Here is a 72,089-nt window from a genome sequence, read left to right as displayed (position 1 = left end):
GTGCTCACTCCAAGAACGTTTAGGAATAAGAAAATCGTCAACATATGAAGTAATATTGTCACGAAGATAAACAGGTAAAATTTCGTTTAAACTACGAATGAATGCTGCAGAAGATATAGTACATCCAAACGGTAATTTCCGAAATCTCTTTTGGGTAAAATAGTCATATCCGGTTATTCTTTACTGACTCTCTAGATAGATTGATAGTCGAAGAGTTGTTTTGACAGTGAACAATCTGACTTTCAAAATTCCCTACAAAAGAATGGCCCTGACTAACATTAAACTATACCTTTCACAAATCACTTACCTCACAAAAATCTTCGCTGCTCAAGCTACTGCAATACAGCGAGCGCCACTACTGCCAGCTAAATAAAAGATTCAAACTATGGAAGGCACTAACTACTGATAGGGATAGTTAGCAAATGAAAGATATTAATAGAGAACAAACAATGTATTTACCTTGATATCATCATATATAAATATAGCAGTTCATGACAAATTTCAAAACTCCGCCATCTCTCTCCCCACATCCACCACTGCTGGCGGCTCACCTCCAACTGCGCAACGCTACGCGCTGTTCACAGCCAGCTGCCTAACACTACAATGGCGAGTATTACAACAATGCAAAGCAGCCACAGACTGCACACAGCACAGCCAGTGATTTTCATACAGAGGTGGCGTTACGTCCCCTTATAACAATTATACAAGACTGTGCTTAAACTGACACACAATATTTTGTTAGCGCAACGCAATCTGACTTTCAAAATTCCCTACAAAAGAATGGCCCTGACTAACATTAAACTATACCTTTCACAAATCACTTACCTCACAAAAATCTTCGCTGCTCAAGCTACTGCAATACAGCGAGCGCCACTACTGCCAGCTAAATAAAAGATTCAAACTATGGAAGGCACTAACTACTGATAGGGATAGTTAGCAACTGAAAGATATTAATAGAGAACAAACAATGTATTTACCTTGATATCATCATATATAAATATAGCAGTTCATGACAAATTTCAAAACTCCGCCATCTCTCTCCCCACATCCACCACTGCTGGCGGCTCACCTCCAACTGCGCAACGCTACGCGCTGTTCACATCCAGCTGCCTAACACTACAATGGCGAGTATTACAACAATGCAAAGCAGCCACAGACTGCACACAGCACAGCCAGTGATTTTCATACAGAGGTGGCGTTACCAATAAAAAACCTAAACAGCCTACTTACATAGAGAAAACATAAACAGCCTACTTACATAGCCCCCATGCTCCCCACAAAAAATTTTTACAAATGGTGTTGGGCACTGGCCAATACAGATTTGACAAAAATTTTTCACAATTACAGTAACAAAGATATAAAATGCACACACTTATTGATACAATGTTGGTCAAAAGCTAAAATTTTCTCACAGTCCATAAAGACAGTCCACATTGTTCATCACAGTAAAAGTGCAGAGTTTTTCTCAAAGTCTGAGCAGTAAAAGAAAATGCACACAGAAGTAGTGGATTTCCATGCAGTCTTGAAGAAGTAGTGTTGTCCTTCCAACGGAAAGACAGTGCTGACTCTTGACATGCAGACAAGTAATGGGTCACAACAGAGCAAACCCACAGCAGAGTCATTCGACGTTTTGAAGAATATTGGTAGGTAGGTCATCACAGAACAGACCCACTGTAGTCCTGGTAGAGATTACGGTATTGATGGGCCACCAGAGGTGCAGACCCACTGCAGGCCTTGTAGAAATAATGGTACTGGTGAGTCAGCAAAGGTGTAGACCCACTGTAGTCCTTGTAGAAATGGCCAGCAGCCATCTGTTGCGACTGTGCAGGTGCACAATCACCATCGAAGAGTCTTGCAGAGAATATAACAAGTCCATAAACCACCACTTGTGCACTAACAAAGTGTTTGGAATTGTTCTTAGAACCAGCAATGCTGTTATCCAGTCTCTTGCTGACTTATTAACACACGTGCAAACACTAACAGTCCCTACTTCTCACATATTGTCCATATACTATGACCAACAGAAACGTGTGCAGTGAAATGTAACTAACAAGTTAATAATATCATGAACTGGTGACAATTACAATTTTATAACATAAGAATACAATAACAAAGGTACACAATACATCATTAAAAACATAACAATACAGATAACATTTGTAGTAATAGGGGCTTTACAAAAGAATAGAAATAACATATACATCAGTGTTACAGGAATTATGACATAAGTGAATATATAAAATAATGAGAATAGTTTTCGAAACATTAATTTCACACATGAGCATTAAATCAGAACAGAATAAATAATGTCTAAACATCTTTACAAAGTAAATAACATATTATTAATGCCAATTATATTCGAGGATAACAGTATTCCTCATCATAGTGAATGTAGCTTAATATTAAAAGAAGAAAAAATTCTATGAAACTACACAGAGACAGGAAGAAAACAAATACACAAGGGTACACAAACATATAGTGGGATAACACCAATAGGAAAGGACAGGGTTCGTTTTCAGTGTAACATTTGGTACTGCAGTCCAACCCAAAACTTCATATATGCTTCCTCTTATTTCATCCTTTGTTTCCACCAAAAAAATTCTATCTAAGCATGCTTTCTGTATTTATATGTTCACACATTTCTTACCTCAACATTTATTTCCAAGAAAATCCTACCTAAACCTGTCTTCTCAATGCATTTCTTCCAATTCATCGCAACTCATTCTCTTAGAGGCTACCCCCTCTTAAGCTAACTTAAATCTACTGAGCTCAGATGCTAAACTAAGGGACGAGGCAATGCAGCAGCACAAAACAATTAACACAAGCAGCAATGACAAAAAATACAGATTGACAAAGCTAGCAGCAGCAAATGTAATAACTTATATCAAAACATGACATAGCTCAAGCAGAAAAAAATATTACACTAAAAATGGCCATGTCTAATACCTATGTCACATCTTAACACTAGAGTGATGCATCACAATTTATTCTACAAAAGAAATTACCAAGTACTTGAAAAGAAAATTATGAATGCAGTTCCTGTGAAGGTAAATGTCGCTTTGTGCTCCCTCATTTTTTTGAAAAAAATTATTATATACTCGATCTGTAGACAGAAAATATTTATATTAGTACATCTATAAAATTTTATTTTAACCAATGCTGCAGTGCAGCTAGAAACTAGATATCAAATGAAATAAGCAACTATGTACAAAGCAAAGCGTAAGAACATCGTTCAATAGTCATGTGGCATTTCATAAGTAGTAAAAAAATCTCTTATCTAGAAAGACAGTAGTCATAGTCAGGTGTGTAGACAAACTATTTCTTGTCATTTCATTAGGCATTTTAGTAAATATCGTAAATTAAGAGCTAGTGTAATCATATGTTTTCAAGTTCGACCGTGTCGTTTTTGCGATGCTTTCTACAAAGGAATGTCAGAAGCGAGGTTAATGGCGTCCCCTTTTTTTTTCTACCTGTGCCGCTGAAAAGGGCTCGCAATAATGGTTTTTCCTCCAGGCAACTGGCACACCTGGCCGCTCGCAACGCATTACGTCACGGTCACTTACCTTTCTTACCGACATATTTACGACAGCAGTTTCCGCTACAGTGACAGTCTCATATAAACATTTCACAGGTCGAAAATTTGCGTAACAAATGTGTAGAAACAAAATCTTGTAAATATAACAGCGTCCAAAAAAAAAATCGTCAGCATTGTGATACAGTCTCACATTTACACACATTTAATAACTCTTAAAGTACGATTCTTGGTTTCCAACATACTTCTTATTCCTCATATACGGTAGCATCATCTTATTGATCATAAACATACCTCAGCAGCGTAATACACATCATCGTCGTAATAATAACATCATAGCACCTCAGTCAAATCTCAAAAACGTCGTAGCTTTCTGCAATAATTTCAAAACCTAAAAAAATTCTCTGCTCATGTCAAAAGTGTCATCTGCCTCAAACGTACTTTAAAAATCATGATCTCATACCAAATATATCATTCAAAGCTCTCATAGTATCACAATGGGTCCAAAAAAATATGAACAGATCACACAGTACAGACAAAATACAATTTCGTAAGTGTGAAGTAATCCAACTCTGTAATTGCGTAAACATCTGTCACTGATGTAATAAAAAAATTTTATCTCTCAGTTACATGATCAGATAGCTGTGTAATTTGTGTGTTAGAGAAATATGGTACCGATGTGTAAAGTTGTATAAGCAAATACCATATTAGCTAGGGTTCCTTGTGGTTGCCACACACATGGTACACAAAGTAAGTGTGTACCACCCTGAGGATTAATGTAATTATACCCTCAGGTGTTACAGATTACAGCAATAGAATGAAATGTATCACGGAAAACTTTCTTTGTAATTCAAAAATCTTTAAAAATAAATGTTTTAAGTACAAAATTAATCACTCAAATACGTGTACTGTAGCGCTAAATGTGCGTCTTGTTGCAACATAATCTGTGTGGAAGTGTAGTAGTTATCGTCCTCCGAAAGCTAAGTTCTGCAGAAGTCAATGTACTTACCTCATGATAAACGAAAGTGAAATGCTTTGCGTATAGATATCTTAGTTATTACGCTTATTGTTGTGGTGAAGAACGTACTGTGCTGTAACGTATTGTTGTGCTACGGAAAACCCTGTCTCATTGTAGCTATACTACAAAGTTACTACTAAAACATGTTTTACTTTCCAGAAGAATTCAGAAAAATTGTGCAGATATAAAACAGACACACCACAAAAGCAACAATATAAATTGTGTCACACATTAGTAGCGTCGTGATATAGTCGTGTAGCTGTCAAATAAACTAACCACTGTGTCATCTGGTATCTCTCAGAAAGCACTTTGAATCCATAATGTATTTTCAAGTAAACCAAAATGTTGCATTAAAATCTCATTAGCAGTGCCAGTATAGGTTCTAAGTATGTAAGCCTGATAGTCGTTACGTAATCGTGCAACTAACAAGCAAGAATGTACACACACAATAACACTGTGACGTCTGTTCACTATAACAATCCATTCGTCATTTCTGTTTAAATAAGTTCTCTTGGTTCTTGATTGGATATTTAACTTCAAACATTGTTGTATGTTAACAGATTCTAAGTCTGACAACGCTTACTAGCAATGTAAAGTGAAAAGTTATATGGCAAAGACAAAGTTAAAAAGCAGATTATCTTTCAATAAACGGTTTTACATGTGAAATGTGGTGTAAACCTTTACTCTTCCTAGTACGCAGAGTTTCAATTTCAACGCAATTATCATGTGGTATACGTCGGATTCTGTAAGGTCCATTGTAAACTAGAAAGAATTTGTGACTCAAGTGTTTCTTCTTATGTGACAATGAATGAGCTTTAATGAGAACTTTCTGACCAATATACAATTTCTTTGCATTTGCTTTACCGTGTAGTTTTCTCCTTTTGTCTGCTGCAGATTTTATATTTTTAAGAGCCAAATCAATTATGTCTTTGTGTCGAAGTTTACGTGTATTTGGGAAAGGTACAAGCTCTCTGATTCTGTTCGGTGGTTCTTCATTCTTTAGTACAAGAGTAGGTGGTAAAGCAGTGGAATCATGAGGCATTTCATTCAGCACATTTTGAAATAAGTGTAAATATCTGTCCCAATGCTGATGCTTTCTGTGACAATAAAGTCTGCAAAGCTTATTGATTTCTTTCATAATCCGTTCAGACGGGTTACAATGTGGTGAGTACAATGAAATAAAAACAGGTTTGATTTTATGGTTGCGAAGCATGCGTGACCAAACAGCAGATCTGAATTGCGGTCCGTTATCTGAAATGACTTTACTAACGTGTCCAACTTCACGTAAGAAATTTTTAACAAAGGCGTTGGATACAGACCGTCCAGTGGCTTTACGTAACGGTGTGAAAGAAACAAATTTTGAAGTAAGTTCAACAGCGACTAGAACGTACGAAAATCCATTAGATGTTCTGACAAGCGGTCCCAAGAGATCAACAGCAGCAAATTCTTTTAATTTAGAAGGAATGATAGGAAACAGCGGAGCACTATGGGAGATAGTAGATGGTTTCGCCTTTTGACAAAGTTTACAAATAGACAAGACTCTTCGAATTCTCTTTTCCATATTGTTAAAATAACATGTCGTTCGAAGAATATGATAACATTTTCTTGGGCCAAAATGTGCGTAGCTGAAATGAATGTACCAAATGAGCTTATTAACAAAATCGTCAGGAATGCAAAGTACCCATAGCTTGTCATCAACAGTGCAGCGTTTGAAGAGTATGTTGTTTCTAACCAGGTAATAATGCCGAATCTGTGTGTGTGTCTTTTCATGCCATTTGCTCTTGATGTCTTTCCAAATCGGATCTTTATCGTGTTCATGAGCAATGTCCTTAAAAGATGTGGTGATGAAGTTTTCAAAGGCGACTTTCTGAATGTAAAGAATACTGAAATTTTTCTCGAGGTTGCCTTCTGTGTTACTTTTCTCAAGCCCAGCTGGTGCGCGTGACAGTGCGTCCGCAACAATGTTCTCCTTGCCGGGAATGTAGACTATTGTGAAGCGGAATTCTTGCAGAAACAATGCCCAACGTTTTAACCTGTCATGATTTAATTTTGAAGACATAAGAAATTGTAATGCACGATGATCACTGTACACTTTTACGTGCTTACCAGAAAGAAAGAAACGGAATTTGCTAAATGCCCAAACGATAGCTAAAGCTTCTAATTCAGTAACGGAATAATTTTTTTCAGATTTTGTTAGCACTCGGCTAGCAAAAGCAATGGTTTTCTGAATGGTAGTGTCATTTTCTATGGCTTCTTGAAATAAATGGGCACCAAGACCGACTTTAGAAGAATCCGTGCTAAGGCAGAAATCTTGTGACAGATCTGGATGAGTTAAGATTGGCGCGTGAAGTAACGCTTCTTTCAAAGAATTGAATTCCAATTGTGCTTGTTCGTCCCAGTTCCAAATAGTATTTTTTCCAGTGAGAGAACAAAGTTTTGGTGTAACAAGAATTTGCATATTCAGAAAACGACGGTAAAAATTTACGAGACCTAGAAAACTGCGGACTTGTCTTTTTGTAGATGGAACTGGAATGGCTCTGATTGCTTCTAACTTTTCAGGATCCGGCTGAATGCCTTCAGAAGAAATAATATGTCCCAAAAACTTCACTTTTGTCCTACCGAATTCAGACTTTTCCAAGTTAACTGTAATTCCAGATTCTGCAAAAATATGTAACAAACTGTTGAGAATGCGATTATGTTGTTCCCATGAAGCTTCTGCTATCAGAATATCGTCCACATATAAGGTGATGTGACGTTTTAAGAACTCAGATAATATGGAATTTAACCCACGAATGAATGCTGCCGAAGAAATGTTCAAACCAAAGGGAAGTTTCCGAAACTGATAACAAACGCCGAAACAAAGGAAAGCTGTGTATTTTCTACATTCTGGATGAAGTTCGATCTGATAAAAGCTGGATCTGAGATCAATGGAAGACAACACTTTTACACCATAAAAATTTTGAAGAAGTTCTTCCAACGTTTGCGGCCTGTCTGTTTCAGGAATAATGATCGTATTGATTTGTCTCGAATCTAAGACAAGCCTGATCGATCCATTTTTCTTCTCAACAACATGTAACGGATTGTTGTATGAGCTTACTGCAGGCTCAATAATGCCCTCGTCAAGCATAGATTGTATTTCTGTTCTAACACGGTCCCTATAATGCGCCGGAATTACGTATGGTCTAACACAAAATTTAGTATGCTCACGAACACGAAATTGGTATTGAAATCCCTTGATTGTTCCTGTTTTGTGAGTAAAAACTGTGGAATGTGCTTGTAAAATTTCAAAAAGGTCCTGCCTATCAGTGTCATTACAATTCTCAATTGCTTGAATTTTATTCTGAATTAACTCATTAATTTCAAATATGCCGTCGATGTCATCCCTGTCAGTACTTGCAGAGTGATTGTTAGTGTCAAGTTCCGTCGAAAATTCCGAACTGTTGTTTAACAAAAGGTAAAGCCGATTAATTTCCTCGTCATGGTTTGAGAGCCAATCTTCAAATTTCAAAGCTACTGACTAAACTTATTTCAGCATCGTGAAAGCTTAAGATTGCTTTGTATTCATTTAAAAAGTCTACTCCCAGTATAATTTCCGTCGACAATAATGGAACAATAAGAAAGTTCATAGAGAAGCTGTGGCTTTGACAAAAGAATTCTAGGTTGGTTTGTTGGCGTACATCTACACTTTTTCCAAAGATTGCACCTTGCAATTTAATCTTACGTAACGGAAGTGTGGGGCAATCGTTCTATTTGTTGCATTTGCTAAAGGCTGTTTCACTGATTACTGAAATGGGACTGCCAGAGTCAAGTACTGCCGTAAATTTTACGTCATTTACTGTAATGTGAATCACAGGATATGCAATGTTGTTATGTTTTACGTCGTGTTCTTGGAGTAAGATGTCCCTAATGTCTTCCATTTTTACGTAATTACTAGCTACGGCAGCTGCGTCGTTAGTGTCATAAGAACGTTTTGTGGCTGCCAGCGGTGTGAGTCATTGCCTATTGTCTCTTTGTTGGCGAGCGTCGTTATTGGGATTTGGAGACCTAACTTCTACAAATTCACCGTGACGAGAGGGCCCTGCTCTGTTTGAATCCCGCCAGTTCTGATGCAGTTCAGGTCTATCGTTACGATCATATCGTCTGTCGACATGTCGGTAGATGGCATAGTTTCTTTCTTGTCGGTCACGTGGTGGAGAATTTCTCCCTGAATCGAAACTGCGCGCTGGACCGTTGCGTCTAAAGTTATTCTGTCTCCCCTGATAATATTTATTTTGGTTCCCATATTGTCTGTTTCTCTGATTGTCTCTGTGATAGTCATTACCATGGAGAGGTGATCTTTCCCTGTAGTTATTACTACTCTGCCAACGGTTGTCATACGGGTGGTGTCTGTTTTGGTCACGATTTGTGTTGTGAGAATAGCCTTGTCGTGTCCAGTTATTACTTCTTTCATCGCGGATTTGCGACGGATGTGACCTGTAATTGTTGTGTTCCTGGTTTCGCGTTCCGCGATTGTCAGTGTCACTTTCCAGTTCTTGTAACAGTCCCTGAAAAGCTTCAATGTCGTCTTTGCAACGTCCTGCCAAAATAATATGTCGTAAATGTTCAGGTAATTTGATTAAGCAAATGCGGATGAGTTCTGAGGGGCTGTATGGGTTTGTCAGGTACTGATTCTTGTGCAACATGTCTTCAAAATATTTCACAAGACTGGAGAATTCAGATTGTTCGAAATGTTTCATCATTATGATGCCATGTTTTACGCGGTCTTGTGTGGCTTGAGACCAATATGCTGAGAGGAAGGCATGATAAAATTCTCCTTCACTGTGACAATCGTGAATGACCGATCGCATTCTTACAGCTGGTTCATTCTCTAAGTAGCCACACATAAATTCTAATCTGTGTTCTAACGACCAGTTGGGAGGAAAACAATGAGAGAATTGATGGAGCCATGCTTGTGGATGAATGTCGTTGCCTGAATTCTTAAATGTTTTGAATTTACGTGTAGTAATGAACAGCTTATAGTCAAAATCATCATGTCGGCGAGTCGCATATCGGTCATTGTTAGGTCGTGTCGGCCGTTCCATCTCAAAATTCGGTGCACATTGCCAATTTCTTTCATAACTTCCGAAATGCCCTGTGTTATTATTTTGCGGCTTTTCCGTATTTCTAAGTCCCTCTTCCCGTGTTGGAGCGCGAGTGTCCTCTGAAATACGTAATTCTTGTATTGCCTGTGTCAGCTGATCTTGTACTTCCCGGATTTCTCTTTGGTGTTGCGTATTAATTTGATTCTGATTTTGTTTGAATTTCCTAATTTGTTCATACTCTTCTGTGTCAGTGAAGGCTACAGGTGTTGTGTCATTCAGATCATCATCTACCTTTGTAGATAAGTTAGTGAACTGATCTGAAAGTTCGGCTACTTTATCCGATAGTGTACTTATTTCCTCAGTGTGTTTTTCTGAACCAAGTTTCAGAGTATCTACTGTGTCCTTTAAGTTTTCCTGAGTTTTTGCAAGTTGCGTAACCGAATCGGTAGATGCAACTGAGTCAAATTTAGCTTGCAAGGTCTCATGATTTTCATGAACAATAGTTTGCAATTCTTTTATGGCTGCTTCGTGATTCCGTAATGCATTTTCATGCCGCGAAAAAATAGGTTGAAAATGCTCACAAATTTGAGTTTTTACGTCATTACAGACTTTTTGACATTTCGATTCAATGTTATGTAACTCAGTAGTTAAATCTTCACGTGTTTGTTCAAGAGTTTGTTCCAATGAGTCTAACTTTTTAAGATTTTGTTCCACTGTGTCTAACTTTTGCTGTGTTTGTCTCTGATTTTGTTCCATTGTGTCTAACTTTTGAAGATTTTGTTCCATTGTGTCTAACTTTTGAAGATTTTGTCCCATTTGTTTCTGATTTTGGTCAAGCGTTGTGTCTAACTTTTGTAGCTTTTGTCCCATTTGTTGCATTAACTGTAATAACAATGCACTGGTGTCTGAAACATGTTCCTCAGTGCTTTTCGGCAGTGAATTTGCACCGGCAACATTCACATTTTGACAAGCGGAAAATGTGTCTTGACTCATTTGAGAAAACGGTGAGGACGCAAAACCTGAATCTACAGTATTTGCAAAATTGTGTCCTGTCATTTCGGATTCCTGAGGCGAGCTGTTGCCGACCGATCGATCGATAATGCTTCCCTCTTCACTAATTGTTTCACTGTCCGTGCCATTGTTTGCCGCCCGCTCTATTTCCCTATGCACGATTACCAAATTACTACTTTGAACATCAGTTAATTCATTACTCGGTGGTGCTAACACACTGCTTTCATTTTCACTGTCATTTCTCAGTTTACTTTGGAGCCTAGTATTACGTTTTTCACACGCCATTATTGTCACAGTATTTCACACGACAACACAGAAAAACACAATTTGAAGATCAAAAATAAGAGAACACATTAACATAGCACTGAAAATAATATCTAGTTAATTGCAAGCGCAGCTGCGAAATACTTGGTGCAAATCTACATGCATGCCACAACTGTTTTACTGTACAACAATGAAAGACTGCAGCTACAAAGGAGATTCTCTCTACAATTACGCGCTAGCAATAAACAAAATCTACACTAATTACACAAACTACAAGAAAAAATCAGAAGATTCCAGTGAGGTATCCTCGGCTAAGGGTCGACATATGAAACGTCCCCTTATAACAATTATACAAGACTGTGCTTAAACTGACACACAATATTTTGTTAGCGCAACGCAATCTGACTTTCAAAATTCCCTACAAAAGAATGGCCCTGACTAACATTAAACTATACCTTTCACAAATCACTTACCTCACAAAAATCTTCGCTGCTCAAGCTACTGCAATACAGCGAGCGCCACTACTGCCAGCTAAATAAAAGATTCAAACTATGGAAGGCACTAACTACTGATAGGGATAGTTAGCAAATGAAAGATATTAATAGAGAACAAACAATGTATTTACCTTGATATCATCATATATAAATATAGCAGTTCATGACAAATTTCAAAACTCCGCCATCTCTCTCCCCACATCCACCACTGCTGGCGGCTCACCTCCAACTGCGCAATGCTACGTGCTGTTCACAGCCAGCTGCCTAACACTACAATGGCGAGTATTACAACAATGCAAAGCAGCCACAGACTGCACACAGCACAGCCAGTGATTTTCATACAGAGGTGGCGTTACCAATAAAAAACCTAAACAGCCTACTTACATAGAGAAAACATAAACAGCCTACTTACAACAGATGCAAAGAATAGCAAAAGAGTAGACAGCAGTGCAGAAAACTAAAAGGGAAATAGCACCACTACAGCTCGGGGCCTTATGCACGCGACGGCACATATTCACTTAGTGTAGTGAATCCCCTGAGGACTGTAATAGCCGCACATAATTTCCAGTTTGTGACTTTGTGGCAAATCTGGCAGAAGTGCGTACGTAAACTGATCTATCCATGAACATGGATGAATGTCATTCTTAGAATTGCGAAAGATCTTAAATTTCCGAACAGTCAAAAAGTGTTTATAGTCAAAGTTTTCGCCTCGTGGCGACAAAGACCTACCGCGTCTGTCCCAGTCCGAATGTCGATTATTGTCAAGTTCGCGCTCCTGGCGCTCTCTTGTTGCATCCCGTAAATGAAACAAATTATTTTTTTCAAAGCCCTCTGCTATCTGTGATTCTAAATTTCTTCTGCTGTCTTTTCCTACGATTTCGCCTTCAATTTGTTTGACTTGCTTTCGTAAAGCCTCAACTTCCCTTTTAACGCGTTCATTAAATTTTCCCCGATTTTCAACATGTTTATTTACGTTCTGATACTCTTCAGTTTCTGCAAATGGTAATGGAGCTGTATCATCCGAATCTCTGTCCCCATTTAAGCTAAGACTTGTCAATTTATCTGAAATCTCCTCAACTCTTTCCGATAAATCACCTATTTGTTCTTTCTGTTTATTTACGTCTTCCGTGAGTGTCGCGACTCGGGTTTCAGTATTAACACATTTGGTAGTTAACTGTTCATATTGTTGTGTTAGATTATTTATTCTGTCATTTGGTACGAATTCCTCGATTCTCTCAAATATTTCCTCCTTATCCTGTGCACGTTGTAAATTTAACTCTGAAAATTTTTGTACTATCACGTGATCTCTTTCCTCCTGTTCTCTATCCTGTTCCTTTTGTCTGATTTCTACTGCCATTAATCTATTATTGTGGGAATTCAAAATCGGTTGTGCTTCTTCTCTAATTTCTTTCTTTAATTCATCTTTCATATTTTTGAAACATGTCCATATTCGTGAGTCTAACCGTGTTTCCATTGTTTCCATCTCTGTTTCTAAACGTGTTGCCACTGTTTCTAATTCAGATCCTAGCCGTGTTTCCATTGTCCCCATCTGTGTTTTTAATTCAGATCTAAACTGTGTTTCCATTGTTCCCATATCAGTTTTTAATTCAGATCCCAAAGTTCCCATCTCGGTTTTAATTGTTCCTATCTCTGTTTTAATTGTTCCTATTTGTGATCCCAGTGAGTCTAACCATGTTTCCATTGTTACTCTATCTGTATTTAATTCAGATCGTAAATTTAATTTTGCACTCATCAACTGCTCCATATTAACTTGTTCGAAATTCTTTTCGCCCCTAACATTTCCCGCAAAACCAGTTTCCTTCGTCCTAGCTGTAAAGCTATCTGTGTTCGATACTATTCCAGAATCTTCTATCGTTAATCTCGTATTCTTTGAATTTTCTGATTGAGAAAAAATTTGAAATGGTTCCAGACTATCTTCCCGACTTATTAAATTGTTTTCCACTTCATTATTCATGATACTGTTTTCCTCTGTTGGCGATTTCGCCATGTTAACAATTTCGTCATTCTCACTATCCATCATTTTTGCCTTTTTCATCAATCGCGTAATCATTTACAAAACATACAAAACTCGTCACTATATGAAAATTACACACAATGACACTATATCTCCAACAATATCATTCACACGAAATGCTTCCCTCGACCACGATTAACGAACAATAGAAGAATGACAATTACCAAATCTACACATGCAATATAGACTACAATTACTAAACTACAAATTACAACAATACTACTGTCTACTATTTTTACAATCAGAAGAATTCCAAGGGACGATCCGAAGAAGCGGTCGCCACGTGCAGGGGACTTAATTATTTAAATATGAAAATAATTTTAATTTTTTGATTTAATAGCTGTATGTCCGATTACGTAGTCTCGTAAACGGTTGGCCGTGACTAGTTTTAGTACGCAATCTGACTGCATAGAACAACAACAAAGAATGAAATGAAAGTTTCCGTTAATACAATCAATTAATTAAGTCCCCAGCAACTATAAAACCTACGAACCCAACAAAGCACAAGTATAACTGTTCTGTGTGTGGAATTGTGATTCAACGTACGCATGTGGCACGGATCTTCTTCAATAAGACAAGAAATTTTAAATATCATTTATACTGAAGCAATTAAAAAATACAAATACTATAATTGCGCAAGAAAACGAGAATTACACTCTAATACAAGAACACAAGCCAGATGCTTTGTTGACTGAACCTGTAATGACGCATTATTCATGACATTGAAATAATGAGAAAAAAAACCGAGTTTTGTTACCTTCATATATATTGACGAAAAGCACTCTAATCATTACAACATGTCCATTAGAACAACATCTGCTATCTAGCCCATCAAATAACTGCATAAAACATGGAACAAGTACTCACTACTACGACATCTCGACAAGAACCTTTCACTACCACATCTCAGCAAGCACTGCCTACTACGACTCCTCGACAAGCACTGCACTCCGCTACTTCTCAATAATCACTGCCAGTGGAGGCGGCGAAACAAAACTCTCTGGCGCGATCTCTGACGCTGTGGCTCAGTGTAGCCACCTTTCACCATATCCCACTTCTTTGCGCATTGAGTCTTCCTCACTAGCCTACACTTCATCATTACCAAATTGTGATCTGAGTCTGTATCTGCCCGTAGGCACGCCCTACAATCCAATATCTGATTTCGGAATCTCTCTCTGACCAAGACGTAATCTAACTGAAACATTTCCGTATCTCCCGGCCTTTTCCGAGTATACCTCCTTCTCGTGTAATCAAGAGGTATACTTGGGAATGGTCGGGAGATACAGGAAGATTTACATTCCACTCTTAATAATATCATCCTTGCTTTTAATTTCACCGAAGTTTTTCTGATTTTTGTGTATGTTGTATCAGTCCCGCCGACGATCCTTTCTTTCTCGGTTTCTCTCTTGAGTTGCGGTGTTCAAATCCAGGCCTTGGTTATTCGTAGTTTCGCTCCTCACTGCAAGAGAATGTCGAACGAGTACCTCCGATAAGGTGAAGACCGATTCCTTTCTCCATGACTGTCCAGTCTGAGTTAGTGCCCCATCTTTAATGGCCTCTTTATCGATGAGACGTTAAACCCCAATATCCTTGCCTTCCTTGCGAGATGGAAGTCATTCTACTGTTAAAAATAAACACCAGCTCACAGTGCCTGCCAACGTGCAGAGTGGAGGATTGTATTTCGCTTCTAATGGCTGTAAACTCTTTCACAGCACTCAGCTGGAACGTTCCCTGAAACGTAAGTTGGAGTGTTCAGTTCGCGTCCGATAAGTAAGTGCAGACGAAATGACAGCCTGTCAAAGCGTATCCGTTACGAGGGCAGGTTGCGGTTACGTTGTGCTCAGCCTGTCCTCATCAACACTCGTGGAAAGTGCCGCTACCTGCTAATGTCCTTCAACACTCCGGTAGCAAGAACACGGCAGCAAGCAGGTCACACGTTAACTTGAGGAAAACGTGAAGCAGTATTTGACGTGAAGCGTCGCAGTTGATACTTTAATTTGTTAGCTATTTGTATAACATATTAATTGTTTCCACACCATACAACAATGCTGATGAAGTAGTGTTTGCACGTATTGTAATATCTCATTTTTATAATATTATACAACACTTCCAACCAAAATTCACCGACGGGAAGAGAGATAGCATAAGAATGAAAAATTTGGTATCGGCATAAGGAATCATTAAAATATAGATATATGTTCATTTTTTCTTTCGTACATATCTTTTTTCGGTTGCTGGTAAGTTTATATTGCATGTTTGCCCCACATAGTGTTCCGATACCTATTAAATGACATTGGTTTATGCCTAAACCCAAATAAGAAGTAAGATCCATCATAGCCGTTCATGCCCAACCACTCCCATTTGGCCATTCTCACTCACACACTCACGACTTGCTGTCATCATCTCTTTGTGTCTCTCTAACCGTCACTGTCTCCTGTCTCACATCCACAGTCTCCTTCGTTCTGTCCTACTATTAGTCTCTCCTCTCATTGTCACTGTTCCCCTCTTGCTCTCCCTTAGTATCTCATTCATTCCTTCCTACTGCTGCTGTATCTTCTCGCTGTCACTACCTCTTCCTCATTGTCATTTTCATAGGCTTTGCCTCTCACTGTCACCAGCTCTCACCAACTTCCACTTTCTCCTTATCTTTATTTCTCTCCAACTGGCACTGTCTCCTCGCTTTTCCTAGGACTCTTCTGTCAATGTAAACTATGTTCCACTGACACTGTGTCACTCTCTTTCTCTCAGACTTTCGTTGTCTCCTTCACTCTTTTTTACATTACGTTCCAGTGTTTATTACTGTTCCGTCTCTTTTCCTCTGGAACAGCCTTCTCTCTCTCTCTCCCTCCTCTCTCTCTCTCTCTCTCTCTCTCTCTCTCTCTCTCTCTCTCTCAGCATAAAAAGCGCGAATATGATCGAATGCCAAAATCTTTGGGAAAATTTTTTAAGCTGCTGAGAAAGGTAGAACGAGGCAGCTGGTGCCCCACTTTTCAGTCAGTCTTCTAAACAGAAGCGTATTCGCCTCTTTTGTGCTCCGATAAAGCATTTTACCCCTGGATCCCTTGTTTTCCCTATAACAGCAGGGAATGCTACTCATATGAAAATAACTTTATAGGTCAGTAAAATTTTAGTAGTCTATTTACGTGAAATTGAAATTACGCAAACTACCTAAGTTTTCATCTCAGACCGGATTTAATGTGGACAAAAATTTTGCATGTTCTTCCATACTACAACAAGCTTTACCCAGAACCCTTTTTATAATAAAATACACGTCACAGCATATTTGTCAGTGCTACATCACTTTGTAAACTATAATTTCGCTTCACACTGAGTTTTACATTTGCATTTTACGTTTACAAGTAGGGTAAATTTGAACATCTGTATCTCGAAAATGGATAAGATATCAAGAAAATTTTCAACGTTGTTCGAGATCTGGATCTTCGGAACATGCCGCAAAAATTGCAACCATTTGCTGTGCATAGATGTCTTGGAATCCGCGGCTGGGTTTCTGCACCCAACAACCATGTTTTTGTGGTGTTTCTCGTTAATGGATAAAGTCTTTTGGAAAAGATAAGATGGTGCTTCTAAATAAATGCCTAGAGAATATACCATTAAAATATGAGCAATTACCTGTGGCCAGTTATTTAGGCATGTGCTTCTAACTGCGAAAAATGGTGAGAAATGTTTTTTCGGGTTTTCTCTGGAACAGCCCGTGAACTAAATGGTGCCTCCATAAGCCCATTAAGGCACACGGTAGAGAAACAACCGATTTGCTCCATTTGCCTCTACTGGAAGAAGTATGTAATCCGCAAAAATTGGCCCTGTACTGTAGGGTTGTTATAATAAGACGATTACTCCGCTGGATATACAAATGATCCCTAGCCCACGGACTATTAAAAACACTTGACCCTACCTTTTTATAACCAGTAGAAACTGAGGCATGAGCACCGGAAAAATCCCGTTTTTACGCGCTGCGTCCTATAACATAACTGGTAGCGCATGCTGTCTCATGTGTCGCGATGATGTTATACACAGACCGGGACTCGCCTGGAAAGGCGGTGTGGTGCCACAGCTGTGTCTACTGTTGTCATTAGGTGCTCGTGCCCCTGCTCGTACGTCGAAGCAACCTGCAACAATTTGTGTCACTATGACAGCCTGCAATGCTCTAGATGACATCGGACTGACCGTCTGGTCACTTACCTATCTTGCTTTAAATAAGTAAATTTCATAACGGAAGGTACGTGACGTCCTTAAGGACAGACTGAGCTGTGTCTGTCCTCTTGGGAGCTGGTCGTATGGGGACCTTGACATCCTGCACGACATAGTGTGACCCTCCTCAATTCATCTTACTCATAATCGCATGGCAGTCGTGGGAGCCCGACAAGCACGAACAAGAATACTGCGGAATATTGCTGTCCAAATGCGAGATGTGCTGGAAGATGTAAATCCGTTTTTACAATCAATCCCCATGAAAAGCCAGTTTTGAATGAGAAACCCACTGCCTAATCTGCCCTTCTATGCGGAATCTACATCTACATCTACATCTATACTCCGCGAGCCACCTTACGGTGTGTGGCGGAGGGTACTTATTGTACCACTATCTGATCCCCCCTTCCCTGTTCCATTCACGAATTGTGCGTGGGAAGAACGACTGCTTGTAAGTCTCCGTATTTGCTCTAATTTCTCGGATCTTTTCGTTGTGATCATTACGCGAGATATATGTGGGCGGTAGTAATATGTTGCCCATCTCTTCCCGGAATGTGCTCTCTCGTAATTTCGATAATAAACCTCTCCGTATTGCGTAACGCCTTTCTTGAAGTGTCCGCCACTGGAGCTTGTTCAGCATCTCCGTAACGCTCTCGCGCTGACTAAATGTCCCCATGACGAATCGCGCTGCTTTTCGCTGGATCATGTCTATCTCTTCTATTAATCCAACCTGGTAAGGGTCCCATACTGATGAGCAATACTCAAGAATCGGACGAACAAGCGTTTTGTAAGCTACTTCTTTCGTCGATGAGTCACATTTTCTTAGAATTCTTCCTAAGAATCTCAACCTGGCGCCTGCTTTTCCCACTATTTGTTTTATGTGATCATTCCACTTCAGATCGCTCCGGATAGTAACTCCTAAGTATTTTACGGTCGTTACCGCTTCCAATGATTTACCACCTATGGCATAATCGTACTGGAATGGATTTCTGCCCCTATGTATGCGCATTATATTACATTTATCTACGTTTAGGGAAAGCTGCCAGCTGTCGCACCATGCATTAATCCTCTGCAGGTCCTCCTGGAGTACGTACGAGTCTTCTGATGTTGCTACTTTCTTGTAGACAACCGTGTCATCTGCAAATAGCCTCACGGAGCTACCGATGTTGTCAACTAAGTCATTTATGTATATTGTAAACAATAAAGGTCCTATCACGCTTCCCTGCGGTACTCCCGAAATTACCTCTACATCTGCAGATTTTGAACCGTTAAGAATGACATGTTGTGTTCTTTCTTCTAGGAAATCCTGAATCCAATCACAAACCTGGTCCGATATTCCGTAAGCTCGTATTTTTTTCACTAAACGTAAGTGCGGAACCGTATCAAATGCCTTCCTGAAGTCCAGGAATACGGCATCAATCTGCTCGCCAGTGTCTACGGCACTGTGAATTTCTTGGGCAAATAGGGCGAGCTGAGTTTCACATGATCTCTGTTTGCGGAATCCATGTTGGTTATGATGAAGGAGATTTGTATTATCTAAGAACGTCATAATACGAGAACACAAAACATGTTCCATTATTCTACAACAGATTGACGTAAGCGAAATAGGCCTATAATTATTCGCATCTGATTTATGACCCTTCTTGAAAATGGGAACGACCTGCGCTTTCTTCCAGTCGCTAGGTACTTTACGTTCTTCCAGCGATCTACGATAAATTGCTGATAGAAAGGGGGCAAGTTCTTTAGCGTAATCACTGTAGAATCTTAAGGGTATCTCGTCTGGTCCGGATGCTTTTCCGCTACTAAGTGATAGCAGTTGTTTTCAATTCCGATATCGTTTATTTCAATATTTTCCATTTTGGCGTCCGTGCGACGGCTGAAGTCAGGGACCGTGTTACGATTTTCCGCAGTGAAACAGTTTCGGAACACTGAATTCAGTATTTCTGCCTTTCTTCGGTCGTCCTCTGTTTCGGTGCCATCGTGGTCAACGAGTGACTGAATAGGGGATTTAGATCCGCTTACCGATTTTACATATGACCAAAACTTTTTAGGGTTCTTGTTTAGATTGTTTGCCAATGTTTTATGTTCGAATTCGTTGAATGCTTCTCTCATTGCTCTCTTTACGCTCTTTTTCGCTTCGTTCAGCTTTTCCTTATCAGCTATGATTCGACTACTCTTAAACCTATGATGAAGCTTTCTTTGTTTCCGTAGTACCTTTCGTACATGATTGTTATACCACGGTGGATCTTTCCCCTCGCTTTGGACCTTAGTCGGTACGAACTTATCTAAGGCGTACTGGACGATGTTTCTGAATTTTTTCCATTTTTGTTCCACATCCTCTTCCTCAGAAATGAACGTTTGATGGTGGTCACTCAGATATTCTGCGATTTGTGCCCTATCACTCTTGTTAAGCAAATATATTTTCCTTCCTTTCTTGGCATTTCTTATTACACTTGTAGTCATTGATGCAACCACTGACTTATGATCACTGATACCCTCTTCTACATTCACGGAGTCGAAAAGTTCCGGTCTATTTGTTGCTATGAGGTCTAAAACGTTAGCTTCACGAGTTGGTTCTCTAACTATCTGCTCGAAGTAATTCTCGGACAAGGCAGTCAGGATAATGTCACAAGAGTCTCTGTCCCTGGCTCCAGTTCTGATTGTGTGACTATCCCATTCTATACCTGGTAGATTGAAGTCTCCCCCTATTACAATAGTATGATCACGAAACTTCTTCACGACGTTCTGCAGGTTCTCTCTGAGGCGCTCAACTACTACGGTTGCTGATGCAGGTGGTCTATAGAAGCATCCGACTATCATATCTGACCCACCTTTGATACTTAACTTAACCCAGATTATTTCACATTCGCATTCGCTAATAACTTCACTGGATATTATTGAATTCTTTACTGCTATAAATACTCCTCCACCATTGGCGTTTATCCTATCCTTGCGGTATATATTCCATTCTGTGTCTAGGATTTCGTTACTGTTCACTTCCGGTTTTAACCAACTTTCCGTTCCTAATACTATATGCGCACTATTTCCTTCAATAAGAGATACTAATTCAGGAACCTTGCCCTGGATACTCCTGCAGTTTACCAATATTACGTTAACTTTTCCTGTTTTTGGTCTCTGAGGACGGACGTTCTTTATCAACGATGATAATGTCCTCTCTGGTAAGCCGTCAGGTATTTTATCGTTTCGCCCAAGGGGGGGTCCCTCTAACCTAAAAAACCCCCGTGTGCACGCCACACGTACTCTGCTACCCTAGTAGCTGCTTCCGGTGTGTAGTGCACGCCTGACCTGTCTAGGGGGGCCCTACAGTTCTCCACCCAATAAAGGAGGTCGATGAATTTGCAACCATTATAGTCGCAGAGTCGTCTGAGCCTCTGGTTTAGACCCTCCACACGGCTCCAAACCAGAGGACCGCGATCGACTCTGGGCACTATGCTGCAGATATTAAGCTCAGCTTGCACTCCGCGTGCGATGCTGGTTGTCTTCACCAAATCAGCCAGCCGCCGGAAGGAACCAAGGATGGCCTCAGAACCCAAGCGGCAGGCGTCATTCGTTCCGACATGTGCCACTATCTGCAGCCGGTCACACCCAGTGCGTTCAATAGCTGCCGGAAGGGCCTCCTCCACATTACGGACGAGACCCCCCGGCAAGCACACCGAGTGCACACTGGCATTCTTCCCCGACCTACCCGCTATTTTCCTGAGGGGCTCCATAACCCGCCTAACGTTGGAGCTCCCTATAACTAATAGGCCCGCCCTCTGTGACTGTCGGGACCTTGCCGGAGAATGTTGAAACACGTATGTAACATAGCAGCGATGGCGAGGCATTGTAGCATCTGTGACCAGAGAGTTTGCGCTTGACCGCGCGAGTGTTGCGAGCGGTTCTCTGTTGCGGGCAGGCAGTCGTTGCGAGTCTGTAGCTCTGTGTAGTCGTGCAGTGCAGTACGCTAGTAGTCGTCATGCAGAGCGGTCGGTCAATAGTAGCAGCCCAGTGCGGTTGTGTGATGTAGGCGGTCGGCAACACTGGTCAAGATGCTGAATGAGGTACACTGTTAATTAATATAATCATTAGACAATGTAAAACTTATTTATTGTAATCAATCTCTAACAAGTCCCCCAATAATAATTTTGATTTCAAAAGCATTTTTCAAAAATTTTATTTTTTATTGAACTAAAGATTTCGTTGCACTTCCCATTTCATTCCACTTCTTTTGAAGAAAAATTTCAGTAAATTCACAAAAAAAAGGAATATTATTATTTGCAATGCAGTTCCTCCAAGCCGTGCGCAGAAATAAGAGCAGAAATTTGACATCCAGTTATTCTGAGGTAAGACTTTAATTATGATCGTTTTACACAGGGCCAAAGACCGATGTTTCGGTTTAATTGAATTTTCTTGTCACTGAATGGACTTTAATTTTTTGGTGAAGAATTTATATTTGAGTCAGATTGCGAATTTCACATTTTTGTTCCCATTGTCAGTACATTTCATTGTGGGCAGGTTACGCATAGCGCAATGTCCATTAGTATTCATAAATAATGTTGTCATTCATGTAAATTTTTGTGGGGAGGTTACACGCGGCTCCCATTTCTATTAAGTATTGTCATTTTTATTTCTTTTAAAATTCGGTGGGGAGGTTACACTTGGCGACACCCAGTCCAGGATCGAATTTCGTTGAGAGTCTTTTGAAAAACAGTCACATATCTGCTCTTATTTGCTTAAGTATAATTAGGATTTGGCGCTACGCTTTTATTAATCTTGTGACTTTCTCTCTACAGGTCAACGGCAATTTGTTGCTTTGTTGTATTTGTGTGTTGCTTTTGCATATGTGCTTAATTGTTTTGTGAATAATTTTGACTATTGTTAAAATGCCGCGAAAGACTGTGAATAGTGTATCGCGAGGTATTATGAATGAAATTACCGACGCAAACAACTTTACCGATAGGACATGTGACACGCAGTGTAATGATGACAATCCTGCGTTCACTAACAATCAGTGCATTACAACCACTAGTGATGACTTTTACCTTGATAATGAACAAACGAACTCAATTGTCTCGTCTGTTAATTTGACGACAATTGATGACGCGGAGCGCTCTATTGTAATGAGCGCTGCCGAGCTTAACACACCCGATTTGGAAAATTTAAGTGACGAACAGACGAATTTGTCTAATGAAAATGAACAGGATACACAAAGTAAGACGGATTTATTTAATTCCGAAATAGTGAGTGACAGTGTACATCGGACTGATAATCCTTTTTGTAAGTTGCAAAATGACCAAATGGTCACACAAAGTGCGGCAACTGCAGGTACATCATTAAACAGTACTGAGAATAGAAATGCTAATTTTGGTTCGGATCAAATTATGACACTATTGCTGCAACGAATTAACCAAATGATGGAAAACCAAGACAACAGTAGTAAAGAGTTCAAACAACAATTTAGTGAACAGAACGAAAAATTAGACAAACAAAGTGAAGATTTTAAACAACTTAATGAACAGGTCAAACAACAGAGTGTAGATAACAAACAAGATAATGAAAAACTCAAACAACACTTAAATGAAAAATTAGACGACAATTCCAGACAGCTTAGTGAACAAATTAGAGCCGTTGCCGCGCAGTGCCGTGACACTAAGGAACAGTTGCGCGTGGAAATTGAGGCTTGTTCACGAAAAAATAGCGAAGAAATAATGTCTGTTGCGCAAGAATTAAGGGAAATGCAAACAGCCGCGACAGATACACTCAGAGACGAAATTAGCGGAGTCGCTAAACAATGCTCTGAAAAAGCTACACAATTACGGGACGAGTTTAAAGCAATGACGGTAGAACTTTCGCGCACAGTGGACGCAAAGATAGACGCGAAATTCGAACAGCAGAACACTCAGATAAACGAGCGCTTTAATCAGCACATACAAAACAGTGATACGCGTTTCCGCAGATTTATTCAAGATCAAAACAAAGTAAAACGACAAGTCATGGAAACAATCACTGCACAAAGACAAGAGGACAAACGTAAAATGTTCGCGAAAGCGAAGACGTATGTAGACAATAATATTACTACAGTGTCCGACAAAATTAACACCATAGAACAGTTGAACGCGGAATTACGGGATGAAATTTCTGATCTTAAATCAAAAACAGATACACACACAGTAAATATTCAAACAGTGACAGATAGATTCGAACAATTAGATCTAACACAGGATTGCGATGTCATCAAAGCTGATGTTAAAAAACTGAGCGAAACTACGCGTAAGTTGCAAAAACAGATTAATGCGTCCGATTCTAAAACCGATGATCAGGCAAAAATACTGACAGAAAAATATGATGAATTGGCCAGTCGTATTGATGCTATCGAAAGTGCTAATGACAATAAATCAGACGATACTGCACCGGTTTCATTTAACCAAACACCTGAATTTCAAAATTTACAGCAGACAATTAATGAGATCGATTCATCTAACAATACGTTACGTAGGAAGTTGTCAAATTTACAACAAGAAGTAACAGAGATCAAAAACATTTCAGTTAATAACATACCACAACAGGCACCACTTTATGAACATGTGTCAGACTCACGCAGCGCGTATAATTTGGGTAATCTGCAGAGAGTACGGGACTTAGATTCCGAACAACCACAGTTCAATAGATACTCTTACGATCCTGAACCTGTTGCATCACACAGAGATGATAATTTCGATTACAAACATTTTCTGTCAGTAAGAAAGTTCAAAATATTTAAAAACGATAGAACGCAGATTCACCCACTGGATTGGATTCAACAGTTTAGCTTTGCTCTTCCACCGACTTGGCCTGTAACACATAAACTTGAATTTATTTGCAGTTTTTTGGAAGGCGAACCGGCAACTCGTATGAGACCGATCGCGAGGCAATGCTATTCAGTAGAAGAGTTTCAGAATGCTTTTCTATCTGCGTATTGGTCGAAGACGACACAGCGCGGAATTAAAGACCAACTAATTAGTTTGCCGAACTATGAAAACTCAAATTTTCCCAGTGTGACGCAATTTTTTGAGCACATGGTACAACAAAACCAATACCTGAGTGAACCGTACAGTGAATCCGCTCTTATACAATTATGCATTTCCAAATTACCACGGTCATTACGAGTGTCACTTCTAACGGGTCAGCAAAAAGAAAACATTTCAGCATTCAGAGATCTTTTACAGCTCTTGGAAGTACAGCAATCTGATTATTCTTTTGTAAACAAAAACTTTTTAAGTAACAACCAAGGTCAACAACCGTACTGCAATTATGATCAGGGACGTAATTCCAATCGGAAAGAGAACAGACGTTTTAGGAACGACAACTACCAAAACTTTAATAACAGACAGAATTCAGATTATCAATATCGTCAAAATTTTCAGCAACAGGAAACACATTTCGGTAACAATAGACGTTTTCCACCACAACAGTATGAAAGTCAGCCGGTTGGAATACATAACCAACAATGTAATGCACAAGGTCAACCAGGCTTTAATGTTCCGCCGCGTGCGCATATAGCCCAAGATCCAACAAATAGTAACGCGCGGCAACAAGGAAACAATTACGCACAGAGAAGACAGTATTTCAATGCCTATCGTAATGCACCGTATAGGAATGACTATCACGACAGACGTAAAAACGATGAGCAGAATTATCAGCGTACATATAATAACAGTCGGTCTCACCAGCAACAAAATAATCAACAAGGACCTATTCTCATGAATGAACCCGACAGTAGGTACCTTCCAGAACGTAATACGTCTGGAAGAAGTAATAGGACAGTTCAAATAGTCGAAATGCCACAACATCCTCCTAATAATAATAACGCGTCAGATAGAATCTGACTAGATACTGCACAGATCGCATCTCCCAATAATACAAGCACTACTTTAGGCACGCAAAATGTTGTTCACGAAAATGTAATTACGTTTGACGACATCAGAGACACTCTTTTACAGGAAAGACCAGTTATTCAGAAAACCATTTCACATCCTGTTATCGAAATTAAAATTGGTTCATCGAAATTCTCAGCAGTAATTGATTCCGGATCACCAATATCAGTAATAAATGAGGAGACTTTCAACGAGTGCAACAAAGAGAATACCTATCCGACATTACCTTTAGGCAAAACAAAAGTGAAAGGAGCAGTACCGAGTAAAGGAGTAGACGTTAAATTACAGACGCATTTATCATTTTGTATCGCAGGTCACACGTTTCACTCTAATTTTTGGATTGTTCCTTTATTGACAACAGACGTTATTTTAGGCACGAATTTTCTGGTACAACACGACGCAGTTATCGATTTTCAGAATTCTTATTTAATGTTAAAGGATGAAAATGTACAACTTGCTTTAGAATTTCAGCACTCATTATCTGCGGAAGAACAAACAATCAACCGCACAGAGGTCATTTCCGCAACACGTGACATAGACTGTAATCCCACATTGTTAACGGATACGTACGTACACAACTATAATACTCCAGACGAAGCTGACTACGACGTTATGCAGTTAATTTCTGATAAGGTTAAAGAGAGCAGTGCAACTACAGACGACGAACGAACGCAATTACACAAAATTCTTTTACAGCAAGCTCCAGTTTTTGACAACATTCCTGGTACTATGTCCGGCTTTATGTATGAATTTCAAGTCAAACCGCACGACACATTTAAAGCAAAGCATTATCCTATTCCATACATTCACAGAGAACAGGTTAAAAAAGAATTGCAGGATATGCTTGATCAAGGAATTATTGAACCAGCAGTTAGTCCGTACATAAACCCGCTACATATTGTTAAGAAAAAAGATGGCTCACTTCGCCTTGTACTTGATTCACGTCACATTAATGACATTATTATTAACGAAACAGATCGACCACAGACACTAGAGGAACTTTTACAGAAATTTCATGGTACAGCTATTTATTCTACACTAGATTTGAAATCGGGATTTTGGCAAATTCAACTTCATTCGAACTGCAGAAAATATACAGCTTTTCTCTGTTTCGGCGACTGTTATCAATTTTGCAAACTACCGTTCGGCTTAACTATTTCTTCTGCAGCTTTTATTCGCGGTTTGAACACTATACTTCCGACAGAACTTAAAGACAGAATTACGACGTATGTAGACGACATTCTTATCGCAGAAGCCAACTGGTCCGAACACAATCTGATTCTTGAACAACTGTTACAAACTTTTCATGCACAAGGACTTACAGTTAATCTTAGTAAATCGCACTTTGGCAAAACTTCCATAAAATTTCTTGGACACGTAATTTCAGCAGAAGGCATTGCACCTGATCCGGAAAAACTTCAAGCTCTACGTGACATTACCGTTCCCACGACGAAGAAGCAATTACGCAGTTTTTTGGGCTTAATTAACTTTTTTCGTAAATTTATTCACCATTCTGCTTTAGACACGCCTAGACTATGCCAATTAACAGGTAAAAACAGTATTTGGTCTTGGGATAAGCAAGCACATTCTGAATTCATGAACCTGAAACATGCTTTGTTGAATGCCCCACTTTTATCGCACCCGGATCTTAGTAGAAATTTTTCCATTGCCACTGACAGTTCCAACACCGCTTTAGGCGTACATATTTTCCAGGAAATTGAAGAAGATGGTTCAATAGTAATCAAAAACATCGCATTTGCAAGCCGCATTCTGTCACCTGCTGAACGAAATTACTCCGTTACAGAATTGGAAACATTATGTGTTGTATGGGCTTTCACGAGATTTAGGCATTTTCTTTATGGCAGACATACCACAGTTTACACAGACCATAGAGCGATACAATTTTTACTTTCGGCCAAATTCACTCACGATAGGTTAAGTAGATGGAAACTGTATTTACAGGAATTTAATTTTACGATTGTTCACATTCCCGGCACACAAAATGTTATAGCAGACGCACTATCGCGTTCTCTCGGCAACAATCAGCAAGACGTAGCAACCAACTTCTGCAAAACAAATTTCAGTGTCATGTACATTCAGCAAGTTGCATTTGAAAACTTTATTTCATCGTCATTACAGGACATAGCACAAGAACAAAACAAAGACAATGTGTGGAAAGAAATTAAACACCTTTGGCAAGATAAGAATAATGTTACGATTAGGAACCACTACACTGTACGCAATGACGTTCTGTTTCGCCGCTCTCATCCTGACAGCAACAATTGGTTATTATGCATTCCTGACGAACTGGTCAACAAATTAATCTGGTACACTCATTTAAGCTACGCACATTACGGAGCACGAAAATGTTTTCTTATACTGAGACAGAACTGTTATTTTACTAACATGGAAAAACGTATACGACGAGTTTTAGCGTCTTGTAAAATTTGCCAGAAAGCTAAATCAGACACCACTTCACATATTCCTCCTTTATATCCCATTATACCTGTTAAATTAAGACATATGGCCGCAGTAGATATTTTTGGTCCGATTCCGAGAACTAACAGAGGTTTTTGCTACATCCTTGTCGCTGTTGAGCTCACTTCAAAATTTGTTACTTTCACTCCATTACGCAAAGCTACTGCTAAAACTGTTTCAAATGCATTTGTAAAACATTTTCTATCTCATGTAGGGCATGTAATGAAAGTAATTTCTGATAATGGATCACAATTTCGTAGTAGCGTATGGACACGCATGTTACGAGCCAGAAACATTTCTCCGATCTATATATCCAAGTACCACGCTTCTTCGAACCCTTGTGAAAGATTAATGAAAGAAATTGGTAAACTGTGCCGAATATACTGCCACAAAAGACATATTGTTTGGGACACACACATATTCTCATTCCAAGATGTAATTAATTCCATTCCAAATGAATCCACTATGCTATCTCCGTCTGTTATACTGAAAAATGCTGAACCACCTAACAAAATTAAAGAATTAATAACATTTCCTACATCTCGTCGATTACGACACCACGAAATAATTGACATTGCGCTGAACAACATCAAACGTGCCGCAGAGCGCCGGAGAAGACAGCAAAAACAGGTTTGTACACGCCGCGTCTTTCACGTTGGACAGAAGATACTAGTACGTACACACTATTTATCCAGTAAATTAAAAGGTAAGTGCAGTAAATTTGAACTTCTATACGCAGGTCCGTATCGGATTCGCAGCATCCCTCACCCCAATGTTGTACACGTCGAAACTTTGAGAACTAGAAAATCGAAAGGCAATCACCATATCTCAAACATTAAACCGTTTATTGAGTGAAACCACTGTATGATTCAACACACTATGATGCCATTTACTAATGCAATTATTTCACGTGACTAATTACTGATGATTATCGTATTTTTTCTTGGCAAGTGCCCGGCAAGGTAAGGTTAGCAGGTCGCTTTTCTTGTCGTTACACATCAGACCGTGCACATTTTCCACTTTTTTGTGTATATGATTGTACTCCAGTTTTGTTTGTATGCACTATGAAATAGTTAAGATATAACACACACCAGTCGACTTTGACATATTTTTTGCCTTATGACATCTCAACATCGTGACTGTTTTACGTTTTTTTTTTTTTGCTACTGCATTGTATTATTCTGTGTCCATTTTTGCATTTGAACACTGTCAATGTTTTTGACATATTACGTTTTCTGTCATGTTATGCTGTATGCTTAAGTATGTTACCATAAACCAGTTATTATTTAGTGGGTATATGATTTAAATGCAGGACATTAATCTTTGTCATCAATTTCAGAAAGAAATGATGCATGTAAGAAATAAATTCAACAGAAATGGGAATTTCACCTACGGGATAAACGAAAGGAGATGCAATAACTTTATGAGGAAGAGTAAATGGATCAGGATTAACAAGCATTAACAAGACTATACTATACTCATCACAGAATAGCAGTCTTAACTAATTTTTTCTTTCAGAATACAAGGTGATTGATGCAGGCTGTCAGACTGAACTACACATCTTAGTTTTAGTGATGAAATATGCTAGAGATAAGGAATAGTTGTATAATGAGTAATGAAGTGATTTTTTGCAGATGATAATGAATACTGATGAATAATGATGAAGGATATGGTATTATGAATAATGAAGTTTTTCTTTACAGATGATGATAATAGTGACGTTATGATGATATGGATAATGAAGTTTTCTTTACAGATGAGGATAATGTTGAAGTTATGTATTTATGTTATGTAGTTATTTAAGTATTTGTTGCAGTTTGCTTTGACAGCAGGTGTTATATTGCATAGTAGGATGACGGAAAGTTTTGAAAAGGACAGCTATGGAACATTTTTATACACATTTTACTACCTGTTAATTCGAAGTTCACTACTTTTCAGCATAGTGTGCGTTTCTTCTTTCAGGTCAATAATCCATTTTGTATTTTTTCCAGGAGAAGCTTTTCATGATACTTACTAAACCTGTTACTTATTATACCTGTTCTAGTACTTGCATTTTTTTGTATTTTACCCATTTGTGTTTATCATTTATAAATGTGATCACACATACTGCCTTGTTACATAACCTTGGTACAGCTGACTCATGATGAATGACGTTACCTATCCTCATTTGCTGCAATAGGTCAAAAGCAAATAGTGTTATGCCTCACCAATTAATTATCGATCCCAACGCAATGCATTGCTAAAAGAGGTATTACCAGTCCCACATAATGTCACTAGTTTATGATAATTCTGAATAATACTGATCAACTCTGAATAGTATGTCACTTCAGTAATGACTTCTTAATGATACAAAAAAATATATATATATATATAAAATAATGCTTTGTAACTGGCTAATAACTGCCACTGTTTATTGTAATGAGACTACTTATAATGCCCACGATTATTAATGCTATGATTGTAATTAACTGATTTTAATAATGACTTTGTAATGATCTGAATACTACTGAAGGAGAAACACTGTTTATTGTAATGAGACTACTTATAATGCCCATGATTATTAATGCTATGACTAATTAGCTGATTTTTAATAATGACTTCGTAATAATCTGAATAATACTGAATGATGATTCTATTCAATACTTGCTGGCCACTGAGTGCCAATAATTAATGTCACTCCACGAATTGTTATTAATTATGCCATTGATTAGCTCTTGTTTCCAATGTTGATACTTTGTAACCAGAAAGGAATGTGACTGTTTAATAATGCTTTGTAATTAGGAGAAGACTAATGATTATTATTGGAATGACAAATGATTAATCAACTGTAATTAGGAAAAGGATAATGAGTATTATTGGAATGACAAATGATTAATTAACTGTAATTAGGAGAAGGTTAATGATTCTTAATTATACTCTGTAACTGAAAAGAATGCGATTATTTCATAATACTTTGTAACCAGGAAAAGAAGGCTACTGATTCTATGTAAAACAATTAATGAACATTTTTCTGTAATACTGCATACTTAGTACAGAAATGTTCAATAACTGGGCTATGAATGCCGCAAACTACTAATTAAGTCTGTAATTGTCAATGGTATGTGACATAATGTCCTTCACCTCATGAGCTAACTACCCTGAATTATTGCAATGTCCATTTGTCCTGTTTATCCTAGTGATCATGGAGCACTATATTTGGTTTTGCACTAATTCTACGTTGGTGTGCCTTGTAAGAGCGTGGTGTTGACACGACATGCTGTCCACCACCGTGAGCGATGAAGACATTATTATGGTCCCACTGTTTGGTGTACGTAAGGTACTGCCAAAATGAAAACATGGAACATTACTACGACAGTTCAGTGTCTTGGCTACACTGATAAATTCTGATGGGAAAAGAACTTCAAGTTGTGTCACTTGGTGTTGTACTTCTGTGGAAAGATATGGACTTTCAGAACAGCTGTGTGCAATCTAAAGTGCTACAACCATGATGCAATCCTTCCCTTTCCTATCCTGATTCTTGTCACATAAAGAAAAAAATTTTTTGGTAACATCATTTATGTTCATAGGTTATACATTTTTCGATTCGCTGAACTCCAATGCGAGTACACTTATGTCACTTGTCATCATGATATTTTTTCTTACCAGTCTGTTTATTTGTTCTCAATATGCTAAAGAATTTTTTCAGTGCCTGTGCACTTTGTTATCTGTCAAATAATTTGTATATGCATTTTTTCTGATTTGCTACTATGTTTTGTACTCACATTTTGTCTTTGTCTGATATATTTTGTACTTAGTGCGTGTGCACAACGTTTAAATATTCTGTAAGTTGAAGAATTTTGTTAATTAAAGAAAAATTTTGCCGCGCTTGGCAAGTCCAAATGACTCACCATCGCTGCCAAATTTTTGCCCCCCCAGTGGAGGGTTATATGAAACACGTATGTAACATAGCAGCGATGGCGAGGCATTGTAGCATCTGTGACCAGAGAGTTTGCGCTTGACCGCGCGAGTGTTGCGAGCGGTTCTCTGTTGCGGGCAGGCAGTCGTTGCGAGTCTGTAGCTCTGTGTAGTCGTGCAGTGCAGTACGCTAGTAGTCGTCATGCAGAGCGGTCGGTCAATAGTAGCAGCCCAGTGCGGTTGTGTGATGTAGGCGGTCGGCAACACTGGTCAAGATGCTGAATGAGGTACACTGTTAATTAATATAATCATTAGACAATGTAAAACTTATTTATTGTAATCAATCTCTAACAAGTCCCCCAATAATAATTTTGATTTCAAAAGCATTTTTCAAAAATTTTATTTTTTATTGAACTAAAGATTTCGTTGCACTTCCCATTTCATTCCACTTCTTTTGAAGAAAAATTTCAGTAAATTCACAAAAAAAAAGGAATATTATTATTTGCAATGCAGTTCCTCCAAGCCGTGCGCAGAAATAAGAGCAGAAATTTGACATCCAGTTATTCTGAGGTAAGACTTTAATTATGATCGTTTTACACAGGGCCAAAGACCGATGTTTCGGTTTAATTGAATTTTCTTGTCACTGAATGGACTTTAATTTTTTGGTGAAGAATTTATATTTGAGTCAGATTGCGAATTTCACATTTTTGTTCCCATTGTCAGTACATTTCATTGTGGGCAGGTTACGCATAGCGCAATGTCCATTAGTATTCATAAATAATGTTGTCATTCATGTAAATTTTTGTGGGGAGGTTACACTCGGCTCCCATTTCTATTAAGTATTGTCATTTTTATTTCTTTTAAAATTCGGTGGGGAGGTTACAATGTACACTGACGGATAAAAAAATCACTGCTGTTGTTGTGGTCTTCAGTCCTGAGACTGGTTTGATGCAGCTCTCCATGCTACTCTATCCTGTGCAAGCTTCTTCATCTCCCAGTACCTACTGCAACCTACATCCTTCTGAATCTGCTTAGTGTATTCATCTCTTGGTCTCCCTCTACGATTTTTACCCTCCAATGCTAAATGCTGCTCTCCAATGCTAAATTTGTGATCCCTTGATGCCTCAAAACATTTCCTACCAACCGATCCCTTCTTCTAGTCAAGTTGTGCCACAAACTTCTCTTCTCCCCAATCCTATTCAATTCTCCTGATAACGACGTCCTGTTGAGTAGTCCCCGCCCGGAGATCCGAATGGGGGACTATTTTACCTCCGGAATATTTTACCCAAGAGGACGCCATCATCATTTAATCATACAGTAAAGCTGCATGTCCTCGGGAAAAATTACGGCTGTAGTTTCCCCTTGCTTTCAGCCGTTCGCAGTACCGGCACAGCAAGGCCGTTTTGGTTAATGTTACAAGGCCAGATCAGTCAATCATCCAGACTGTTGCCCCTGCAACTACTGAAAAGGCTGCTGCCCCTCTTCAGGAACCACATGTTTGTCTGGCCTCTCAACAGATACCCCTCCGTTGTGGTTGCACCTACGGTACGGCCATCTGTATCGCTGAGGCACGCAAGCCTCCCCACCAACGGCAAGGTCCATGGTTCATGGGGGGGAAAAAAATAACTATACCGAAAAATAATTCGTAATCTTTTCTAGGTAACATATTTAAGTGATTAAAAAGATCACAGGTTGCTGTAAACGCGATCTAAGCTATCGAAAATGTGAAATGCTGTTACATTAATGACCGGTGTAACGGCTAGAATGTTGGATGCAGGCACGCATTGTGTTGTACAGGTGCCGGATGTCAGTTTCTGGGATGGCGTTCCATTCCTGTTCCGCTTGGTCGGTCAGTACAGGGACGGTTAATGCTGTTTGTGGATAATGTACCACATGTCCTCGACTGCAGACAGACCTGGGAATCGATCAGGCCAAGGCAACATGACGACACGCTGTAGAGCATGTTGGGTTACAAACAGTGATGTGTGGGCGAGGTTATCCGATGGAAAAGCACCCCCTGGAATGCTGTTAATGAATGGCAGCACAAGAGGTCGAATCACCAGAATGACGCATGATTTTGCAGTCAGGATGTGCGGGAGAGTGTTTCTGGTGTCATACGAAATCACACCCCAGAGCATAACCCTATACGTATGTCCAATATGTCTAGCATGCGCGCAGGTTGGCTGCAGGCCCTTAACTGGCCTCCTACCAACCAACAACTGGATGTGTAAATGGCGTACGGAGTATACACAGTCCGACGGTTTACGATTTGAATATGGTACAATGGGGGCAACAAAGAAATATGACGAGAATGCACAGAACTTCAGTACACTAAAGCATTATGACATTAAGGACGAGTTTAACTTCTTTGCAAATAAATATGCATCTGCAATTATTAACAAGATTGTAACATATGTTTATAGGATTAATGTAAGAGTAGAAAGACTAACACTTCATGACAGAGCTAATAAAAAAATATTTGAGGATCAAGGTGCACTGGAAAAAGTAAGACTTGCGTGTAATAATAAGTTAGGTCCGTTTAGTTTAAGACCGGAACGTTCGTCAGGCGTTCCTTGGCGAAAGTACAGTAGAAGGAATCGTTTTAAATTTGTTACGTATTCAAAGCCACAGACCAGTGCCGATATAACTAAAGTAAAATTGTGGACAGATTTGGAGAATCAATGCAATTGTAAGAATAAACTGTTTCAAGGTGTCAATCCATTTTATATTGGTTTAGAAATAGCTGGAGACGAACCAGCGAAGAACGATGTTGTACAAAGTGAAGTAAAATATGTAACGTTTGTAGTTCGGAACAGAGTGTATATGACTTTTTGTAAACGTAAAGGTACGGTTACATTCTAAATAAAGATTATTCTTGACAGCTTACGTCTGCGTTGGAATTTTTTAATGGAAACTGGGACCATATCCTGGCCTTCCTTGTTCCTACCACACAGCAACGAGTCGACGATTTAGCTTTAACATTTTATGGAAATAAGATTAATTATTCAGCTGCTGTAATTGTATTAGAAGAGTTGTGGTACTACAAGCCTAATTTGCAGCAACTTATTGACAGTTTTCGAGATGCCTATAGGGAGTTTGTATTTATGCCTAATGGTGTGAGGTGCGCACATCGCTACTACGATTTTAGGCAGGGTAGATACAGACCATTGTGGTACAATTATTAGCACCTCAATAAAACTCCACAGAGTCCTTCTCAGACACACAGCCGTAGGCCATCCTATAAAATGGCCTCACGTCCAGTGAGGTCTCCAAGCCAGGATAGCAAAAAATATAGGCTTGTTCGCAAGTTGTCCAAGGAAGAACACAACAGACCTCCACCCTGCCCTCCAATGACCTCTCGCTTGAGACCACTGAAGCCGCAAATGAGTATGGTTTTGGGCCAGAGTAAGGCACGCTAAAGCCATCTGGTTCGGAGCTATTCATAAGGTTACTGATTTTTAACAGTTCGTTGTGTCACGGGGGTGCCAACTGCTGATCAAATTGCTCCTGCAAATACAGTACGAAGCGCCAGAAGCAGAACGCGATGGTCTTCCCTCTCGCTATTGCCACGTTACCATCCGGAGCCCGGTTTTCTTGTTACCGTACAGTCTCGAGAATACGGCTGCCAGCAAACATGTACAATAGCTACATTCCTCTGAAGTCTTTCTGCAGTATCGCAGAAGGAACGTCCATCTTCTCGTTGCCCTATTATACGACCTCGTCCCAACTCAGTGAGGTTTTGGTAATGGCGTCTCTGTCACCTTAAAGGCATTCTTCACTAACATCAACTCACCACGTCCAGTCTCATAAGCAACTAAGGCTCACGTCCGTTATACAGTATATTTAAAGCAAGCATGATTTGCATCCTCGTACTGGTGCTACTAACTCCTCTCATATGTGAATGGCGCAAAATGTGAATAGACATCTTTCAGGTGTAGAAACACGCCTACTTACTTTCATTCATGTCCCACAACCTCTTCTACGTGATGCGATTTCTTTTTTTCCGTCAGTGTATATCTCGTTGCTCCTACCTAACTTTGTACCGATGCGATGAAACGCTAGTCTTCTGCATATCAAAGATGTAGTATGCTTCATGCGAGTTTCACTTCTGTTGCTTTCCTCTTGCAGCCTTTATTGTGTTGCAATTTTAATGGCCATCCGTGCTCGTTAAGGTGTAAATCCACAAATTATAACTGAAGTTGTTTCGCTACAAAGTTACTACTCGAAGTGCTAGTAATAATTGAAGGAAGGTTGATCACGATCAATATCTCTAAGGATAAATATCATAGATGGCTGTTTGGGTGCTGTCTCAAGCCCAGTAAAATTACTTACAAATACAGGGTGGCACAGGAAATGTGTTACACATTGTTTCTTTCACAATTTACGGCGCACCTTAGATATCCCGCTGGGATCTCTACAGCAGTACCAGTAGAGCTTGGAAAAACAAATGAGTTACGAAATGACGTGTAATTCACGATACTGCCGGTAGGAGACTAGTAAGCAGCAATGGCTGACGATGGAAGACTGATGACACAGCAAAGATCGACAATTGTGTTACTTTTTCATGAAACGAAAAGCCTTGTTGTGACTCAGAGGCGTTTTAGATAAAATTTTAACACGCGATGGGTCCCTTGCAAAAAGACCATCCACAGGTTGTACGATAAATTTGTACAGCAAGGAACAGTATTGAAAGCGAAGCGACCTCGGCCTAAGCCTGTTTGTTCGCCGGAGAATATTGAAACGGTACGAGTTGCTGTACAGAGAAGTCCCGCGAAATGGTGTAGAAAGGCAGCAGTGCAACTGGGAATATCCAGACGCTCCGTTCAACGCATTCTTAAAAGTGACCTCAATATGTACCCATACAAGATGACCTGCTCACAGAAGCTCACTGAAGAACACAAGCAGCAGAGACTACTGTTTGCTCAGTGGGCGGAGGATAAGGAAGAAACTCTCAACAACGTTTGGTTTTCACACGAGGCGCATTTTCATTTAGACGGTGTGACTAACAAACAAAATGTACACTTTTGGGCCACTGAAAACCCACATGTGCTTCAGGAACGACAACATTATGCTCCAAGGATTACAGTGAGGGCAGCAATTTACAGTCACGGACTTATTGCACCCTTTTTCTTTGAAGAAACTGAACAGCGAGCGTTATTTGAGCATGCTTCGCAATAGCATCATTCCACAGTTTCCTGATACTGCCTTGCCCTTCAACACACAGTTGTTCATGCAAGATGGGGCAAGGCCACATACTGCAAACACTGTGTTGGAGATTTTACACGTTTCCAGATCGCTTCAATGACGGGCAAAATTGGCCCCCCAATAGTCCAGACCTCAATCGATGTGACTCTTTTCTTTGCGGGTACCTAAAGGAAAAAATTTTCCCCCAACGTCCACATGATTTAATGGAGCTCAGAAGACTTATTCTTCAAGCTTGCAGTGAAATTACGGAAGACATGTGCCGTAGGGTAATCACTAACTTCAGTGTTCGTTTGAAGGAAGTTAGGAAATGAAATGGTGGACATATTGAGCATATGCTGAGTTAGAACAAATCTCCGTGGACGGCTCTTCATTGTAGTATATGTTCCTTTCAAATTGTATTGACAAAAAAGTTTATATTCAAAAACAAAATGGTAACACATTTCGTACGCCACCCTGTATGAGCACTACTTTGTTTTACTGGGAGTGTTGACGACAGAACACTAGTTGAAAAAAGAGTTCAGTTAAAGTACGCATTGTGTTTTTGTGAGCATCGCATTACCTTCGTGTCTTGCTGGCAACTAAAATTGCATGTGGAAGGCAGGGAAGGCTCGGACACCTTTCTCAGGTATTCTTCTGTCGGCATTACGCTGCGCTCAACTCCGACCATTTTCAGAGAAATTCAGCGCCGAGCGGCACTGCAGTAAAGTAGTATGTACCTTTAAAGTGCAAAGTACGTCCTCCATTAGCAGCAAAGCTTTAAATGGATCCGCTGCCCTCGTTCGCTAAAAGTTTTACTAAAAACTGCTTACGAGCTCACCGCGTCCACTGGGACACAGCCTCGTTCGCCTCGCCCCCGTTGAGTCCAACTTGCGGAAACTCGGTTCCCGATAAATGCCTCAACGCGTAGCCGCCTCTCCAGCGCCCCCAAACAGGGACGCCGCTGCTACTGCCTCCCTGGGCGCGGTACTGTGGAGGCTCTGGACCTCCTGTGGACGTCAGACGAAGCCGCTCGTGGCAAACACAGCTTTCTTTATTCACACGCAATACACTACAGCTGATGGCTGGTGGTGAACAGACACATTCTATCTCGCTAGACTGACGAAAGATATCCGATACTCTGTATTATAATGCTTCCTGGTGCTTGCTAGCTACACATATACATGTAGATAAAAATATGTCTCGGTTCACTGGCTCTAATATATGTTGTTTAGCAGATGAGCTAACGTTTGGTGCGATTCATTGCGTTAGTATGCTTTTTTTTAAGTCTGTGCGGCAGTTGGGCAGAAAGTAAACCAATTAAAACTCACAGTTTACTTTGTTACCATCATGACCGCACTCCACAATTGCTCTCAACTAAAAGACCACAAGCAGCATGAGCATGGTCGTCTCCGAATCCGCACTGCTTGTGCCAAAGTCGCAATATATAAAGTAATTCCATTCACAGTTACAGCAAATATACGAAACTGACACATTCCGGCTTTCTAAGGTACTCTTAAATGTTAAATTGTGTTATTCTTAACGTAATACAATCATAATAGTCTGCTCATATCTGAAAACTCCGCCGAAGTGGCCGTGCGGTTCTAGGCGCTGCAGTCTGGAACCGCGAGACCGCTACGGTCGCAGGTTCGAATCCTGCCTCGGGCATGGATGTGTGTGATGTCCTTAGGTTAGTTAGGTTTACTAGTTCTAAGTTCTAGAGGATTAATGACCTCAGAAGTTGAGTCCCATAGTGCTCAGAGCCATTTGAACCATTTTGTGAAAACTCCGCACACTGCTTACCACGTGGATCCAATCACGGCAGGCCGCTGTGGCCGAGCGGTTCTAGGCGCTTCAGTCCGGAACCGCGCTGCTGCTACGGTCGCAGGTACGAATCCTGCCTCGGGCATAGATGTATCTGATGTCCTTAGGTTAGTTAAGTTTAAGTAGTTCTAAATCTAGAGGACTGATGACCTCAGTTGTTAAGTCCTATAGTGCTTAGAGCCATTTGAATTTGATACAATCACGCTTGCAGTACCTAAGAGTTCGGAACTTAACGGGTGATGACATAACATTCCTCTGAATTACCTTCAGTCTCTCGAGGCAGGCAGTTTGCTTGAAGTTAAGAGCAATATAAGTTGTAGTACCACCGGTGGAGTAGGTTATAACCTCCTTCGTGCTACCAAAAGCTGAAGACGGCGCGCACTGTTGTTGGGCGACCAATGGCGACGGCGTCTGGCAGCTTTTGTCGGGGCGACTGTCAACGCAGCCTAACGAGAAAATAATTCTCCATTCTCCTTACTTGCTGTCCACATCCGCAGTTTCATGAAATATATATCAGAAGAGCTTACACGTGAACGAAATTCAGGGAGAGGTTTGAAAACAATAGTTTAATGTCTCATAGAAGGATCAATGCGAAAGTGCACTAACTTACAAGGGGCAATTAAAAATTTCCGTTCGAAGGCCATACAGTCCAGAACCGGTATGTCTGTAAGACACAATCGCGGTGAGCATTGGGGCAATCAACTCACCGACGCACCACTTTGAAGATTCCCGTTTGGTAAAACGCCGTGTCCTGCTGCGTGAAGAAGTCTGTAACTGCTTGCTGCACATCCTCGACTGATAGAAATCGTCGACCCTTCAAGTCCTTGTTTTAGGGACAGAAGGCGAGATAATCACACGATGAGAGATCAGGACTATAGGCCCGTGCTCGAGTGTCTCTCACCTGAGTTAGCATCGTCCATAATGGACGAGGCTGGCCTTCCAGATCAGTCAGCTTGATGTGTCGAATCGCTACTAACACGGAACTTAGCATTCCACAACGGTGGTATTCGACAGACGTTTTCCCCATACACATTTTCATTCTCCGACAGATATCTGCCGGTGTTTGCCCTTCGGCAGCCAAGAAAAGAAAAACAGCACGTTGGTCCTGTTTGGACGCATTCGCTGGTTATGTCGCCATAGTTTACGTTTCCGTATTTACTGCATGCAAAATGGTTCAAATGGCTCTGAGCACTATGGGACTCAACTGCTGAGGTCATTAGTCCCCTAGAACTTAGAACTAGTTAAACCTAACTAACCTATGGACATCACAAACATCCATGTCCGAGGCAGGATTCGAACCTGCGACCGTAGCGGTCTTGCGGTTCCAGACTACTGCATGCACATCGGAAAAAACACGAACGCTACCTTAATACCTTGTCTAATGGTGGTATTTATACACTGAAGAGCCAAAGAAACTGATACACCTGTTCAATATTGTGTAGGACTCCCGCGAGCACGCTGAAGTGCCACAACTCGACGTGGCGTGGACTCGACCAACGTCTGAAGTAGTGCTTGAGGGGACTGACTCCATGAATCCTGCAGAGTACAAAGGGGCGGAGAGCCCTTCTGAACAGCACGTTGCAAGACATCCCAGACAAGCTCAGTATGGTTCATATATGAGGAGTTGGGTGGCCAACGGAAGTATTTAAATTCAGAAGAGTGTTCCTGGATCCACTGTGTGGCCATTCTGGACGTGCTCAAATCCTTCGGAATGCGCGATGGACATGAATGGATGCAGGTGATCAGACAGGATGCTTACGTGCGTGTCACCTGTCAGAGTCGTATCTTGACTTGTCAAGGGTCCCATATCACTCCAACTGCACACGCCCCTCACCACTAAGTAGCCACCACCACCTGGAACAGTCCCCTGCTGACATGCAGGATCCATGGATTCATGAGGTAGCCTCCATACCCGCACACATCCATCCGCTCGATACAATTTGAAACGAGACTCGTCCGACCAGGCAACATGTTTCCAGTCATCAACAGTCTATTGTCGGTGTTGACGGGCCCAGACTAAGCGTGAATCCTTGTGCAGTGCAGTCATCAAGGGGACATGAGTGGGCCTTCGGCTCCGAAAGCCCATATCGATGATGTTTCGTTGAATGGTTCGCACGCTGTCACTTGTTTATGGCCCAGAAATTTGCGGAAAGATTGCACTTCTGTCACGTTGAACGACTCTCTTCAGCCATCGTTGGTGCCGTTCTTGCAGGATTTTTTTCCGGCCGCAGCGATGTCGGAGATTTGATGTTTCACCGAATTCCTGATATTCACGGTACACTCGCAAAGTGGTCGTACGGGAAAATCCTCACTTCACCGCTACCTCGGAGATGCTGTGTCCCATCGCTCGTGTGCTTACTATAACGCCAATTTCAAACTCACTTAAATATTGGTAAACTGCCATTGTACCAAAAGTAACCGATCTATCAGCAGCGCCAGATACTTCTTGTCTTATATAGGCGTTGCCGACGGCAGCTCCGTATTCTGCCTGTTTTCATATCTCTGTATCTGAATGCGTATACCTATACCAGTTCCTTTGGCGCTTCAGTGTATGCCCACATCAGAGTCGAGCTACATGGGGTATACGCTGTAGCAACGATATAGTAACTTTTTCTACGCTCCTCGTAAGTTCGATAAACATGGAGAGGGATATCGGCCAAAAAATAACGTGAAGGAACCGCACCGGTAATTGCCTCAAGTGTTTGAAGAGAATTACGAAAACATTACTTGTAACAGCGGACGGCGTATGAAAGCTGATACTGCCGAAGGGGTTCTTATCTTAACCATTATACTGAAGCAAGTGCAGCAACATACATCCTTGGAAATAACGCTTTGAAAAGAAATACTGAAGAGGTGAGCTTAATGTAAGCACTTACTGCATCCTCTACATACAAAGTTTCGTTCAGCGTTGGAGCTCAAACTTCACTGAAAATGTATGAACTTCGCGGTGTGTCCCAGGAGAAACGTTCGGTATTCTGGGAGCTAACGAAATTTATGTGAGGGTGAACAAGTTAGTGGGTCATTCCTAAATATTTATTGGAATATAACCCGTTTCTTTGGACGCTTCGCTAACACACGCCTGTGTAGTGGCGAACGTCTCGGAGATAGCTGATTCGAATCCCGGTGGAGAAATAAATGTTAACCGCCATTATTTGGCTGGCAAGTGGAGCAGTGCCACGCCAGTGTCCTGGATTAAATTCGAAACCTCTTCCCAGTGTCTAAGAGAGTGAGAACATGTGGCACCGTCGTGTTGATCCGTATGTTGGATGAGAACGTTAAGCTTTGGCGGCCCCCTTGATGTTACTCGAGAAGAGTTGGCTCTGTGCCAGCACCGGTTTCCACCCTCACCCTTTCCTGATAATTGTACAACACAAGCTGATACCACAGTTTCCACGTATCATTTATAGTGAGCTTCACTTAACAGATACACTTCAGACGCAACTCTAACAGACCATAAGAAAAGGGGGCATTTTGTGTCGAGGAGGAAAACGCTTTTCCATTAGGCAGCTGACCCTACCATTCAGTCTTCCAGACAAAAGCGCCATAACTTTTTCTGTTTGTTATGGAAATACAAGGTCTCCGGGATAAATGTATCCATACATATTACAACAACTGAAGTACGTGAATACCTGAGTTCCACTTCTCCTCATAAAATACTGGACCGATTTCAACCAAACTTGACACATATATCACTTACTATTCGGAAATGATCACTGTTGGGGTAAGAACCATCTATCTGTCAAAGGGGTGGTGGGGAAAAACCTATGTAGCCCACAACGTGCCAATACCCACCCTTGAATCATACAGTATTTGAGAATGAGACCACTTAGAGACTTGCAATAAACTTCACACATAATTTCAACCATTTACGAAACCTTTTCTCGATGTCAAGCCCCACTGTTTACTGTTTATTACGTTTTCACTATTGATGCAGTAAAACTGCAGGATCAGGCATGATATTTTAATTTATTACTTCGTTACTACTAGCTCCATTCATAACGAATTTCGCAGACACTATCCACATGTAATGCTGAATGTACATACAGAAAAAATACCACTGTACGACCACTAGTTCTAGATATATGACTTCATAAGCACTAAGATCCGTGAAAAACTGCCACGTCATGCATGAGGTTGTAAATTACCACTTATTTACTACAAACTCCATTCATAACACATTTCGTAGACAGTAGCCACATATACCACCGGATGTTGTTGTTTTCGTGATCTTCAGTCCAGAGACTGGTTTGATGCAGCTCTCCATGCTCCTCTATCCTGCGCAAGCTTCTTCATCTCCCAGTACCTACTGCAACGTACATCCTTCTGAATCTGCTTAGTGTATTCATCTCTTGGTCTCCCTCTACGATTTTTACCCTCCACGCTGCCCTCCAATACTAAAATGACGATCCCTTGATGCCTCAGATCTTGTCTCACCTACCGAACGCTTCTTCTAGTAAAGGTGTGGCACAAATTTCTCTTCTCCCCAATTCTATTCAGTACCTCCTCATTAGTTACGTGATCTGCCCATCTAATCTTCAGCATTCTTCTGTAGCACCACATTTCGAAAGCTTCTATTCTCTTCTTGTCTAAGCTATTTATCGTCCATTTTTCACTTCCATACATGGCAACACTTTCAGAAACGACTTACTGACACTTAAATCTATACTCGATGTTCACAAATTTCTCTTCTTCAGGAACGCTTTTCTTGCCATTGCCACTCTACATTTTATATCCTCTCGACTTTGACCATCATCAGTTATTTTGCTCCCCAAATAGCAAAACCCATGAACTACTTTAAGGGTCTCATCTCCTAATCTAATGCCCGTAACATCACCTGATTTGCAAAAAAAATTGGAAATTTGTGGTAAGTTCCTATGGGACCAAACTGCTGAGGTCATCGGTCCCTAGGCTTACACACTACTTAACCTAACTTAAACTAACTTATGCTAAGGACAACACACCCACCCATGCTCAAAGGGGGACTCGAACCTCAGACGGGGGGAGCCACGCGAACCGTGGCAAGGCGCCCTAGATCGCACGGCTACCTGGCTACCTCGCGCCCCCTACCTGATATAATTCGACTATATTCAATTATCCTCGTTTTGCTTTTCTTTCAAGACACTGTCCATTCCGTTCAACTGCTCTTCCAGGTCCTTTGCTGTCTCTGACAGAATTACAACATCATCGGCAAACCTGTGAGTTTTTATTTCTTCGCCATGGATTTTAATTTCTACTCCTAATTTTTCTATTGTTTCCTTTACTGCTTGCTCAATGTACAGATTGAATAACTCCCTTCCCAACCACTGCTTCTCTTCCATTCCCCCCGACTCTTACAACTGCCATCTGGTTTCTGTACAAACTGTAAACAACCTTCCGCTCCCTGTATTTGACCCCTGCCACCGTCAGAATTTGAAAGAGTGTATTCCAGTCAACATCGTCAAAAGCTTTCTCTAAGTCTACAAATGACAGAAACATACGTTTGCCTTTCCTTAATCTATCTTCAAAGACAAGTAGCAGAGTTAGTATTGCCTTACGTGTTCCAACATTTCTACAGAATCCAAACTCATCTTCCTCGAGTTCGGCTTCTGTGAGTTTTTCCATTCGTCTGTATAGAATTCATGTTAGTATCTTGCACCCGTGACTTATTAAACTGATAGTTCGGCAATTTTCACATCTGTCAATACCTGATTTCTTTGGGATTGGAATTGTTATATTCTTCTTGAAGTCTGAGGGTGTTTCGCCTGTCTCATATATCTTGCTCACCAGATGGTAGAGTTTTGTCAGGGCTGTCTCTCCCAAAACTATCAGTAGTTCTTGTGAAATATTGTCTACTCCCCGGGCCTCCTTTCGACTTAGGTCTTTCAGAATTCTAACAAACTCTTCACGCAGTATCATATCTCGGATTTCATCTTCATCTACGTCCTCTTCCATTTCCATAAAATTTCCTCAAGTACATCGCCCTTGTATAGACCCTCTATGTACTCCTTCCTTCTTTCTGCTTTTCCTTCTTTCCTTAGAACGGGGTTTCCATCTGAGCTCTTGATATTCATACCTCTTTTTCCAAAGGTCTCTTTAATTTTCCTACAGGCAGTATCTATCTTAACCCTAGTGACATATGCCTCTACACCCTTATATTTGTCCTCTAGCCACTGCTGCTTAGCCATTTTGCACTTCCATTTTTGAGACGTTTGTATTCCTCTTTGCCTGCTTCATTTACTGTATTTCATATTTTGTCCTTTCATCAATTAAATTCAATATTTCTTCTGTTACCCACGTATTTCTACTAGCCCTCGTCTTTTCACCTACTTGATCCTCTGCTGCCTTCACTATTTCATCTCGCAAAGCTACCCATTCTTCTTCTACTGTATTTCTTTCCCCCGTTATTATCCATCGTTTCCTAATGCTCTCTCCGAAACTCTGTACTGCCTCTGGTTTTTCAGTTTATCCAGATCCCATCTCCTTAAATTCCCACGTTTTTGCAGTTTCTCCAGTTTTAAAATACCGTTCATAAGGAATGTATTGTGGTCAGAGTCTACTTAACCTAACTTAAACTAACTTATGCTAAGGACAACACACCCACCCATGCTCAAAGGGGGACTCGAACCTCAGACGGGGGGAGCCACGCGAACCGTGGCAAGGCGCCCTAGATCGCACGGCTACCTGGCTACCTCGCGCCCCCTACCTGATATAATTCGACTATATTCAATTATCCTCGTTTTGCTTTTCTTTCAAGACACTGTCCATTCCGTTCAACTGCTCTTCCAGGTCCTTTGCTGTCTCTGACAGAATTACAACATCATCGGCAAATCTCTGAGTTTTTATTTCTTCTCCATGACCTGGTTCCTGGATCTCTGTCATACCATTACATAATCTACCAAAAAGGTTCCAGTGTCTCCATGTCTATTCCATATATACAACCTTCTTTCATGATTCTTGAACCAAGTGCTAACTGTCATTAAGTTATGCTCTGTGTAAAATTTTACCAGGCGGCTTCCTCTTCCATTCCTTACCCCAATTCCATATTCATATACTACTTTTCCTTCTCTTCCTTTTCCTACTATCAAATTCTAGTCAGTCATGACTATTAAATTTTCGTCTACCCTCATTATCTGAATAATTTCTTTTATCTCATCATCCATTTGATCAATCTCTGCGTCATCTGCGGAGCTAGTAGGCATATGAACTTGTACTACTGTGGTAGGCGTGGGCTTCATGTCTATCTTGGCTACAATAATGCGTTCACTATGCTGTTCTTAGTAGCTTACCCGCACTCCTATTTTTTTACCCACTATTAAATCTACTCCTGCATTACCCCTATTTGATTTTGTATTTACAGCCCTGCATTCACCTAAACAGATGTCTTTTCCTCCTTCCATCGAACTTCCCTAATTCCTGCTATATCTAACTTTAACCTATCCATTTCCCTTTTTAAATTTTATGACCTACGTACCCGATTAAGGGATCTGACATTCCACGCTCCGATCCGTAGAACGCCAATTTTCTTTCACCTGATAACGACGTCCTCCTGAGTAGTCCCCGCCCAGATATCCGAATGGGGGACTATTTTACCTCCGGAATATTTTACCCAAGAGGACGCCATCATTATTTAACCATACAGTAAAGCTGCATGCCCTCCGGATAAATTACGGCTGTTGTTTCCCCTTGCTTTCAGCCGTTCGCGATACCAGCACAGCAAGGCCGTTTTGGTTAATGTTACAAGGCCAGATCAGTCAATCATCCAGACTGTTGCCCCTGCAACTACTGAAAGGGCTGCTGCCCCTCTTCAGGAACTACATGTTTGTCTGGCCTCTCGACACATACTCCTCCATTGTGGTAGCACCTACTATACGGCTATCCGTACCGCTGAGGCACGCAAGACTCCCCACCAACGGCAAGGTCCGTGGTTCACGGGCGCGGTGGGGAGGGGGCAGGGGGGGGGGGACCGCCGGATATACGCTCAAAATTACATAATTGTACAGCACGTGGTTCAAGAAATACGATGTCATGAACATTTAGCTTCGTGAAGATGAAACAACAAGGAGGAGGGGGAGATTAGTGTTTAACGTCCCGTCGCCAACGAGGTCATTAGAGACGGAGCACAAGCTCGGATTAGGGAAGGATTGGGAAAGAAATCGACTGTGCCCTTTCAAAGGAACCATCCCGATATTTGCTTGACACGATTTAGGGAAATCACGGAAAACGTAAATCAGGATGGCCGGAGACGGGTTTGAACCGTCGTCCTCCCGAATGCGAGTCCAGTGTGCTAAAACAACAAGGTGAAATCCGCTACAGATACATGTGAAACGTGCGTAGAAACACATGTGAAATAGTTCAGGTATATGTGGAATATATTTTACGTGCGTACGAAGGCAAAGTTAAGGCTAAAAACCTCATCCTAAACCCCTGGAATGATTTCAACCAAATCTGGTAAGAAATAATTGTGAATGTAAGCCTATTTTTGGACTGAGAGAGAAGGGAGGAGGACGAGATGCAGAGACAGCGAGGGGGAAGCAGGCGATGAACACTGACAGTAAGGAGGAGGAGGAGGACATGGACAGAGAGAGTGGAAGCGGGAAACCGACAGAAAGATTGGCGAAGAGGCGAGGGAGAGAAAAAGAAAAGAGGAATGAATGGACAGATATGGGAGGGAGGTGAAGATAGAGACAGGGGGAGGAAGAGAAACAGAGAGAAAGGTGAGGAGGAGATAAACAAAGGAGGAGGAGAAAATGGACAGAGAAAGGGAAGAGGAGATAAACAAAGGAGGAGGAGAAAATGGACAGAGAAAGGGAAGAGGAGATAAACAAAGGAGGAGGAGAAAATGGACAGAGAAAGGGAAGAGGAGATGAACAGGGAAAGGGTGGAGGAGGAGTTGGACAGAGAACATTGGAATAAATAGGTACCCAGGCAACGTTGGGTACTCAGCTAGTAAATAATATAATATATCTTGAGATGTATTTCAGATATTTATTGGCGCTCCGTTGCTGCAAGTATGCTAAATCGATTTTCTTACACGTCTGATTCACCTCAATATGTGCACTGTTAGTGGCGTGACAGACATCTAATCTGTATTCCACTTCTCCAAGTGTTTTGCAGCACTGCACGCCTAACAAACACAGCACGTTCCGGAAGTCAGGAATGGATCCTCGTCTGCGAAACAGACGAAATCGAGAAATGACTTATTTTCATCCATTTTTACCAGAATTGTCTCTGCGAATGCCTTCCTTCGCTGCCTGTCCTCAGGCTTGATTTTGAGACGATGTTGCAGTTTGTACGACCATAGGCCGACATCGAAACCAAAATCCCAGTTTCCTGAAGTCACTTGTCGTATTTCTTGGTTGTTACGCAAGTAGGAACATCGTCAGCTGCTCGCAATCCATACACACGCCGAAAGCGACATTGCAACAGAATAACAGAATTCAGCTCCGAGACGGAGCGCACATTCTCACCTTCTACTGTGAAGCTCACATGGCTGCTGACGCGCGTTTACGTGATCACAGCAGTTACGCGCCTACCTACGCGTCACCAACCGCCGCAAGGAAACATAGGCAATATGTCACGTTACCATATCTGCAGAAGCAAACCACTAACAAATAACTCAGTAACGTCTCAAGTTATTACATTTTATATTATGTTAACTTTAACCCGGACACCCTATACAGGGTGTTACAAAAAGGTACGGCCAAACTTTCAGGAAACATTCCTCACACACAAATAAAGAAAAGATGTTATGTGGACATGTGTCCGGAAGAGCTTAATTTCCATGTTAGACCTTATTTTAGTTTCGTTAGTATGTACTGTACTTCCTCGATTCACCGCCAGTCGGCCCAATTGAAGGAAGGTAATGTTAAGTTCGGTGCTTGTGTTGACATGCGACTCATTGCTCTACAGTACTAGTATCAAGCACATCAGTACGTAGCATCAACAGGTTAGTGTTCATCATGAACGTGGTTTTACAGTCAGTGCAATATTTGCAAATGCAGAGTTGGCAGATTCCCATTTGATGTATGGATTAGCACGGGGCAATAGCCGTGGCGCGGTACGTTTGTATCGAGACAGATCTCCTGAACGCAGGTGTCCCGACAGGAACACGTTCGAAGCAATTGATCGGCGTCTTAGGGAGCACGGAACATTCCAGCCTATGACTCGCGACTGGGGAAGACCTAGAACGACGAGGACACCGGCAATGGACGATGCAATTCTTAGTGCAGTTGACGATAACCCTAATGTCAGCGTCAGAGAAGTTGCTGCTGTACAAGGTAACGTTGACCACGTCACTGTATGGAGAGTGCTACGGGAGAACCAGTTGTTTCCGTACCATGTACAGTGTGTGCAGGCACTATCAGCAGCTGATTGGCCTCCACGGGTACACTTCTGCGAATAGTGCATACAACAATGTGTCAATCCTCATTTCAGTGCAAATGTTCTCTTTACGGATGAGGCTTCATTCCAACGTGATCAAATTGTAAATTTTCACAATCAACATGTGTGGGCTGACGAGAATCCGCACGCAATTGTGCAATCACATCATCAACACAGATTTTCTGTGAAGGTTTGGGCAGGCATTGTTGGTGATATCTTGGTTGGGCCCCATGTTCTTCCACCTACGCTCAATGGAGCACGTTATCATGATTTCATACGGGATACTCTACCTGTGCTGCTAGAACATGCGCCTTTACAAGTACGACACAACATGTGGTTAATGCACGATGGAGCTCCTGCACGTCCGCAGCTCGTGGTCGTGCGGTAGCGTTCTCGCTTCCCGCGCCTGGGTTCCCGTGTTCGATTCCCGGCGGGTTCGGGGATTTTCTCTGCCTCGTGATGACTGGGTGTTGTGTGATGTCGTTAGGTTTAAGTAGTTCTAAGTTCTAGGGGTCTGATGACCATAGATGTTAAGTCCCATAGTGCTCAGAGCCATTTTTTTAGCTCCTGCACATTTCAGTCGAAGTGTTCTTACGCTTCTCAACAACAGATTCGGTGACCGATGGATTGGTAGAGGCGGACCAATTCCATGGCCTCCACGCTCTCCTGACCTCAACCCTCTTGACTTTCATTTATGGGGCATTTGAAAGCTCTTGTCTACGCAACCTCGGTACCAAATGTAGAGACTCTTCGTGCTCGTATTGTGGACGGCTGTGATACAATACGCCACTCTCCAGGGATGCATCAGCGCATCAGGCATTCCATGCGACGGAGGGTGGATGCATGTATCCTCGATAACGGAGGACATTTTGAACATTTCCTGTAACAAAGTGTTTGAAGTCACGCTGGTACCTTGTGTTGCTGTGTGTTTCCATTCCATGATTAATGTGATTTGAAGAGAAGTAATAAAATGAGCTCTAACATGGAAAGTAAGCGTTCCCGGACACATGTCCACATAACGTATTTTCTTTCTTTGTGTGTAAGGAATGTTTCCTGAAAGTTTGGCCCAACCTTTTTGTAACACCCTATATAACTGAATTTAAATAATGGCGAATTACTCACTCGAGGACAACTAAGACATCAAGTAGTGTTATTTGAGTATTTTAAAATTGGTGCGGCTCTTCAATATTTTTTCAGCTCTTTGGGAAGACAATTTTGTGATAACGAAAGATGTTTGCTTGAGGATGAGAAGGGACCTCACAACTCCTCCGTCGCTCCGAAAGACATGCCCCAGTAGCTGATCGTAACAAGCCGATCGTACACGTGAGGCCTGAAGTTGGAAATACACAACAGGCAAACTCGCAATGTTTCTATCCCTCACCTGGTGTCATCTAAAGATCATTATGATTCGCTGTAGAAGATACGCTTGGCCGTGGCTTCGTTTATGAGCTGATTTTGTAACGGCTACGACTACAGGAAAATAAGGATCTACTTCTCAGTAAAGAGCACTTCAATGTAATTTAACGATGGCTTGTTTTATTCCGCGCTGTAAATTTTCCCACAGCATCATTATTATTACATGATTACACCAAATTTTCACGCAATTTGTCATACTCACAAACTTCTGACTTGCAGATCCAGTAATACTGATAATTCCAACCAGAAATGGCAAAGTAGTAGCTGTCTCCAACGCTTCGGCTAATCACGCGCCTGGAAAATCCCGAGTTCCCTCAGCTAACAGGAGGTGACCACACTGTCTCCTGGTTGACCATGACGCCGTAGCTCGCCACCACGACGCCTCGATCCCCTAACAGGCACCTAGCAGTAGGGCTTCCTGGATGTTGCATACTACGAGGGCTAGTCGGAAAGTTAATGGCAACCACAGTGAAAATCAAAACTGTTTTATTTACTACAGTTAGCTACTCCTTCCGCTTCTTCTCTACATAGTCGCCGCTTCGACTTAGGCATTTGTCGTGGCGTTGTATCAGCTTCCCAGTAACCTCGTCATAGAAGGGAGCATCCTATGCTTTCTGCCAGTTCTCTACACCGATCTGCAGCATGTTGTCTGTGGCAAAATGTTGTCTTCATAGCCAGCGGTTCATGTGAACCAAGTCCGGGCTGTATGGTGGGCGATCAGACACTTCCCGTTGAAAATGCAGCAGGTACGTCCTCACTGCCACAGCAGTGTGTGACCGAAAATTGTCATGAAGAGGGGAATACAAGACAGTTATGTCGTGTAGGCGGCATGAAATCTGGCGAAACCTTTCACAGGCACACGTGCAATATACAAACCGATCGCATCGACAAAGGACAAAAGGAACCTACTCGCATGTCGAGAATATACCGTGTACAGTGTGCATGTGAAAATTCAACGAGGACTAGCTAGGAAGTAAGGTACGATCGGTCGCGAAATAGAAATGACAGCGAAAATCAAGGTTTTATTTGCAACAGTTAGCTACATATTTCAGCTACTTCTCTACATAGTCGCCACTCCGACGAAGACATTTCCTGTAGCACTGTACCACCCTGGTCATAGAAGGCAGCAATCCTGTGCTTTCTGCCAATTCTCTACGTTGATCTGCAGTTTGTTGTCTGTGCAAAAATGTTGTCTTCACAGCCAGCGATCCATGCGAGCAGGGATGAAAATCAAAGGGAGCCAAGTCTGGGCTGTATGGTGGTTGGTCAAAAACTTCCCACCGAAAACGCTGCAGAAGCGTCCCCATTGCAGCTGCAGTGTACGACCGAGAATATTATTATGACAAAGGAAGAAATGCATGACAGTTGCCTTATGTGAGCTACATGAAATCAAGTGAAATCCGTCACGATCACTCATATTGCGCGGGAGACACTATTTTCTAGGCGACTTTACGTGTTCACTGTACGCTCAGAGCTGGAGAGAGCGACGTGACACGATCGAAAGGCAATTTGATGGATACTGATTTGCCATAAAATTATAACCCATCCTTCAAGCAAGTAGTTCTTCATGTGTATATTAACTTTCTATCGCCAGATTCTACCAGCACCAAACCCTCTAAGAGGCAATTTAAGCAGTTGAGTATTTGCTTTTTTGTAATATTTTCCCTTTTTCAGATGTCTACTCTCACTTTACAACTTCGTTTTCTTTGTGTTACTAATTATTGTACTTCAGTAATATGAAATATATTAAACAACTTGTAACCAACTTTGTAAGGCACACTGGCGAGGACATGAAACAAATGTAACATTGGAAGTAAAATTTGTCGTGGAAGCACCATCGCTGCTCCGTGTAGCAGAGGCAGTTGGCAGCTGGCAGAGAGAGTGAATGGAGCAACTGTCTGGAGCGAAGACTGAGACAGGTAGCTTTTATGATACTCGGAAACTGATATCAGTCTTGAATACTGTACTTCTTAATTTTATTCTGCCTTACGTGTTTCGGCCTCATGCAATTCTCAAATGTTCTGCAAGAGAAATGCGTGAAAAGGTATCAGTGGAAAAACATTGGTACAGTTACAGAAAATGTACATAGTGAAAACGGAAAGACCAACACTCGGTGAAAAACGTTCATAGAATTACATAAAATTCACACGTTAAAAAGCTAAGGAAGCTAGGACATCCGTGTGTAAAATCTAAACTGGATTTGTCAAACATATATACAAAGTACTTGGTCTAACTTGTGTAATGATATTTGAGTGTAAACTGACTGTATACGGACAGTATCAGGTAGAGAAGACTGTTATGTGGCAGTACAATCTAGTTGTTATGAAAGTCGTATCTTTTGAAATACAGAAGTATTGACAGAATTCGTTGATATAATACAGTACTAAATGTCAATTTTCTGTTATATCTATTATATAACCCAGTTCATAAATTAACAAAGATCCATCTGATGCAAGCAAGGACTTAGGCGAAAATTATCAACGCAAATGGCGTCCATTAATAATAGTACACACTAAGCACAACGAATTACAAAAGATGAATAATTTAGGATCCAGACATGCATAAATAAAAACTTATAATAGGTATATTGGAAATCTAGACTATAATATAAAGCAAAATTACAAATTTATACACAAATGCCACGATGCATATTTACTTATATCACAGTCTTGCAGGGACACAGCATCACTGCATAATAAAATTAAAATAAAAATCTGTGTAAGGAAAGGAATAAAACCTATGAATGTGCACTTAATATACGTAATCGTTAAGAACTCATGAGAAACAGTGAAACATTAGCGTCTGCATCAGATCTTGAGATCACGCACAAAATATAATTTTTTATTCTCAGGTAAATGATCTGATCTGATTTGTACGCGATTAATTTGCTTTCATAGGTGAAGGAATAAATGACTCACGCCCATTGTATACTTTAGCACCTAAAGATTAGTATAAATTCGAGCCGGCCGGTGTGGCCTAGCGGTTCTAGGTGCTTCAGTCTGGAACCGCGCGACAGCTATGGTCGCAGGTTCAAATCCTGCCTCGGGCGTGGATGTGTGTGATGTCCTTATGTTAGTTAGGTTTCAGTAGTTCTACGTTCTAGGGGACTGATGACCTCAGATGTTATGTCCCATGGTGCTCAGAGCCATTTGAACCATTTTTATAAATTCGAAAATAATATCCAAAGGTTTTAAGCCACGATACAGCGTGAGCGTACAGTCTAAAGTCTAGCAGTATCTCATGATACTGCTCAGTTATGATGCCGGCACTTACCTGTTAGTATCGCCTGTGTGACGTGTTTCGGGTAGTCTTCGCCACGTTGGTATATCGTCGACGTTGCCATTAGTTTGTCTTCGTCGGGCGTTTCTCGTCAACAATAACAGGTTAGTAAAACAGGAAATGAGTGTGTTGTGAATCCACATCTCACCCAAAGCATTAATTAACGGTAGTAATAACTATGAAGATTCTACCTGCAACCAGCTTTTTCATTCGTAAAGTTTCATTAATCCATTGTTGGTATATAGTATTAAATTTTGAAATAACTTCATGCAGGTGTACGATTTCGTTTTAAGAAAATTTCTGAACAGCTTAACTATGCTATACCAAAGTCCTGGCCTTTAAATTTAAGGGAACGTAAGTGAGTGTTTCAAGGTAGGGTTTCATAGCGCAACTGTTAATCTGCTTTCCTGTCTCAGTGCATTCAACATTACTGATCTAAACAGTACATGAAGTGATGAAGTGTTCCCTACGGTTTAGAAACAGTACTAGTTTAATGAGGAATCAGGCATTGCTATGAGAGCAAAATTTCAAATTTTTGTATCTGCAGCTTCTTCCAACTCAATGTCAACTCTCTGCGCAATCTTCCTCAGATCAGTTTGTGGTATTCCTCCCCCCCCCCCCCCCCCCCCCGCCCTCCCCCTCTATGACTCTCGGTGGTCTCTCCTTGATTTTAATAATCCACGTCTCACGATTACTTGACCAACTATGTCTCTATGGCCCATAAAAATAACAAAAAGAATCTGTGCAGGAGAATGGTGTCCCTCAGGGAAGCGTAACGTCCTAGCTATTGTATAAAATCTTACTTGACCAACTATGTCTCTATGGCCCATAAAAATAACAAAAAGAATCTGTGCAGGAGAATTGTGTCCCTCAGGGAAGCGTAACGTCCTAGCTATTGTATAAAATCTCCTTCCTATGGCCTTCCTGTATAACTTTCACAATACCCGCTCGTGTCTGCCAGCACTTGAGTCCTATCAAAATGAATGTGGTGGTCTCATGGCTACACAGCTTGTTCCAGAACTGTTTAAATATTGCTCCACGACCACATATTTCTAATGGAATGATGAGTTCTGTGAACAAACGTCCGGCGTGGGTATGGGGAGCCCCTTCAGCACGTTATATTGAATTTCTTTGAGGAAAAATTCGAGAAGCAGGCACTAGGACCCGCAAATAAGAAACCGAATACTTGGTTCCACTACGTAGATGGTACATTTGTTTTGTGGAGGTATGGCAGAGAGAAATTTTAGGTCGTTTTCACTGGCATCTTAACTGGATTAATCCGAAGTTCAAAGTTCCTGTTTACCATGGAGGAGGAGGCAGCCGGAAGATTAAATGTTCTGGATGTGCTACTTTTCAAAAAAGAAGATGGTAGCTCAGACCACGCAGCTTACCCAAAAGCCGCCCACAGAGACTGTTACCTACACTGGGATTTAAACTACTACCCAGAAAAAAGTGAGGCATTATGAAAATGTTGTTGGGTGGAGCAAGGAAGATTTGCGAACCAGAGCTGCTTGACGTGGAATTAAAGCACCTCACCAGTGCACTACTTAAGAATGGTTCCTTGTCCAATGAAGTAAGAAAGAGCGATAAAATCACCTCACGAAAATCGTAGCGATGCATAAGCGCCTGTGAAACTGAAAGTTTACCTGCCCTTGGTTAAGGACGTTACTAACGATATAGAAAAAATCTAGACAAAACGGAACATCACTGATCGACAAAACCATCCGTCAAATATAGAATCGACTAAAATTCGCCAAGAATGCTCGAGAAACGAGAGAAAATCAGGAATTTATAGGATTCCATATCGTTGCGGGGAGGTGTACGTGGGCACTGCAAAAGAACGGTCAAAAAAACGACTAGAAGAGCACAATGGCAACTCTAGAAGGGGAGAGATCGACAGATCAGCTGTTGCGGAACATGCTTTGTAGCCATTTATTTTCATAGGACTCAAGTACTGGCAGCCACAAGCAGATATCATGACTGGCTATACAGAGAGACCTTAGAGTTTGTTAAACACCACAGGAGTTTCAGTAGGAAAGAGGAGGGCGTGAAACTGAATGACATCTGGATCACGATGCTGAAGAAGATGCGCGCGAGTCTTTCACCATGTGATGATAGCAACAGCGGACGAGGGCAACGGACAACGGCCAGTTGCATTCAGGTACTGAAAGCATGTGACGTCACGACCACTGCGCGAGGGCACGCGTGAACGGGGTTTTGCTGCAGTCAATAGCGAGCTAGGGTTTGAACCGGATACTCAAAGAAGCTGTAACACCATAGCTCTAATCCTGTACGATACATTTTGCCTTTTGTTTTGTTTAGTGTTATATCGTTGAGTTTCTGTAAATGTTGTTGGATTGAATCGATACCAAGAGAGTGTGTATTCTTTTCTGTGTAAAAACTTTGACGCCATGGTTTGATTCTACGCAATGTAGTGTATCTATCATTTGAATTCTTTGCCTCATTTGGAGGGAGACAAAACTTATTGTATATATATGGAATTTGAGTGAATAATTTTTTGTAGTAATGTCAATATGTGCAAATGTTCTGTTTTATTTAATATGTTTGGTTACTGTTATGTAAACTGCTGACCTTCACTTAGGGTTGTTAGTTATTTCGTATGTAAAAGTTGTTGTGGTTCCCATCGGGAACGGAACTGAGTAGCGCGCGCAAATTGTGGTTGGCATAGATAGAAGAGGTGGATTAAGAGTCAGTCGGGTACGAGCTACCAAACTGTCAACTGCTCATGTAAAAGTTGTGTATTGTGCTGGCACCGAGAGAGGCTTTCCGTACCGCTTTCCAATGCCTCGGATGGGTGAAGAGCTGGAACTATTCTGGAATTGATATCTATCATCGCCACCAAGAAATGACAGAGTCCAGCAATTCTACCTGTAAATCCACCTACCAACATGCAATCGCCACAACATTGCGCAATCACTGTGATGGAACACTATAGTAATGTACACTGAAGAATCAGCTCATTGGATGTGTTAGTGTACTCAAATATAAGGTAATTTATAACTGAATTTATGTACATACCTTGATTTTTTCCTTATCATAACACCTCTCAGGTTCCTCTCCGTTTGAACTAAAGTGATTACCGAGTGTCCTTTATTGAAAGCATATTAAAATTAATATGGCAATAGAGTGTGCTAAAATTAATATTGTTTGTTGAAAGGATCTTACAAATATCTCAAATTTGTGTTTCACTGCAGTAAAAGTTTAGAACTGCATCTGTTGAGATTTATATGTTCATGCTTGCTAAGTACTTGTTTTTCGAGTGTACTGAAAATGTGTTTAGTTTGCTCTGCTACAGTGATCCAGATTAAGCCCCCCCCCCCCCCCCCCTCTATTGAAAGTAGTTCAAATGCACCAAGTTACTTAATTATAGAAAGTTTTAATTACTCTTGCTAGTCAAGTCAAATTCTGTACAATATTGGGTTCCTCTTGTGTATTGAAAGTGCATATTAATAGTGCAATAGGATCCACAGTTTATCCTTTATGCTCTTGATAAATAACAACTAATAGAAAGACCACTATCTATGAAAACAGTAACTTTTTTTATTCAAAATTCAGTGGGAAGTAATCTGTTAATGAACTCCATTTAATTCTCATTCAAAGTTGAAATGTGTTTAATATTGAGAGACTTAATCTATGCACAATAACTAAATTTGGTGCGAACCATATCCATATTTCATGTCAGATAGGAATTTGTTTGAAAAGTAATACTGAACGTATGTCCAATTTACGATTCTACAGTGAATATTAATAGTAAAGTTATTGAGACCATTCAGTTTGACTAAGTCCTCAAGGTAATAGTGTATTTTGTTATCTGTTATGTTTATGCAGATAGTTCGTTCTGATCTGTTAGCTCCAACCTTAACGGGAACATACTGTATTCAGGTGCCAGAGTTCATTGCACTCGCGTGTGGCAAAGTATAGGTTGAGTTTGTCCGTTAAAGTTACTCATACCTATTTTCTTGAACATGAATGTCAATCATTCTCTTGCCTAATTAGGCTGGCGACCGTTTTCTTTATTCTTTGAACAATGTAGATAGATAAAATATTGTTTGTTACAGTTTAAATACTTACGTAATTCTGACTTTCACTTCCGATAAGCCACCTCCGTTAGGTACAACACGGTCAACATAACAAAATTCCGCTGAGAGGGTAATACTGCTCTGTTGCTTTATACCATAATTTCTTTAACCAAATAGTTTTATTTCACGACTGACTCCAACTTTAAGGTTATGGTATAGCAGTAGCAGACCTTAGTGTTATAAAGCTACAATCCTGCTTTAAACGGTCCTCCCCTGGTGGGAACGAAACGTTGGGTTTTAATGCGAAATCCTCCCCACTACAGCTTAATACCCCGGAATACTTTGCCGGCCGGGGTGCCAGAGCGGTTCTAGGCGCTACAGTCTGGAACTGCGCGACCGCTACGGTCGCAGGTTCGAATCCTGTCTCGGGCATGGATGTGTGTGATGTCCTTAGGTTAGTTAGGTTTAAGTAGTTCTAAATTCTAAGGGACTGATGACCTCAGTAGTTAAGTCCCATAGTGCTCAGAGCCATTTGAACGATTTGATGCCCGGAATACTTTACTAATTGTGAAATTTCCGGTCGTGCAAGATTACATTTTAAAATTGTATGGTATCTATCTAAATGACCAACCAATTAGGTCGGGAACTGTAGCATTTATTTACACTGATGATACAGTGTCTGGTACCCATGCTAAGACCTCTGAGGATTTAGAGATGAAGCCAACAAGAACTCTCAAAGAGATGGCCAAGTACTATGATGATAATTGGCTGAAGCTAAGAAACAGTGAAGCTAAAAGGAAACTGAACATCAGTTGGAGTGGACAACAACTATACCACAGCTATACTCCCAAATATCTCGGAGTAAATCAAAGCCCACTGCGAAGAATAAAAGCTCGGAGTATCCGCACGAAGCAACATCATCTGCAGACTCAAAGGAAACACCTGGGATGCTCAATCAAGAGTGTGTCGAACATCTGCCCTGGCACTGTGCTTCTCCGCAGCAGAATGCTGTGGACCAGTTTGGGAAAATCCTATGCGTGCCAAATACACTCCTGGAAATTGAAATAAGAACACCGTGAATTCATTGTCCCAGGAAGGGGAAACTTTATTGACACATTCCTGGGGTCAGATACATCACATGATCACACTGACAGAACCACAGGCACATAGACACAGGCAACAGAGCATGCACAATGTCGGCACTAGTACAGTGTATATCCACCTTTCGCAGCAATGCAGGCTGCTATTCTCCCATGGAGACGATCGTAGAGATGCTGGATGTAGTCCTGTGGAACGGCTTGCCATGCCATTTCCACCTGGCGCCTCAGTTGGACCAGCGTTCGTGCTGGACGTGCAGACCGCGTGAGACGACGCTTCATCCAGTCCCAAACATGCTCAATGGGGGACAGATCCGGAGATCTTGCTGGCCAGGGTAGTTGACTTACACCTTCTAGAGCACGTTGGGTGGCACGGGATACATGCGGACGTGCATTGTCCTGTTGGAACAGCAAGTTCCCTTGCCGGTCTAGGAATGTTAGAACGATGGGTTCGATGACGGTTTGGATGTACCGTGCACTATTCAGTGTCCCCTCGACGATCACCAGTGGTGTACGGCCAGTGTAGGAGATCGCTCCCCACACCATGATGCCGGGTGTTGGCCCTGTGTGCCTCGGTCGTATGCAGTCCTGATTGTGGCGCTCACCTGCACGGCGCCAAACACGCATACGACCATCATTGGCACCAAGGCAGAAGCGACTCTCATCGCTGAAGACGACACGTCTCCATTCGTCCCTCCATTCACGCCTGTCGCGACACCACTGGAGGCGGGCTGCACAATGTTGGGGCGTGAGCGGAAGACGGCCTAACGGTGTGCGGGACCGTAGCCCAGCTTCATGGAGACGGTTGCGAATGGTCCTCGCCGATACCCCAGGAGCAACAGTGTCCCTAATTTGCTGGGAAGTGGCGGTACGGTCCCCTACGGCACTGCGTAGGATCCTACGTTCTTGGCGTGCATCCGTGCGTCGCTGCGGTCCGGTCCCTGGTCGACGGGCACGTGCACCTTCCGCCGACCACTGGCGACAACATCGATGTACTGCGGAGACCTCACGCCCCACGTGTTGAGCAATTCGGCGGTACGTCCACCCGGCCTCCCGCATGCCCACTATACGCCCTCGCTCAAAGTCCGTCAACTGCACATACGGTTCACGTCCACGCTGTCGCGGCATGCTACCAGTGTTAAAGACTGCGATGGAGCTCCGTATGCCACGGCAAACTGGCTGACACTGACGGCGGCGGTGCACAAATGCTGCGCAGCTAGCGCCATTCGACGGCCAACACCGCGGTTCCTGGTGTGTCCGCTGTGCCGTGCGTGTGATCATTGCTTGTACAGCCCTCTCGCAGTGTCCGGAGCAAGTATGGTGGGTCTGACACACCGGTGTCAATGTGTTCTTTTTTCCATTTCCAGGAGTGTAGCTTGAAACAGCTTTGATCTGGTCTAGACGCACTGTGACAGGCTGTCCACGACCAACATCTGTCAGCAAATTGTACCAAGTTACGGGTATAGCACTATAAGTTATTCGCAGCAAAGCAGCTGCAAAAGTGGAGAAGAAGGAACAGGAAACTGATCCCATACATCCCTTGTTTGTTAATAAAGGAAACAGGTTTCAGTTAGTTAGTCGATGGCCCGGTTAGGCATGGATCTTAATATCTGTCACGTGTTTCGCAAGTTCAATGGTTTGTTGACATCTGATGATAGAAGTAGCCGAAACTGAGTAAAAAAGTAAAGGAATTTTTTAGCTATCTATGTGGTTTTATTCGCAAAACATCCTTGTTTGGACACGAGCCTCAACGACCGAATCTCAGGTCAAGAAACAGCTTCATGCAGCAATTCCTTCATCACCCAGAACTCGCCGAGTGAAACCTCGGCGAAATTTTCTGTGATGCAGACCGAACGAATGTCGAAGGGGAACCTGCGCAGGTTCGCACATATCTTAAATGACACGGAGGACCACTAATAGACTGAGAATTGGGGTTTCACGAGGTAAAGTGAACCTTGGGAAGTGGGTTTTCAACAGTGATAACGAAATTTGCCTGTGAGATGAAATGCAGGACCGACAGCGCCTGTTGGGTACATTTATAGTCAGAGATCTTGCTGCAGCCTTCAAAATGGCCCTCAAAACCACCGAATACTGGGCCCCCACAGAATATGAAGATAATTATCTTGTTTTACATTTGTTTTTTCCCTTGCTATCTGCATTTTATATTACTTATTTATTTAGCGTTTTGCACAATTAACGTGGTTTACTCTGGTTATATGATCAATTACAAAGTATACTATAAAATACAACTGCACTCACTTTAGTGTACCGTGAAGAAAAGCACTGCACACTATTGTGGTTAACCAGCAGGCATGTAACGATGGCGGACATACAAATCATCGTTGCTATGAGGTTTATAGCTGGATGTATAAAGCTGATCCCACTGTAATGACTCGCGACACTTAGCCATATAGTCCCACATTCCCTACGGAGACAGGAAGCTTTGGTGAAATAATATAGGAGAGTAATGAACAATCCACTACTTTTAATCCACGAAGATACCCCAATTGTGCAAACAACTTGACATTGTTCTAGAAACCCCCCACTGAGAGTGGCACGTCAACTAGTAGCTACTAACTTCAGCATGGATACTAAATGGATGAAAGCTGGAGTGATAGAACCCTGACCATATCAATGCAGTAGGAAAAGCTAAAGGCTTTGAACGTCTATGACATATATGGAATAGCCTACACAGATTCCGAACGTGACATGGAATATGTGCACACAGTCTCCACAAGTGGGGAAGCTATCAGCCCGAACTGCGACTGTGGGGCTCCAAATTAAACTGTCCAACACATCGCTAAGATCTGTGAACTGAGAGCGTAACAGGGTAGCCAGACTGACCACTTCAACGTCACACTGTCCCGCCTCGAGTGTGTCACCAAGAGGACGTCATAATATCAAGACACAAGTTACCCAGTTTATCTGTTGCGGCGTTCTGTTTATTATCTTATTGTATTCTATATTTCCTCTTATTTTAGTCTGCATCTTTCACTGATGTACATTCCAGGACATTAAAAAAGAACCATGCTTACGGAGGGGTCTGAAATCGATAGATGTACCGAGAAACAAATGATTACCGTTTTAGAAGAATTGAATTATTTAAGAGCAATAGCTTCACAAATGGAACAAGTCAATAACACACTGGTCCGCCTCCGGCCGTTATGCAAAAAGTTATTCAGTTTGGCATTGTTTGATGGAGTTGTCGGATGTCCTCCCGGAGATACTGTGCCAAATTTTGTTCAGCTGACGCGTTAGATCGTGAAAAATCCCGAGATGGCAGAAAGACCCTGCTTGTCATTAGGGCTCAGCTCGAAACGCGACCGAAGACGTGTCTCGAAAAGCACCCAACATCGGTGGGATGTCAACCTGACAGTCGCCCACCTCCGTACGGTCTGCGGTGCCATTTCCTTGCATAATAGGATCCCTTTGATTGTCATCCGCGGAACGCTTACAACACAGCGGTAAGATAATGATGTTCTACGCACCGTTTTCTTTCTCTTCGTGGCAAGCCATGCTGGGCTTACATTTCAGCAAGATAATGCCTGTCCCCTCCCCCCCCCCCCTGTAAACAGCGATAGTTTTTCCTGCTAGTCTTCGTGCTCACTAGATGCTATCTTGGCCACCAGGATGGCCGCATCTTTCCCCAGCTGAGAAAGTTTGGAGCATTTTGGGTAGGGCCTACAACCAGCTAGGGATTTTTCACAATCCAACGTGCCAGTTGGAAAAAAATTTGGCACGATTTCCTTCAAGAGGACATCCAACAACTCTTATCAATGAATGCCAAGCTGAATAAATGCTTGCATAGGGGTCAGAGGTGGACCAACAAGCTACTGACTAGCTAAATTTGTGAAGCTCTTTCTCTGGAACCAATTATCCAATTTTTCTGAAATTTTAATCATTTATTTGTCTGTACATGTACATCATATGTACTGATTTCCGTGCCATTCTGATAATTCATTCGTGATGTGTCGTTTTTTTGTCTTTGGGGATTGTTCACTACTCTTGGTGTATTGTTCATAACTCTCGTATATTCCTTCACTAAAGCTTCCTGTCTCCTTAGGAAATGTGGGACTATATGGCTAAGTGTCGCGAGTCATTACAGTGGGATCACCTTTATACATTCAGCTATAATCCTCATAGCAGCATCGATTTGTATGTCCACCATCGTTCGTGCCTGCTAATTAACCACAATAGCGCGCAGTGCTTTTCTCGACGGTACACTAAGGAGTGTGCAGGGGTTCGAAGTATATTCCACTGTTGCTCCCCAGCTAGTGCTGCAGAGTCCGTCAATGAGACTGTGCCTGAACTTATTTAGTGGGATACATCTCCGAGATGTCTTTTGCAGGAACGTATCCACAGTAACGCCCAAATATTTTGCGTATTGCTTATAGGGAAGTTCAGTGTTATTTATATGAACCTTCAGCTCGTATCCCACCGTTTTGTTGTTGAAATGAAAACAGCTGACCTCCGTCTTGGTGGAATTTGGTATTAGCCTCTATTTAGTGTGATACTCATGCGTTTAATTAAATCAGCAGTGTGAATGTTTGCAGTGTCTTCGAACTGCTTGTGTTGGACAGCTCGTGACGTATCATCAACATAGCTCAACTTCCATGACACGGTTTGTAGTGCTACAACGATGAAAATTAATATTACGACGATGTTTTCATGATTTAAAGAAGTATTCATGATATTAAAAATGTAATTATAATTTTATTATTTTCAGTTTTGTGCTCAGTGTATCAAAGACTTTCTAGTGCACGGAATAAATTAGCATTGTTTGTACTACGAAACTATATATGATTGTTAAGGGTTAAGCATGTAATAATGCGATGTAAGACATTTTGTTGAGTGTGAATTTTGTTATCGTACTGGTCGGTAGAGAAGGAAAAGTTCCTTAATGGATATGAAGGTATAAAGGCTGGAGAGGGAGAGAAGGTAAATACAAGTTATTCATCTCTAAAGTGTAACGTCTTGTGATTTCCATGAACTAAAAATTGCAAGGTCTAATCTGAACCTGTCCTGAATAACAGCGAAGAACATTTATGTTATCATATATTTTCTTCGTTTGATCACGGTTGTGATTCGCATGTTTCTTTTTGTTACGCGACGTGTTATGAATATTTTCATTAATACGCGCAAAAGTGCACACAGCTTTAATCGAACCTGCGTCTTTCGGAAACGATAACTTTTAATCAGTACAATTGCGCGAATACCGTCTAAATCGCAACCGTGATCGCAAAAGTGTTTCCTGGACCAAATAATTCTTATAAAATGTGTATTCTCCAAAGCGAGCAGCATTGCACTATCGCCGACTCGCAACAATCGAAAGAGTAAAAACAGTGCTTAAACAAAATTGCCACCCTTTAATAATTATTATTATCCCATTAAATAAAGAAATAGCAATTCAGTGGCTATCCAATCAATAAACAGAGAGGGCAATTCAGGTTTCATAAACTCTTGTTCGGCATATTAATCTCTGTACTTCTATAGTTATCACTGTCTGTGTTTGATTAAATTTCTTCTGTAATTGATTCTTTGTATGTAATTAATCCGTGAGTACACTATTAATGCTTTGCAAGTATTGTAATAATCCCATGTGCGGACAAGTGAAATAAAATTAATAAATAGGAATAAATGAATAAAAACAAAAGACGGTTGCCAGATTAACTGTATTCAAAGAAAAGGTTTGGATCGAGGGCATCAGTTCGATCCTACATGCAGGGTTGAACAGTAGTATCGTGACCGTGCATCGATTCCAGAGCTTCGAGATGGGCGTGGATAGGTTCACAAACTCTGTTATTTGGACTGGTCATGGAAACAGTCCGCGAACACAGGACACGTGACAACAGCTGCATAAGTTCGTAATGAATTTCATATGAACAAGCTGTGATGAGAATCGACTCACATGTACCCGTTGTGCGTAGGAAATATCAGAGGAATAATCGCGCAAAGATTTAGCTGCACACTGAGTGTAACTGCACACATGTGTTGGTGCTGCGGCAAAGAATTGTGTGGGGCGAGGGTTCAAGCGCTGGGCGCAGTTGCTTCTCTGATCGCGGAGGATTTACCTGCAGTACCTTCGATTTTTCCATGTATATAGGCTTCTATTAATTGGTGTATGAATACGTGCAAAAATTCTACTGAAGAAGCTTACAGAGTCCGTATACAGTTTCGCAACAGGAGATGAAACTTGGAGACTTATCTGCACGAGCTGGAAACCAAGCAGCAGCCGACTGTTAAGGTGCTCCAAGATGAAACGCAAGCAACTAATGTCGTCCGTTTGCGAACCACTTTGAAGTAAATGATCGCTTCTTTCTTTGATTACACAGGACACCTCGCGACCTTGCTATGGGTGGCGCAGTAGCAGTTATCGCTGAGTGGTATACAAGAGTCAGTTTGTCACGAGACATAAATTACATCAGAAAAAACAACTGGAAACCTTACATCATCGTTCATGGTCAGAACGACAGGAATTGATCATTTGAAGGAGAACATGGAACGAATGTCTGACTGAAGGTGATATCCTGATTTATTGATATCCTGATTTATCGTCTAACGACATTTTGTTCCCTAATTTCAAGCAAAAATTGCGTGAACAGCTATTTTTATCACCTCAAGAGCCTGTTGAATCCTTCCAAAATCATATTTTTTGTGCCAACAAGACAACAAAGACAGCATAGAAATCATTTCCAGAATTGATTCGAAAGCTTGCAAAAGAGTATAAGTTTTAAAAGCGAGTATTAAATAAAGTGAATAGTTGTTACAAATTGATAAATAGATTCCACTAAAGGGCTGTCGGTCTATGGAGAACTTCTGCAATGTATATGGTGGTTCACGAATGTAGAGTGGGAAAATGTAGAGTGGGTAACTTTCCCGCAGCTCATCACGTAAGCTCAGCAGGTCATAACCGGTAATCGGTGTCTTCCTCCCGCAGTGACGCTCTGTTCCTCCCCCACCCCTCCTCCTCAGCCCCACTCACTCCCTCCCTAGTCGTACATTTCCTGAGCTTTGTCTCTGTGGTTTCCGACGAACGTGAGAGAGAAAATGCTCTCTACCTGAAAAAGGATCATCACGGTAAGTCCCCTTCTGAGACTGCGTTTCAGATTACACGATCCCGCTAACAGATTTTTGCTCTGTGTGTGTGTGTGTGTGTGTGTTTGTGTGTGTGTTTGTGTGTGTTTTACCTCTAAGCCTTCCGTCCATATAGCAAGTTTCCGTTTCTCCTCGCGGATCACACTGGCTTTTATTACTATCCCTATTGTAAGTAGGTCAATTCAGTGCTTATCATGTAGTCTAGTTAAATATCATCCAGAGGCACATGGAGTTCTCTTGTGACATAATCTGATTTATGCTTAGCTGACATCAGAAAGTGGCGGTCTTTCAATGAAAAGTTGGTTATGTAAGAATAAATTTAATAAATCAACGTGACAAATTGGATGTAAATCCAATTTGTCATAAAAAACTGCACTGCATTCCGGAGCAGAAGAAATACCCTAATACTCGTAGACTATACCTCCCCTCACGATAGTTCAGATTTTTTTTTCGGTTCACTTCCGTACATGGTATAAGCTTAAAATTTCATTGCATTCAGTGACACGGTTCAGTATTTATAACAGTATAAGGAATCAACGCAAAATAGACAGTTTCGTAGCTTTACATAAGAACTGATATGCCATTGTCTTCTACTGTTTGTTGGAGGAGGTCATTACAATTATATCTCTGACAGGAATCTCCTTGGTCTTTGCAGAAAAGTTCTGCCCTTAGAATGGAGTCTGTAAGATGCTATTCCTACATTATCCTGTGTTAGCTACGTAACAAAAGGAAGGCTGAAAATTAGAATTAATAGAGTTCCTTACTAATATCAGACGCTTTAGGAGACATATTGATAGGAAAAGCAAATTCATTACAGTAACTCGGTAATTAATTATCTCGAGCATGAGCGTAGACTTGTTAATGAATAACGGGTGTTCCATATCGGAAAGAGCTCTTTTTCTCCATTTAACCACTTGTGTTACGACGTTCTTACTGAAGAGGTCTAGGGCGCCTAAGAGCATATATCTCGCTCGTAGACTTTACAAAGAAACTTTACAAAGGCCTTAATACTGTACTAACAACCAGCGGATAATGCGTTTCAGCATACTCCCAGTAACGAATCTCTATTGGGAACAATAACTGCATTACTTGTTAGCCGGCCGGTGTGGCCGAGCGGCTCTAGGCTCGTCAGTCTCAGGTTCCAATCCTGCCTCGGGCATGGATGTGTGTGATGTCCTTAGGTTAGTTAGGTTTAAGTAGCTCTAAGTTCTAGGGGACTGGTGACCACAGCTGTTAAGTCCCATAGTGCTCAGAGCCATTTGAACCATTTGAACCATTACTTGTTATTGTAACATTGACGTTACAGATAATCGTGGACGTCAAGATTATTTATTACAGAAAGCATTGGTTTATGAACGTGCCTATTCGCTCGAGATCCTGGAAAAATTTTTGGACAATTGTTAGGAGGTCAAAGGATGTTTACGACAGCGTATGAAGAGCGTATTAAGAGGCTGACAAAATACGGAGTCTGAAATATTCTGACATATCGAAGTTGTATGTAATTCGCTTTGATATTTGAACCTGGAAGTGCTTTTCAGCTCCCACTCTGCTCAATAGATTTTTTTTTCTTTTTCCTCGGAGAAGCGGCAGTGGAGAGCGTTAGCAGCAATCGCTTTTATGAGGTAGGTTTCAACTCGATACATGCCAGTATCATGTGAGAAAACATATATTTGTATTATGTGTGTACCAACTGCGTCTGTTTCGAATTCTGAGTACTCTGTTGTAAATATTATCGAGTAAGAGGATAGATTCCGTACATACAAATAAAAACCACTTCGTTCCTTTTAATACTATCGTATTTACCGGGTGAAATCTGAACTCTACCGACAAAATTTCGGAAGCTGTTCAGGGGTATTTTCTGAGAATTTTCGGTTTAACGGATCCGTAGTCTGCGGTGTTCGTTACAGAGTAATTACATTTCGTTTGATTTGTTACTCCTATTTATATCTTTTTCCGTATTGCTCTGAAAACTCTGCAAATATCGGCAGCACAGGCTGTCTTTCCTGTTTGAAAAGATACTTGTTACATTCACTCATGGCACTTGCCGTTGACAACATTAGTTTCCACTTCACTATTCTCCTTCAAGTTTGCATCCGATACAGTTCGGTTCTCTCTGGGGCTAGTTTTTCTTACAACATTAATTGTATGCGAACAGCAGTATCGATGATGTGTTGATGGAGAACTGACAGAATTTTTTTGTCATCAGTCTTCTAATTTGTTTGTTGTGGATCGCCACGAATTCCTCCCTTCTGCCAACCTTTTCATCTCAGAATAGCATTCGCAACCTACATTCTCAATTATTTGCTGGATGTATTCCAATCTCTGTCTTCCTCTACAGTTTTTACCCTCTAAAGCTCCCTTTAGTACCATGGAAGTTATTCCCTGATTTTTTAAATTATTTGTTTGGAACGTGTTCTATTACAACATTGACAATAGTAAATGTATTTATTGTGTGTGTGTGTATGTTTTATGATGGTGATGATGATAATGATGATGATGCAATCCGGTGCCGGCACATATCCCACTCCTCGCAGATAGCACCAAGGGGGCGGCCAAGCTTAACACGCCCATTACCATTAACAGTGTCACGTGCCTTCACTTCATGAGACGCTGCGGAGAGGTTTGGTATTTAAATCAGGACACTGATGAGAAGTCTCAGAATGCAACTAAAATGCGCGGGAGCTAGCTTTGCAAGGTTGAAGGCGCAGATAACTCAAAGTGTCTTATGTGACAATGACTTAAATGCGTGAAGTCAGCAGTTATCATTTCACAATAATAGCTGAGGACTTTTCGAAAGGTCATGGAGTTCCAGGCACTTGGCGCTGCAAGCTGCTTGAGAACATTTTGTTCTATTAGTATTCTGTTTTGTGCTCCCCAGTTATCTTAAATACTCTTTTGCGTTAAATGTACCACAAATTTTATTTGGAATAAAACAGACATTTATTTCAAATGAACTGAACGGAATTATAAAAAACTGACGCAACACTTATTAACCAGCCACCTTCGCTTCTAATGAACTGTACATAAGGAATTCAATTCCAGATGTCACTAACACATCAAGTTAGCCACTGTCAGTAATGTCGTAAACCATGATAGCTTGTACGTGTTCGCTGGTTTTCAGTTTCTTGTACAGAAGATCAGTCCGATTCGCCGATTTGAAGCAGTTTTTAAGTCTTTTAAGTCCTGTTCTAAAGAAGGGGGTCCCACTCCACATCTTGGCACAGTGATTATGGTTTTCTGTTGCTTTCCTAATTATTTTATGAGGACCGTCACCAATATTCTGGTATATTACAAAATTGTTGAGATTTTCGTTGACGTGCTGCCTGTTGGGTTTTCTCTAGTGGTCATCTTTAACGATTTTTCTGACCGCTTAGTCAGCACTAGTGGCTGGCAGTGTCAAAGGTTCTTCCGTCGCTGGTGGCGGAGTGGAGTCGAATACGCGGCTGAGGATTATGTGTACCTGTAGTGCTAACTAACGCCTGAGGGCTTTTCCCTCTCCATTGCAGCTTAGGTTCACCCTTTTTACCTGCAACGGTCGTCCGGCACAGTAAAGAATGGTGACGTTTGTGAATTTCTTTGACTTTCCTGAATACATAGGAGTGGTAGCTCTTCTCCAGAGCGAGAACCAGCATGTCGCAAATTTTGTTATCTGGTCGGTCTTACAAAACACGTGCTCTGCCTCTGCCGATTTCCACACCTGTCCCAACATGCAATATCTTTTATCTTCGAGAATCCTGGTATTGATGGCGCCTCCGATGTTCCCAACAGAGACTTTTCAAGATGTAAACGGTATGCGGTATGTTCCCGACATTGCTTGTGGGTCCCTTTTGCCCTTCACCCTTCTGACACACTTTCTGATTTTCTTGGTCGCTTTGTAAATAGATATTAAGCCGTCTGTGCGCAATTCACAGCCGATTCTGTCCGTCACCCTCCACTCCTAATGCTCCTAAGAATTCATTCCTGGTGTTGTACCTCGCATCTTGTGTGCGTTAAGTGCATATTTATCATTTCTGTTTTCTGGCCCAGTTGGTGATTTGACAGTTTGTGCAGGCATCGGCCAGTGTTCGTCCATTTTCGATACACGCTGTGTCCCATTTTCTCACCATTGCTCGTGACCAGCACATCTAGAAAGGGTTGCTGTTGATCCTCTTTTCCTCTTTAGCAAATTCAGTGTGTTCTTCCTTTTAATTTGTTGCCTTTTGTTACGTGTCCATAGAAGCATCTCAACAGTGGAAAGGCGTTACAGTGTGCTTCGACAATTCATAAATTTCATTACGGTCAAACTGTATCCTGGTACGAAGTTACGTGGGCTTAGGCTTGTCACGTGACGCCACGCGGGCGATTTTCGTGTCAGTTATGATATATGAAGATAGGGACAACACTGGGTCTAGTCCAGAGGATGAAATCTTCAGTCCAGCCGGGAATCGAACCCGGGCCACTTCGCTAGAAGTCTGCCGCTCTAATACCGCAGCATGTTCAATGCTGGGATCAAGACTGTTCAGAAGAAACAAAAAACAGAAAATTATTCTGCCCGGAATATCACTTGTAAAATGTCAATGTATGAACTGACCACGTAAAATACGATCTCCTGAAAGTTACACTCTACTTCGCCGAATAACAAGATCCGGCAGTCCACGATCGACTCGTCGGCGCTCCGTCGCAACACCGGATTTAAGAAATGGGCCCACCACTCATGTTTACAGTAAATTAAGTCTGCAGATAATGTGCTGAGAGGAGCGTCTCAACTCGCTTGTGATTATCCGACCTCTCATGCCGTTCTAAGTGTTTTGATTTATTATAAAACAACAAAACTACATGTTCGTGTCAACGTGATTACTAGATACAAATGAATATGCTCTGCTTTGTAATCTGAATATCACGTCCTGTTTACCTATTGGCTACATGCTTCCCACTTCTTTTCCTTTCACAGTCAACTAAAAAGCCGCGCTATATTAGCCGAGCGGTCTGAGGAGCTGCAGTCATGGACTGTGCGGCTGGTCCCGGAGGAGGTTCGAGTCCTCCCTCGGGCACGGTTGTGTGTGTTTGTCCTTAGGATAATTTAGGTTAAGTAGTGTGTAAACGTAGGGATTGATGACCTTAGCAGTTAAGTCCCATAAGATTTCACACACATTTAGTCAACTATAGTTCTATTCTTTTATCTTGGCGGTTCGCGCATGCCCGCCCAGACGCGGGAGATTGCTGCGTTGCCAGTTGTACGCGCCAAGAGAAGCAGAGCCATAGTATATAGTATAGTTCGCAAACTTACGTTTAGGGGGGAGCGCGCAGTTTATGAAGTAAAGCCACCACGGCTGCATTAACCCTTTCGCTGCTACAGAGACGTGCTCCCCGCATTCTGCGATGTGCGGGATTTTGTCATCATTGCACTGCTTGCCTGTGCAGACACACGGTGTTTCGACTGCTTTGACACAGTTTATCATTCGATTTCACAAAAACTAATTGGCCCAAAAATTTTATTTTTACACATCTTCTTGACTGATACCTTCCCCCCCATAAATGACTTAATTTTGTTTCGAAGATCAACGCAGTTATTGTGCAGCATTAGATGTAGTAAACCAATGGACGAAATTTCGAAAAGTTTGCAGAGGTAAAAGTCCATAGCGTATACTTTCCGTATGGTCGGTTATAGTTGCCACTATAAATTTCAAAAAATTGCATTCAAACGAATAAAATTCATGAAGTAAGACACTTCGATATTGTTTTTAAACAAAGAAAATATTAAACACCAAGCAAGGTATGAACTCAGAACACTTCGCTGAACAGCCATACACTTTAACCACTACACCACCGCTGCTTGTCGTTCAATATATCACCCGGAGGACTTTAAAATATCACGCAAAATACCGACAAACGC

This window comes from Schistocerca americana, chromosome 2 (assembly GCF_021461395.2).
Source record: "Schistocerca americana isolate TAMUIC-IGC-003095 chromosome 2, iqSchAmer2.1, whole genome shotgun sequence".
Taxonomy (NCBI): domain Eukaryota; kingdom Metazoa; phylum Arthropoda; class Insecta; order Orthoptera; family Acrididae; genus Schistocerca; species Schistocerca americana.
This window is presented reverse-complemented; position numbering follows the sequence as displayed.